Source organism: Gordionus sp. m RMFG-2023, chromosome 2 (genome assembly GCF_954871325.1).
Source record: "Gordionus sp. m RMFG-2023 chromosome 2, tfGorSpeb1-WG-v2, whole genome shotgun sequence".
In the NCBI taxonomy this organism is placed as follows: Eukaryota; Metazoa; Nematomorpha; class Gordioida; order Chordodea; family Parachordodidae; genus Gordionus; species Gordionus sp. m RMFG-2023.
The window spans coordinates 54,890,019-54,962,107 of NC_088776.1; the positions used below are offsets into that span (position 1 = coordinate 54,890,019).

The 72,089-nt window shown below is 28.6% G+C and overlaps 4 protein-coding genes across 5 annotated transcripts; 3 read left to right on the top strand and 1 right to left on the bottom strand.

Moving 5' to 3' along the window:
- Positions 1-6,192: 6,192 nt before the first annotated feature.
- LOC135925447 (guanine nucleotide-binding protein G(s) subunit alpha-like) lies at positions 6,193-31,722 on the top strand. Its single transcript, XM_065460771.1, has 11 exons — positions 6,193-6,512; positions 15,543-15,615; positions 19,009-19,063; positions 21,084-21,203; positions 24,136-24,233; positions 24,888-24,942; positions 27,313-27,386; positions 27,871-28,050; positions 28,741-28,871; positions 29,504-29,571; positions 30,425-31,722. Exons 1-11 carry the CDS (start codon positions 6,374-6,376, stop codon positions 30,569-30,571), a joined length of 1,140 nt encoding a protein of 379 aa, XP_065316843.1. The 5' UTR covers positions 6,193-6,373; the 3' UTR covers positions 30,572-31,722.
- A 5,841-nt stretch (positions 31,723-37,563) lies between these two features.
- Positions 37,564-39,358, top strand: LOC135924510 (adenine phosphoribosyltransferase-like). The gene is made up of 5 exons (XM_065459566.1): positions 37,564-37,765; positions 37,832-37,986; positions 38,385-38,467; positions 38,518-38,596; positions 38,673-39,358. Exons 1-5 carry the CDS (start codon positions 37,677-37,679, stop codon positions 38,810-38,812), a joined length of 546 nt encoding a protein of 181 aa, XP_065315638.1. The 5' UTR covers positions 37,564-37,676; the 3' UTR covers positions 38,813-39,358.
- A 3,754-nt stretch (positions 39,359-43,112) lies between these two features.
- LOC135924618 (nibrin-like) lies at positions 43,113-71,670 on the top strand. Its single transcript, XM_065459708.1, has 11 exons — positions 43,113-43,215; positions 43,716-43,876; positions 43,944-44,139; positions 47,881-48,017; positions 49,609-49,726; positions 49,797-49,975; positions 50,329-50,408; positions 50,793-50,934; positions 69,366-69,544; positions 70,932-71,452; positions 71,552-71,670. Exons 3-11 carry the CDS (start codon positions 44,041-44,043, stop codon positions 71,627-71,629), a joined length of 1,533 nt encoding a protein of 510 aa, XP_065315780.1. The 5' UTR covers positions 43,113-43,215; positions 43,716-43,876; positions 43,944-44,040; the 3' UTR covers positions 71,630-71,670.
- LOC135923566 (probable serine/threonine-protein kinase clkA) lies at positions 54,779-66,052 on the bottom strand. 2 transcript variants are annotated; one of them, XM_065458383.1, is made up of 5 exons: positions 65,839-66,052; positions 58,448-58,564; positions 57,146-58,401; positions 55,661-56,748; positions 54,779-55,414 (listed from the first exon to the last, which is right to left on the bottom strand). In XM_065458383.1, exons 3-5 carry the CDS (start codon positions 58,345-58,347, stop codon positions 55,179-55,181), a joined length of 2,526 nt encoding a protein of 841 aa, XP_065314455.1. In that variant the 5' UTR covers positions 58,348-58,401; positions 58,448-58,564; positions 65,839-66,052; the 3' UTR covers positions 54,779-55,178. The 2 variants fall into 2 exon arrangements, with proteins under 2 accessions (XP_065314455.1, XP_065314454.1); XM_065458382.1 differs by having other exon boundaries at positions 57,146-58,564.
- Positions 71,671-72,089: the final 419 nt, after the last annotated feature.

Here is a 72,089-nt window from a genome sequence, read left to right on the forward strand (position 1 = left end):
AGTCTTGGTATCTCCCTCTAAAATAGAATCATGAACGACATTGTCAACTCAACCATAAAACGGTCGTAAGTATTGTTTTAAAGGCCATGACAAAACTACCACATATTTTCCCATTAATAATGTTAATGAAATTGGCCGCACTACACATTCACGTTTGAACATCTCTCTAAATATTCATGAAAGTTTTTCAGGGATTCGGATAAAGTATTATCTATATTAACTCCTAGTGAGGTGAATGATAGTGGAATTAAATGCTTATATTTGTTAAAAATTAGGCAGAGGTGGCATAGGGATTGTGGTAGTGGTGATAGAAATATCATTTGGAGGCAACTGGGTGAATATAAAATAAACATATAGATATAAAACATTAGATAAAAAACATATATAAACCTCCAGAGGAGTTCACAGTTCCTTATTGGCCACCAGTAATTCTAGAACGGGTAAGGCGTTTGTTGAATCGCTATTTTTTTCTTTGCTCATATTTAATAATAGATTCATCATGTTTTGTAACAATGTGAGGGACTAAGATTGGGTTATCCCAGACAAATAAAGAAATCAGCCACAAATATAAATAAACTATTGTTGATATTAAACAAACATTAATATACGGTAAACCTGTAGAGGAGTCAATATTAGAAGTATATTTCTAGTAGTTGGGGATAATAAAAAAAAATTGGGGGGGGGGGAAGCCTATCATGTTCTTCTTAAGGTTTATTTTGCATTTGTTCATAATTACTGACTGATATATCGATTAACTAAAGTAAAAACAAAACAATTCTCAAGTTAATTTTATAAGGTAGGATTAAAATAAAATACCATTCGGAGAGTCCAATTGGCAAATTAAAAAAAAATAGGAACCTTGTGAATAGATATAGAATAATTTAAATAATATAAATACCGTAGTATGAATTTTGTTTTGGAATAAATGATCCTAAAGATAGAAAACCCCGTTTTGCCTTTTTTTATTGAGTTATACAAAAAAATTAGTAAGAATAAAAAGTAGTATTGTTAAAAAGGTAGGATCCTTAGGAATAAATATATAATTTTAATTGAATAAACAAAATATTGTAATAGATATATCGATTTTTTGGATAGATAAAAAATTATTTATAATAAAAATAATGTACTTATTTTTTGGTGAGTTTTACAAAATAATCAGCATAGAGAATAGAGCAATTGTGGATCTGACAAAAGGCAAGCTTTTAAAAAAGTAGGATCCTTAAAAATTGATACATTAATTTAGTTAAATACTAAAAATAATGTACTTTGGATATTTTTCTGTTAGTTAGACAAAATATTCATCAGAGATAAAAGGGCATATTGTGCGGCCCGGCTAAATGGATAGCTTTAAAAATACGTGGGATGCTTAAAATAGATATATAAATTTATTTAAATTATAAAAAATATCTAAGTATTGTAAATGGAAAGAAAATAGGGAAATTAAAAGGGAAAGGAAGCTAAAGAGAAAGAAATAGGAAATTAAAAAGTTTGAGAAAGGTGAAGATAATAGAAGAAATTAAAAGGGAAGGAAAGGAAAATAGAATAGTTTATTAAAATTTTTTATGAGGCTGATTTTTCACATATTATTTGAGACTATTGTTAAAATAATTAATGTTAGTGACATTTTCAATAATGATATATATGTTGTCGGCGTATAGCCAGTCTACATTTTGTAGGTTACTGGTATTTGTGATGTCACTAATTAGTAGATTGAAAATGAGGGGTGGCACATCCTTGTTTTATACCACATTTTTGTTTTAAAAAAGGTAGGGTTAATCTTTTGTGTTTTGAAACTATTTTCATAAATATTTATAATAATTTTGAATGTGTGTAGCTGGAATAGAAAGTTTAAATTATTGATGTTATACTTTTTGTAAACTAAGGGTGTATGATGATTGTTTGATTTGTAAAAACTCATTTTTATAAATTAATAATATTATTTACCCTTAATTTGCTTTTCTTCTCAAAATAAATATGGGCTGAATTAATATTTGAATGATATTTATTTTTTAATATCAACCCTTGTAAAAACTCATTTTAATAAATAAAAAAAAATAATTTACCAGGATAATAGTTGCTTAATCAGCATCTGTACAATCATTAAGAGAGGTGAAGACAGGGCTTGTTATCTAAAATAAAAGCATAAGAATAATTATAAAAATATTAATTATTAAACCTGAAGAGGAATCAATATTAGGTTCAACTCTCTAGAAAGAGTGGGCATATCATCAAAAGCTAAAATTGATGTATTCTAAATGTAAAAAAAAATATAACCATTTATAATTTAATTTACTTGAAAGAATTGAATGATATTTATTTATTGATATTAGCCCTTGTAAAAACTCATTTTTTGGAAAATAAGGGTATGTGATTGTTTGATTTGTAAAAACTCATTTTTATAAATAAAAAATATTATTTACCCTTTCTTCTCAAAATGAATATGGGTTGAATTAATAATTGAATGATATTTAATTTTTGATATCATAAATTAAAAATATTATTTACCAGATTATAGTTGCTTTTTATTTGAGTCTTGCTTTCTTGGATTTTCTTCTCAAAATATTTCACCTATAAAAAAAGTAAATAAATAAATTTTTTTATAAATTATAAATATTATTTACGAGGATATGCTTTTTATTTGAGTCTTGCTTTTATTAAAAATAAATAAATTAATAAAAATAAATAAATACGTAACGATGACATGACGTAGCGATGACATGACGCCACAATGACGTAGTGAGGACATCGGAAAATTATATTATAGATATATCAAAGTATAAAAATGAAAATCATTTAACGAACGCGCGCTAAAACTTTTCAAATTTATTATATAACAATTTTGAAAAATACAAATTTCATAAATTAACCATAATTGTTGGATAAACTTTATAAGATATGTTATGTCATTAGGAAAGAAGGCATTGGAGCTCAAGCCTCCTGAAAGGCTTTTAGAAAATATTTTATTTTTTTAGATATTATTTAATTATGTAAATTTCATAATTTCTATTGTGTGGCAAAATTACCTATTATTGCTATTTTAGATAGAATTACTTTTTTGCAAACATTTAATAAAGACCTATTATATTGAAAAATCTAGCCAGCATGTGTGTCAGAGGTATAACTAGCCTTTTCAATCTCAGGGGTATTGTTGTTTGATTCGATTACAAAAAACGGCATCATTAAGATTATAACCAAAAGAATATTATGTAAGTCTAAAGATTTTGCACAGCTAGCAGAAATGCTTGGACATCTATTTGCCAAATCTTGATGCTTACATGATATTATTTTAGCTAATCGTAATTGGACTGTTTTGAAAAATCGACCCAAATTGGGCTTTTTAGCAATACTACACATGGGGTTCAAAAAAATAATTTACAAAATGTTGATTAGTCTTATTTGAATATTATTTATTTTTAAAATATATTAACGTTGATTGTTTAATATGTTCAAATTAACTTTTTTTTATATATATACTATGTTTTTAGATATAAAGAAATAATATATATAATAATAAATTTGATTTAAAAAAGAATTAATTTAAATAGTTTATATTAGTTTCTTTTATGGTGCCCCGGTTACGGTGGTACGTTTTTCGTTTTTCTTTCTTTTTTAAAAAATAAAATAAAGTTAAATAATAAAAGTTTAAAATATCCTTACCTTGAATTCTTTTGTAAAAATAAAAGGTAATGGAATTACTTATAAAATTCGTTGAGATGATAAAAGGACAAATAAAATTTTTTGACTTTTCTTTTCGATAGTCAAAATTTTATCCAAATTTACAAAATTATAAAAGGTAAAAAAATTTTTTATTTAGAATAAATATAACTTGTTAACTTCTTGTTTCTTTTATGGCGCCCTGTTACGTTTTTGTAAAAAAAAAAAGAATAAAATATAGAAAATTTGCCTAAAATTAAAATAAAAAAGTATAAATTAAATTAAATTTGAAATTGATGACTAGCTTATTTATTGATTTGACTACCTATTGTGACGATTGCTTTATCCATTGAGATGACTATATTTATATGACTACCTATTGTGACGATTGCTTAATCCATTGAGATGACTCTATTTATATGACTACCTATTGTGATGACTATCTAACCTATGGAGACTGCTTAACCTATGGAGATGACTACCTATTATGACTACCTTATCTATTGTGACTACCTAATCTACTGAGATGACTATCTAACCTATGGAGACTGCGTAACCTATGGAGACTGCTTAACCTATGGAGATGACTACCTATTATGACTACCTTATCTATTGTGACTACCTAATCTATTGAGATGACTATCTAACCTATGGAGACTGCTTAACCTATGGAGATGACTACCTATTATGACTACCTTATTTATTGTGACTGCCTAATCTATTGATATGACCAATGCCTAATCTATGGAGATGTTAGCACGTTCTTTCATGCAAAAAGCTTCTTTCTTCATGGTGTCCCGGCTCTGGATGTTGGACTGGAATATGATAACCAGCACCTAACCTAATGTGACAACCTAGGAAGAACTGATATGGAAGTTGAACGATAGGTTATGAATTCTATTTTGTGAGACCAATGATATTAAAGTGTAATTAAAACATATGAATTAAAAGGGATTGATTTAAATAACCCTTATAAGTAATACTTAATATGATAAAAATGTTTTTGAAATAAAGCTTTTGAAGACAAAAGGTTATGTAAAAATTAAACATCATTATTTTAGAAAAATATTGTGTGAAATTTAAATTTTTTTTAAGAGAGGGAAATGTGCATAATATTTGCATATTTTAACCTCGGAGATTGAAAATAAATAAAAATAAATTAAGTATTAAAACGCTACTAATTAAATATGGAAACGCTAAAAAATGTAAAACGCAAAAAATATAAAACGCTAAAAATATAAAACGCATAAAATGCTAAAAGTATAAAACGCTATGATTAACTTAACACCTAAAAAATAATATAATAATTTATCATTCCTTATTCTGGATTAAAATTTTATTCCTTATTCCATAAATTATCATTCCTTATTACATATTGTTCCGAAATTCAAAATTTTATTTGTGCATATTATTCATATATTTTATTTGATCAACTATTCCAAATTACATATTCCGATTTATTACAAATTCCAATATTCAACTGGATTAATGATAATAACAATTTTGAGAAATGTGAACAACATACGATAAGGATATCAAGCCTACAAAAAACGTACAAACTCACGCAACTCTAATAAACGATTTTATCAAACCTACGTAATAGAATCAAGCCTACGAGAACATTTGAGACTTATGCGCTAACCACGAAGAAACCGAGTACAATCGAAACAGAAAAAACTTCTAGGACAACAAGCTCTCGATGACTGCTGAGAAAAAGCTTTGTTCTTTGTAGAAGAGGGGGAATGTTGATTAGTCTTATTTGAATATTATTAATTTTAAAAATATATTAACGTTGATTGTTTAATATGTTCAAATTAACTTTTTTTTATATATATACTATGTTTTTAGATATAAAGAAATAATATATATATAATAATAAATTTGATTTAAAAAAGAATTAATTTAAATAGTTTATATTAGTTTCTTTTACAAAATTATCTTTTTTTAGCCAACATTATCTAAATTACCTTTCTTTATTTGATATAAAAGAAATTTCAAAATTTTGATGTAACTTTTCGAATATTTTAAGGGGGCTCGAGACCCCCTTTACCCCCCCCCCCCCCGATATACTAATAACATATTTTTTATTTCTCTTCTCATTGCATAGTCTATAATAACAACAAAGTAAAAAACTTGAAATTTACAAAGCTGTTTTTTCATACATTATTCACCACTAAACCTCATTTTTAAAAGATATCCATGAATCTTTTTATAAAAATACAATTTAATTAGTATTGATTTTGTAAAATCTCTCAAAACGAACCCTTTAAATTTTATTTATAAGTTTGCTCTCTCTCCCTCACTCCCTCTTTCAAGGAAATTAAATCTAACCAAGGGCTCTATTACCATAATATTTTTTTACTATTTTTATAGTGGTGTCATAGCAATTTTAAAATTTACTATAAGGTCTTCGATTAAGTATTGGACTGTAAAATGACTTTATATAGTCTTTATCTTCAGTGACATAAAATCTGTTTTATTAATTCATTAAATAAGTGACTTAATATATTTTTACAAATTTTTGATATGAAAATCTTTCATAATAATTTTAATATTTCTTTAAATTGGATATTAACAATCATTTAAAATATATATAAACATTATTCAGCCGTCACTTATGAATTATAGATAAATGAATGCTATATTTGGTATTAAATTCTGTTTGTTCTCAACGAGAGGTCATTATAAATTATGCAAATATCATTAAAATAATTATTCTATGAAAATGGGATGTTTTGGAGCCTTTAAAGAGGATGACAAAGATGAAAAAGAGCAGAAAGAAACAAATAAAAAAATAGAGAAGCAACTACAAAAGGATAAACAGATTTACAGGGCTACACATAGATTGTTGTTATTAGGTAATTATTATTGATCATTTGACTAATACATTATTATTTATTTAACAATTTTTATTTATTTGTAAAATATGTATATGTTAAGCCTAATAAAAGAATATTTACATTTCTGTAACTGCATGATTGTTAGGTTTAAATCATTAATTAAATAATTTCTCTTTTTAAAAAATCATCATTTGATCTCAATATTATAATATATAATTTGGCTCTCATCAAATATTACAATCCCATAACTAATTACTATTTATTTATATGCTAAATATTTAATAATTTGGCATATTATATTTTATGCTTAATCTAATAAAAATAATAAATATTTTTACACTGAGGGGGGAGGGGTAATTACATTATTTATTGATCATTTAAAACACATGAAATTAGTTGGATTAAATATTAATTATGTAAGTTCAAGCATAGAATTATTAATAATTAATAGATGACTATTAAATTCTATATCTAGATATGTCAAGGACATGTGGTGAGGATTGATCAAAATAAAGATAGTCAAGGCAGCATTTTTAAAATCTACTTTTTGTTTTTACAAATTACCATTATAATCAGAGATTGATACTCCAACTCAATACCTTAAGGTATTGGTCTTAACCACTATTTAGAGGTTGGCCTCAACTGGCCCATTAGAATATTTTATCTGGTTCTTGTGGCCAACTTGGTCCATGGCAGATAAAGTATAGTTTATACAAGTTGTATGCCTCGGTCTGTATTAGTTTTCACTTAGAAAACATTATTTTATTAATTGCTTTTGAAAAATTTTCAAAACTTTAGCCCAGCCTATTATTAGTGTACAAAAATTTAAAGTAAATTTGCAAAAATATTTAGCAAATAAAAATTTATAGACAAATGAAATAAAGATTAGCATGATCTAAAGTGCCAAAAGTAGTGTTGTTAAATGGCTCATTTTGAGGAGATTTTTAAAAATGGCTAACTCAATATTTCACCTAGAATAGTATTACGCAAGCCTGAAGATTTTGTTTTTAGAAAGAACAAGGTTTGGAAATCTATTAGCGAAATCTCTAGGCCTAGGCAATATTTTTCTGGCTAAAATATTTAGTTAGTTGTTTTTAAAAATCGGCTCAAAATGAGCCGTTTAACAACACTACCCAAAAGCAGAGTTTGATGATTCCATCTTAAAAGATTTTTTATGCATGAAAATAACAAAAGATTTACTTATCATTTTAAGTAATTTGATCCAAAAAAATTTTTTTTTTAAAGAATCTCCAAAAACCTTGCTTATAGGCTAAGCCATGCATAAAGATTTTATATGGGGGAAAAAAAATTATAGCTAAGTCTGGGCCAAAATCTTGTAAGACCTTTTTTCTTCATAAAATTATTCTGGACTTGACAACTATTACAACATTATTTTATGGTGAGGTAAGTTAAAAATATTATGTGCTAACCTGAAAACATTTTATTGGTGGTGCTGGCCATATCAATCTTTAGCGTAATCTGTCTTGTTTTTTTTATTCGTGGATTTAGTCAGATGGATGATCAACACAAAAAATCATTGATGATAATAATCGTGAGAAAATAAAAGAATCAATAACAATTCTGAAGATATTTAATTTTATTTGATATTGGTCAATAAAGTAAATCATTTTATTATTTCAAAATAAAAATAGAACTCATTTTGCTTGACAGTTTAATGTTGGTTCTTTTATTATTTTTAGAAACAAAAAAAGGAAATGTTCATAGCAATGATTGTTTCTCTGCAGGGTTGCCAGGCCTACCAAATTGACTAGTAGACTACCACAATTTTTTTTAAAAGCCAAAATATACCATACACTACTACCACATTTTATAATTTCCAAAATATACCACAAAAACTCTCACAAAATTTCCCACATTGGAAATTAAATTATTTTCAAAAATCATGTTTTTGAAAATTTTTATATAAAATATTTTATATTTGAAAAAAGAAATTTCAATTACCTCTTTATATTGAATCCCCTCATCTTAAATTTGTTATATTTTATCTGATAATCAATAAAAGGACAGGAGTTTTTATAATTAACAACAGCTCTACCATATTAGCGAATTTATATAAATTTTAAACTTTTTTAACCCCCCCCCCCCCGCCCTTATATTTTTATAAATATTTGGAAAATAAATAAAAAGCTAGTGTGATTTAGGCCAGAAATTAGACTTTTTAACCTGGCCAGAGGTCAGAAAAACTAATATGGGGATGAAGCCTCCTAAAAATTTCCCGAAAACGTACTACAGTTGAATAATTTTACCTGGCAACCCATCTGACCCCTTCTAGAAATGCTGTGTTATTAAAACGGCCCGATTTTTAAATAAACTAACCTAATATTTTAGCCAAAATATATTACGGCATCATGGAAATTTTGCTCATAGATGGCAGAAAGGTTTGTGCCTTTAAGAGCAAAATTTCGAGGCTTGTGTTATATTTATTTGGTTAGAATATTGGATTAGCCGTTTTCAAAAATCGAATTAGGATTTACTGAAGTCATATATTGTAAGAAGAAAAGTTAAATAGTTATTCTACCCCCCCCCCCCCCCCCTATCCCCCCCCCCCCCCCACATCCCCCACACACACTTTAACGACATTAGATGAAATTCGAATTATATATTTCGCAATTTTCTACGAAAAACAAGTCTCTTCCAAAACTAAAAAAAAACATTATTTTTGCCGATATTTTAGTTTATGAAAAAAAAATTTGTTACTATTTTTAGCTACACCATAAATTTCCAAAAAAAAACAATATTTTTTTTGTTTATTTTATTTTATTTTTTTGTCTTTCTCTTTTAAATCCCTATGCAATGAAACCTGCGTAAGATGACCACATCACTCAAGGGCGTTTATTATTTTTTTAAAAATTAAAGAGGGGGGCAGGAGGGGGCATGGTTAATACGTATAACATGCCATTTTGAAAGGGGAGGAAGGGCCTAACCTTGAAAAGGTTTATATAATTTTATTTTTTTATTTTTTTTGAATAAGATGAAAGCAATTTTAATATATATTAATTAGCGAGCTTGAGAAAGAAAAGTATTTGATCCCTTTTGTGCTATTGAATTGATATAGTTTGTTTAAAAAAAATAAAATAAAGACAATGAAGTTTCATATTACGCACAAATTGAGAGTTTTAAACGCTGCATTGCAAACGCAAATAATGCATGCACATTGGTAAAATTGCCTTTTGGCAGAGTTGTTAAGGATACATTTTTTTCAAAAACACCAAAATTGAGAAGTGGGAGCGGGAGCTAGCTCCCTTTAGGGCTGGAGTGGAGGAGCGCCGCTCCACCGCTCCTTTAAATTTAATGTATAAATTAAATTATAAAATTTAATAAAAATGAAATTTTATTTTATTTAAATTTATCCATTATTAAATGTTTAGCCGAGTTTTATATTGGTTTTTCATCAAATCATTTTAAATATTAAACATCAAGTTTTTCCTTTTTATATTGAAATTTTTTTGGAAAATCTTGTACATTTTATAGATATATAACAAAAAATAGTTTTCGATATTATGGATTTAGAGATCATAGATGAAGAAATCATCGAATTTACATTTCCAATATACAAAAAATATTTTAAACTTCTATAAGATGTTAATCCAAATGATCAAACAAATTTAAGGGCAAAATGCCTTTTGTGTTTAAATCAAACTATTTGATTTTAAAAGTGAGCAGCTTCAATCTAAAAAAGAATCTAAAAGTAAAAAAATCTTTCTTTTAAATACAAAATGATTTAGAACATTTTTTAGGATTCCATGAAATTGATCATCAGGAAGAATATATATTGGACAAATATTTTTTAAATAATGATACCAAAATTACTATTCTTGAGAAATTTCCTTAATTAAAAAATATCTTTATAAAATACAATACCTCGCTTCCCTCTATGCTCCAAAGGAGCGCCCATTTAGTATTGCAAAAGAGGTCTTAGGGGAGAGGCGTGGATGTTTGTTAGATTCTAATTTAGAAAATTTATTACTTTTAAAAGCTAATAAAAGGTTATAAATATTTTGATAGATCATTTAATATAAATAAAGTTTTGATAAAAAAATATGATTTTGTTTCATATACCTTCTAAAAAATGAAAATCAAAGGAGCGGTTATGGAGTGGCACTCCATTACTTGGAACGGGAGCTAGCTCCTTTTAAAAATGTAGGAGCGGGAGCTAGCTCCTCTTGAGAAGGTAGGAGCGGGAGCAGGAGCTAGCTACTTTTAAAAAGGAGCGTTAACAACTCTGCCTTTTGGCGTTAGCAACCATTTTAAAAAAAACGCAAACACGTTTGCTTTTTTTGATACCATTTTTTTATTCCTTATTTTTAATATCTAATACCTAAAAATATAACTTAATTAACTTTTAAAATATAATATTTATAAATTCATGAAATAAAAAAGGTAGACGATATTAGAATGATTAAAATATCGAATCGACTATATTAATCAAAATGGCAACCTCAGTCTTTGTGCGTTACTGGCCAAACGCAAAAATGCAATTTGTGCCAAATAAAACAAAATGTTAAGTAAGGCCCATAAAAATATGAATCGAATAATAGTATCATTCGTATTCGATTCGGATTTTTGGACCGAATAATTGGCTTCGAAATCGGAAGGAATGGAAAAAACCCGCCACGAGAAATATTGCAAATAGTTTGAATAATATTTTATATTATTTGTATCTATAACTGAGTTAATTACTCCATTTTTAACCAATTCGCTCTTATCTTATCGGGGGCTTTTTTTCTTCATAGGAAACATAAATTATATAGCGCAGCTTAGTTAGCGGATTTTCTTCTGCGGGCACCTTAAGATTAAGATTTTTAGTCATTTCTCAACTATGCTGACTATCTAGTATGACTAAGAGGGTACCCACTCCCCAATGGATTTTAATAACCCGATTCGTGCCCACTCTATTAGAGGGCCCTTATCCAATGTTCTCAATACATTATTATTTACGGAAAGCAAATCGGATTTGGATTAGATATCTGCAAATGGCAAAATTTTAAAGGTTCGGCCCGGTTTAATAAATCTTGTTCCTGTCCGTGTTTTTTTAATTTAAGGCCTAACCCGATATTTATGCAGTTGAACACCATATTAAATAACTATTTATTGGGTAGTGGTTAAATTAAAAACGATAATTTTTGGATTTTATATCACTTCTATCAAATATCAGAATTCATCAATAGGCTTAATTACATTACATAACTATGATTTGACCATGTTTTAAGAGCAAAAGATTTAAATTAGGGTTATATTTTTGATCACGCCCTCCCATTATATAGTCTTTCGCGGTCTCACTCCAAGTTAACTTTTTCTGTGCCTCCATCCTGGTTTTTCGACCGTATTAAGAAATTACAAATATTTTATTTGAAGGATTATTTAAAAACACTATTTTTTTTTATTTAAAAGGATAGATAAATATATATTCAAAATTCAAATATTCTAATGATTATTTTGCCGAGCCCGGCCCGTTACTTTTTTTTGCCTGGCCCGTTCCAAATAATTTTCTTTCCTGCGTTACCCGACACGAGTGCGGGGCAAGACCTTGCCGACATCAAATTTTAATATAGGATTGAATTGGCGAAGTGGGACTTTTATTTTTGACTAAATTAAAATTATTTGTTCGGTAGGCCTATTTTACGATCGGGTGTGGCGAAGCATTCGCCGGTAACGAAAGATAAGAAATCCATATATTTGAAGAGATAAACATGCATCTATTTTTTTTTACAATAGTCCATAATTAGCAAGGATTAGGATTCAGTCATTAAAAAAAGAATCTTTTAAAAACTAATTAAGCAGTTTTTTTTTATTTAAAATTATATTGAACAGCTAAACAGGATTCATTATTATATAATATAAGCTTCCTTAATGGGATTTTTTAGGAATCTTAGTTTTACTGGGATTCTTATTTTAGTCACTTCGGTATGACTAAAATATGCTACCCCGAAAACTACGCATTCCCTATTATATAAACGCAAATTTAAAAATATTAATATTAGAATTGTGTTTAACGGATCGAGTTAATTTAGAAAATGGAAAGGATTTCAGTAGGCTACCGCTAAAATAAACATTTCCGACAAAGCTCAACGTATTCTCTATAATTTTGTGTATTTTTGTTTAAAAAAATGAACGCAAAATCATGTTTAGCTTTTCGGGGGGATTCGGAAAATGGTATTTCTCGGTTTCAGCTACGGGTTGGTTTTCATAGTTTGTTTCATGGTTTGATTCGGTTTTTGCAATCGGTCTTCAATCTAGACCGAAACGGAAAAAAGACATATTCTTTTTATAATTATTAAATAAAACATAAACAATTCAATGAACTTCGGTTCCCTTGTAAACTATGGTTTTTTATCCAGTTTGGTGACTTAGTAGCCAGACATGGCCTTGTTAAAGGGTTCACATTTTAAAAAACGGCTCGACCAATATTTTGGCCAAAAAAATATTTCGCAAGCTTGGAAATTTTGCTCGCAGATGGCAGAAATATTTGGGGATTTCGCTCATAGATGGCAGAAAGATTTGGACATCTACTAACGAAATCTCGAGTCATGCGTATTAATATTTTGGCTAAAATTTTAATTTAAAATTGGCAAAATTGAGCCGTTTAACAAAATTAGCTAGACGGATACAATGTATCACGTGTATTTGGAAAAATGGAATATTTTTAAATATATAAACTTAATGTTAAAGGTTGCTATATTCTTATTATTCGATTACAACCTTATTACCATAGGCGTCACTCTTTCTTTTTTTCCATGTGGGAGGAAGGGGCTTAAAAGCTTATTTTTTGAGCATCGATTTACCAAATATTTTTTTGATGTTTAATTTAATCTCTTTTACGTTCCTTGTTCGTCTTTTTTTTTTCTTTTTAGAATTCTGTTCTAAATAGCTTTCTAAATTGTATTTTATTTTTTTTAAGTTATACCTTTAAGCGTATTTTATGGATATCGATTCTTATATCAAAAACTATATATAGAATGTCCTATCTGTTTTTCTTATTAGAACGCTTTATTCAGGATTAATATTAATTCAAAAAAATTAAGACGAGATATGACGCAAAAGCAAAAGAATGTTTTTGGGTTATTGGCTCTTAAAAACTTCTTATTTCTCTTATCGATTTGATAGGTTTATTATTAAATCAATATTTTTTTGAAAAATAAATTTGATTTATTTTTCTTTCGATTTTTGAATTCACACCTTTTTCTTTCTTTCATTTTTATTTATAGATTTATTTATAATAATAAAAATCAATGCCATTTCAATTCAATAATTATTATATTTTCAAAAAAGTTTTGAATTTATTACCTTTAATTTTAAGCAAAACAATAATAAATAAGAAATGTTATAATGGCGGGGGAGGGGGGTAGACATTTTTTAAAAATGATCTGCTAATGGCTGTTTATAAAAAAACCCATATAACCTTTTAAGGATAAATAAAATAAAATACGGCTTTAAATGGGTTCGAGTCCGCTTATTAAGAATCGACCCGGCCGGCAAAAAGATTTTCGGACCGGGCAGGATAATCTTTACAAATTTATTTTACGGGTCGGGCCGAATAACCCTTTTCAAAAATTTAAGCGGACTGAATCTAGCTGACCCACACCCAGCTCTAATATATAATAATTATTTGCCATGAATTTAGAAAAATATGATATTTAGTTTAACCTATCACAGCTTTACCTATATACCATAAATATCATTTATAATCAAAATAAATTTTCTCGTAATGTCGTTACGACAAAATATCTAAAAAAAATTTTTGAAGTAGTCCTACGATACCTTTTACATAATGAAAGATGGAGCTTTTTGGGGGGTTTATTTGGCGATATTCCTAGTCACGAGTGTTTCAAATTTTAGTAGCTAAGCTTCTGGCACATTCTATTAGGTTGGGAGTTAAAGCAAATAGGACACGATCTTATTTAGCAACCAGTTTTTTGATATATTTCATATCAATTTTTTTTGAGTAGCCAGTGTAAGACATTGATTAAAAATGATTAGCTTACGGGTTATCAAGCGACAACGAGCATAACAATAGAGAACTAAATTATTAGAGCTAATATTTGATTTCTCCAAAAACATACACACTACTGATATACCATTCGAGATCCACGAAAGAAAAAAATAAATAACATTTCATAGTACAAAATAATAACAACTTTTTTTTACTTATCATTATTATTTATTAATAAAATCAATATCGTGAACGTGATTTATTCATTCATGTATAAAAAAATGTTTTTTTTAGTGGAAGGAAATGTTTCCCATTTTTTGGTCAAATTTGGTTCTCAATATTATATTATATTATATAAGGCTGCACAATTTTTCTGCCAATATTAAAATGGCCTGGTTATAAATGTGTATATTTCGAAATTGGCACAAAGATTGACAGATTGTACCAAAAAAACAATTCTTTTTAAGTTCTCGTATAATATTATCTTGTGATACAAAAGATCACATGTCCTGATGCACTGTTTTAGTAACTGGTGATCGAAAGGATCGAACCCGGATTTTGCTATGCCTCAGTCCAAATAACAAATTTTTTCGAGTTAGAATAACTATTCAAAAAAAATCGATGCTGTTTTATAAGGATAAATTTAGCCATGTATTACGTGAAATAGATCCTAGCTTTAAGCGCAGATTTTTTTTTACTAAACATCGCCTGACTAAATATGGCGATTCGATTCTTTCTGGAAAATTCACAAATTCGCGTTGCAACATTCCAGCTTTTATTTTTCCTACAAAAGATATTTAATTTCACATTAAAATCTGATGGCATCGGTTTATGCCATTTCTCTCTTATAGCGCAACCTAATTGTGGCGTTTGCGTTTGGTAATGCAAAACGCAAACAATTGCATTTCGTATCGTGCACAACCTTTAAACAAACTTTGTGCAAGTTGCTTCCCCCGCCCCATAACCTTTTTAACCCGGGTCAGGCCATATGGTTATGTCACATGGGCCATCTCTATCCCTTACTTAATTTGACGTAGAAAAAAAAGTCTCACTGTTAGATTGTCGTTTACATCTTGAATTTTTATATTTTTTTACAGGAGCGGGAGAATCCGGAAAAAGTACGATCGTAAAACAGATGCGAATTTTGCACGTAGACGGTTTCGACGCAGAGTAACGAATATGATTTTTTTCTTCTATATAATTATTGTTAAATTAAGAGTGTCATCGTTAATTATTCACCCCCTAAATTATCGTTTGAATCGAATATTGGGGTGACTTATTTCCGTTGTTTATATATTTACATTTCTAGGTTTTATTAAAAATAGGAATATATACGTTTCTGTCTTTACCTGTCAGTGATTAGACTCCATACTGAAATATTATAAAAAAGGATTTCACGATTTTAACCAAGGCCTGATGTCGGTTAGTGGAGATGTCATTTATTAGATGTGAGAAAAGGTCATTTGTACCGTTGTTAAACGGCTCGATTTGAACCGATTTTTAAAGATGGCTACTGTTTTACCCAGAAAATTACTATGCAAATCTGAGGATTTTGCTCTTAGATGGTACAAAGATTTGGGCATCTAATAGCTAAATCTCGAGGTTTCGGAAATATTTTTCTGGCTAAAATATTGAGCTAGCCTCTTAAAAATCGACTCAAATCAAGACATCTAATTAGTCTGTGTTGCTTAGGGTTTCGATCTAAAAGTAAATTTAAAGACTTCACAATTTTTTAAAGATTAGAAGAAGCCCTAGACATCATTATTCCTAAATGCGAAATTCTTTACTATGACTTAGTTTTTAAAAAAAATAAAATAAATATCCTTATATACAAATTTTTTTTTTTACTTTGGAGTGGTTTAAGGACCCGATCTTGCGGGTTCGAATCCTGCTCAAACCAGTTTTTTTTAAGATTCAGAAGTTAACCTTCGTGAATAGATAAGGGTTAGAGTTAAAGAGGTAACATTGATATCGGGTTCCATTATTTTTACAAAAATGAGCCTTGTTTGGTAAATTGCTATATAATCGCTGACGTATTTTATTACCCACAAAATTCAGTATGCGTATTTATCGATGTGATATACGTTAATATTAATATGCAGAGTTGTTAAAAGATACTTTTTAAATAGATCTAGATACAGATACAACGTCTAAAATAATATCTAGATACAGATTATTTAATCAAAAATCTATCTAGATACAGATACCACATTTTAATATCTAGATACAGGATCTAGATACTTGTATCTAGATCCTTTAACAACTCTGTTAATATGCATATTTTAATTTTTTAACTAACAAATGTATACTTAGATAAGGTGGGAGGGGGTTCTTATAATAAATAGATTGTTTATATATCAGGGCTTCGAACCGAAACCGGAATGGATCTTTTTGAACCGAATCGTTATAAAAAATATTGAAAGAGCGAACTGAACTGTTATAACTGGTTCATTACGGTTTTTAAAAATAATTAATTTTTAAATTATTAACCTAAATTTGAAATTTTAATTTTCCTTGGGGGGCAATTTTTAATTGGTGATTTCTTTTTTAAGTTAAAATTATTTTACAATTACATCGCCATCATCTTTATATCAATGAATACCAAGTTTATTGTTTTTACTTAATAAAACTCAATTTAATATGGATAAGGCAAATTACTAGTTGATAAGATAAGAAATAATCTTCATGTTAAATTAATTAGTAAAAATATAAATTAAGAGGATTTTTCTCTAAGATAAATATATATATGGTTTATGATTAATTTTTTTTAAAAATTAAATTTATAAAAACCGGAACGAACCGAAATTAACCATTATAAATTATAAACTGAATCGATTAAAATTTCTTCAAAAAAAAATCCATAACAACACCTTTATAAAATTTTAAACTAACGAAATGAACCGAACCGCTATACTTAACGGTTCTAAGCCCTCTGTATAAATATGCCATTCTTTCTTTCATTTCTTTTGGGGTCTTGGTACACCGCGCAAGACTTGTTTTCTGTTTTATTCCGATTGTCATTCTTATAGACGTTGTTAAGATTCATAAACCGTAATCGTCCCGGTATTGTGACCCTTATCCAATCCGCTTACCCACACCATCTTATAGGGGGAGAGGGTAAATCCCTTTAAAAAAAACAGTATTCGAAATTCTTTATCTGCTCATTTTCTAACCAATACGTCAAAAATTTAACAATTACTTTTGTAAGATTATGATCCCTGATCTAAAATTCCTAACATCATAGCCTCGTTTGAGGATCTAAATTTATATAAATTATAATTATTTTGTTTAAAAAAACAAAATTTTTAGAGGTCTTAATTAATGAAGAATTTTAAAAATAAGTTGTTGAAATTTTTTATTTATTTATAGTTAAGCGGATCTTACGTTATTACTAAAAATAACTGAAAATAACAGCTGATTTCATTATTTTCGATACGGTGTTTATATTTTAAAGCAATATCAAAATGTTTAAAAGACGAATTTAGGATTTTATCTATATTTAATAAATTTTTTGGTGTATCACCGGCTGAGTACTATAGTGTTCCATATCCACCTATCGTTTTTTTATAAGAATTTTTGAACGCTATATAACAATTATTTATTTTTTTAAAAAAAATATTGCTATTTCAGTTTCAAGTTCCTCGAAAAAAATAAAACCTAATCAACATTTTTTTTGGCAGTTTTGTACACTTGACCTGTCAAATAGTAAATTTTATAAAGGCTAGTTTTTATTATTAGATCACTCCAATATTATAACGATTTACATTTGCGGTAAAATGGACTGTTTTTTTTTTAAATTTAAGCGTTAAATCAATTGGAGTGAACATACTTAGTACCACCGTTTTTTGATTGGTGCTAATAAACTTAAAAACTTCGGTCCACATTTTATTAAAGTCATACTGTAAATATGTGACTTGATAAACGACGACCAATGTTTTGATGAAACACAAAAAATTGTCTTGGGTTTTGTTAAAAAAAGTGGGTGTATTGTATATTATAGGAATAGTTGAGTATAGTTTATAAATATATCAGATTTTTAAGCCAAAATTAGCTATTTATCGACCATTAAAATTTAATTCCTGCCATTTTAAAAAGGATCGAAAGAAACTGTAATTTTATTAAAATAATTTCTGAACCTGATATTAAAAGGTTAAATTGGGTGGTAACTAGTGTTTGATAAATATTTCGGTTTTAAAAAAAACGATTAATCCGATATTTTAGCCGCAAGAATATTACGCCAGCCTGAAGATTTTGCTCATAGTTGATAGAAAGGTTTGGACATTTGTTAACTAAATCTCGAGGTTTGCGTTAATATTATTTTTGGCTAAAATATTAAATCAAAATGTGCTAAATCGAGCCGTTTAACGACACTAGTGGCATCGCTCTGAGCTGAAGTGGATTGCGTTTTCCCTTTTCAAAATTCATTTATATATCGACCTCTAATTAAACACTTTGATCTATCCCTTCGCATGCCAACAATCGCTTAAATTTGAGGGAGGGATTAATTTTTGGCGGGTTTTTATTAAGACATCTTTCTGTATAAAAAAAATATTAAATTTATAGAGAAAAGAAGGAAAAGGTCGAAGACATCCGACGAAATATCAAAGACGCCATAGTGGTAAAATATATATTTTTTTTTATTGAAAAACAAAAGGATTTATTTTTACTTTTTTTCTCCAATTTAACAGTAGCATTTTTTTGACTAACCGAAAGGATTATTATAGTTATTCTCGCAAAATTTATATTTATAATCCTCCTTCTCGCTTTCCATATTATAACCCCCCCCCCCTCCCTTACGCTGCATTTATAGTAAACGCGATTCGCTCAGGAAAATCACAGCAATGAGCGGTTTTCGCGGCATCATTTTGCATGATATTTAAAAATTATTACTTATCATTGGCTTGCTTTTGTAAATTACATAGCGAAAAATTTGGCATCATATGAGCGAATCTCGCTTACTATAAATTCAGCCCTTTACCTCTTATTTAAAATAGGGATGTACCGATATTATTTTTATCGGATGGGGCCGATTTTTTATCGGTTTTTAAATATCGGTCATCGGCCGATATTATAATACCGATTAGATCCGATAAAAATAGGGTCTTATTTTAGTTTTTTTTTTTGTAAAAATTATTAATATTTAAGAAAACATGTTTATGTATTAAGTTAAAAACATTCTTATATAATTGAGGTGGAAATTTTTTTTTTTTTAAATAAAATAATCGAAATTGTTAAAAATTTAATAAAATATTTAATTCACATTTTTGAAAGGACGGCCTACAATTTTAAAACTTAATAAATAATTTTTAATCTAACAATTTATATTGATTCATGAACAGAACTAGGTGGGAACCAATGACATATAATAATACCTAGACTGACTATGCATTCATAATAATGCATTTGAAAGCTTCGCAGAATGCAAATCAGCTAGACTCGCCAATTTAGTAACCCATATAGTAATCATTCTCATGTTAAAAACTATTAAATTGATAACTTGCTTCCTTATTATCTCGATGATCAGGCAATTCTTTAATAAAGTTTGCGTCAGACATAGGAACAAATTGGCCTTTCGTTTAAAATTTTTAATAATGTACGGGTAATCAAAATGGTGTCCCCAGCTGTTTTCATTGGCGTACACTTTTAATGAATGCATCGTCAAACCCTGCCCGTGTAAACGGGCTAGGCCGTATTTCATTTTTTTAAATATACCCGGGCCGGGCCTTATATTTTAAAACCAAATCGCCATTATTAACTTAAAAAAATTAAAAATAAATATATTTAAAAAAAAATCCGGAATGTACAAATGACATCTCTGCAGGTCTCTGTAAAATATAAATGATTTATCAATATTTACATACTTTTACATTGACAAATATAACATAAATAAATAAGCCTCAAATGGTAAATTTAAATGACTGACTGATATGTTATGTTATATATTTTTTTAAAAAAATTAAAATGTATGTTAAATACGTGTAACAAACAAAATCATTGATATCGGATCAGTAATCGGCCGATATCAATTTAATATCGGTGATATCATATCGGATCGGCCTCCGAAAAATAGTATCTTCACACCCCTAATTCAAAAATTGGAGATGCTTTATGTATTCTTCCACTATGCGATAATGTGTTAAGATTCAACTGTCTAAGTTGCATCTTTACTCTCCCCTCATTCACAGTTACCGCTAATTCGTGGCGAAATATAAATATGCTTTATTTTTTGTATTCTTTGCCGCTAATTCTCGATAACTGTGAATGAAGGGTAATATAATTTACTATCGCTATACAAAGATCTTTTTTGCTCAAACAACAGCTTTGGGCCGAGTGAATTTTCAACTGCTCACTGACGATGGCGTTACTTTTTTTAAGGGGAAAAGGTGACGCCCATTCGTTACTATTTTTCTGAATAGTAACGTAACTCCCATTCGTTATTAATTTTCTTTGGTAGGGAGGGGGTGGGGGTAACGAGAGTTAATAACGTTTCTTTTTTCTTCTTTTGAAAATAAATGAAAGGATAAATAAAGTTTTAATTTTTTAAAGTAAAGCACTAATTAATTTATATTATGGATCACGTGATGTCAATTAATATGGGAATTGGTTCACCATTTTTTATTTTAAATAATTCCATTTAGACTATTACCTCCGCGATGAACGTTATCACGCCTCCCGTGGCCATAGCCAATCCGGAAAACGTGCCTAAGCTAAAATTTGTGCAGGATGCGGCAAGTCAAGCCGAATTCAATTATTCCAACGTTTAATTTTTTATTTATTTTTTTCTCATCCCACTAAAATTATGTCCTTTTTAACATACAGTAAAACTTGTCAAATTTGTGCTCTTGATCATTTGGGCAAATCCCTAATTTGAAAACAAAAAAATTTTTGGGAGCCAATCAAATTCTCATTAACGACTAACTGTGCTAAAATTAGAGGGAAATATAATTTCCAACAAAATTGTTACGGCGTATAAAATAACAATATCAATTTATACAAATTTATCATTAAGCATATTATTAACAATAGCCAATGAAATAAAGTTTATCAATACCTCAACATATCCCACTTATTAAGACGGCGTTATCCCCAATTTTTTGCGTCTCTACCTTACTATTTCCCTGAGTGCCTTGGCGCTGTTCACGTAAATTTAAATCCTTTATTTAGTGAATGCCGTTTCTGTGTCACACTGCTTATATTGATGACCGGCTTGTTTGGTCGTATTTGGTTCCAACGCTCCCTTATCTTTTTCATCTTTGCTGAAGGGTTTCAATTTTCTCATTATCATATTCGTCTTTCTGATTGCTTCGGTGTCCCTTATTCGTTTTCTCCTTGTCCTTTTAGAGAGTTAAAATCGTTTACTTTGTTTTAGTTATGTTGCTCTCATTTTATTCAGCTACACTTTTGTACTTGCCCGCTATCCCTTTCAGCTTAGTCGCTATGAGTTGCAAACGAGGGGAGGGCTTATGGCGAATCTGGTCCTCATCACCTCGAGAAGAGGCGGCTCCTTCCAAGCCTTGCGAAATGGGTACTGTGTGGAGTTGCTTGATTTTGTCAGTGTGATGCTCGATTTCTTCCTCTAAACGATTGGGGATAATGCAAAGTCTTAAAAGGTGGGACATGTTGAGGTATTGATAAACCTCAACATGCCGTAATTATCGTAAATATTAGTAAACCTGGTGGATAATATAATTTTTATTTATTTAATTGTTTATAATACGTTTAATGATTAATTTGTATAAATTGATGTTATCATTTTATATACCTTAAGTAACAATTTTGTTCAATAAAACTTGGTTTAAAATTTATTAGTATGAAAAGATAACTTTTTCGGCGGCCAAGACGAGTCTTAAACTCGCGACCTTCGCGTTATCAGCACGATTATTCCTTCCGGCACAATGTACTAATGTGTTTGAGGCTGTTGGATTAAGATTTAGACCTAAGATCAAGCAAGGTGGTATTTGCCCTTGCAAATCTCTTAATATTCATATACTCATCTCCACACGGATGTTCAAACCTGCCCATACTAACCTATCTTCTCTCCTAACAACGAGCCACATACCTTTTGTCACTTTTATGCAGGTAAAGTATTTTCGACTAATCAGACACAACGGTTTTGTCTATCATTCATGGATTCATAAATCTAAACATCATTCCATACACGTAACATATCTTCTAAAGTCATTCATTCTTTTTGGTACTCAATTCAAAGATACACATGAATTTATAGCAAACGCCTGCAAGCTTAGGTCTCTCCAGTAGAAATAGTAGATTAATCACATTTGGCTATGCGCTTTTGCAAAACACGCGCTTCCATTTAGATTCGGCATGTTACCCTTCTGCATCCGGGATATGAATGATAGACAAGTGGGTTGTGTCTGATTGGTCGAAAATATCTTACCTGCATAAGAGTGAAGAAAAGGTATGTGGCTTGTTCTTAGGAGAGAAGATCAGATCCGTTAGGGCAAGTGACTTTAGTAACAAAATAAGGAGGAGATAGGGTTTGTATAGAGTTGGACGAATACATGAATAGATTTGAGAGGGCAAAGGCCATCTCCTTGTATGAGGGCTTTTTTTGAGGTCTAAATCTTGATCCCGAGTCTCAAACCAACCAGGAAGGGATTTAATAACTACATTTTTTCTTAACTTGCGTCGTAATGAAACATTGAAAAAATATTTTTGCCTAGTACCTTGTACTGATATTTTTAAAAAGGGTAAATTAATACGATATTTTAACGAATTGTGGCGATCGTGATGATAATAAGATATTCTAAATAAATTTCAAGGACCACCATTTTCATGGCTATATGATAAATCAATATATGTAAAAAAGATATTTTAAATTGGTCTAATTTTGACCAATGACGATTTCGAAAACTTCAAAAGAAAAGAACACTTTTTTTATTTAAGAAACTTCACTTCAAATTAGCAATTAATATTTTTTTATGTAAAGGTGAAAGGTAATTCTTTTTGATTTTTCCAGGGTTTTGAACCTAAGAGTTCAAGAAATTTAAAGGTATATTTAGTAGGAATTTTGATGACAGAACCTAATCAAAACTGATTTTCTGAAAGGGGTCTGAATTTGCCCTTGGTCCATATTACCCCAGGTTTGGTGGGTGCCTATATATTGGCTTCTGCTTGGTCTGTAGTCTCATAATAACCAAACAATTATAAATTTCTGAACCATAATTTGGGGGCACAATCTTGAATTTTTCAGGCTAAGTATGGGGATTCGGAGACTTCCATTTTCAGTTTATTTAATGCGGACAGTGATTTTCTTTTTAAATTTGAGTATAAAAATATATAATTTTACCTGAATGCATTCCATGGATAAAAAAAATTCGTGGCGGTATCGACTGGTATTTATGGGGTAGGTAAATATAAATCAGCTCGGCCCAAATTGTTCGTAGAGATTTTTGAGATTGGCCCAGCCCGTAATATGATTTAGTCCAAGTTACCCCGGCCGGTCCTAAGATCTTGTTACCAAGACCTTTGGACTGGGCCTTGCAGACTTACTCGGTCAGATTCCATTTTGAAATCTAAAAATCCATCTATACGTATTCCCCATACGTTACGACGTGTTATATTATAGAATCTTTATTCACCCTATCAAATGAACTTTAGCTCAATATTTCCAAGGTTATGCCATAATTTATTATGATACGTGAATAAAAAAAATATATACAAACTTAGGAATTTTACGACGCAACAAAGTCGCTATGGGCGGACGCCGGAGTTCAAGCATGTTTCGAACGCTCCAACGAATACCAACTCATCGACTCCGCGAAATAGTTTTTTTTATATAAAATTCTTCCCCCCCCCCTCTCCTTTATTCTAATACTACGAACAATAACGCAAATGCATAATTTAATAATAATATGAATTGAGTATTTCTGGAGCCCTTTGTCGAAGAGGTAATTATTAATCCTCCACCCCAGAGTTAGATCGCTCGAGATTTAGATGTCAAACAATAACCTCCTCCCCCCCCCCTTCCAATAATTATATGCAGGGCTCGACCCCACCCTACCTCCCTGAGGTCTTAATTTACCTTGGTCTTAGGTGAGCCTAATTTTTGAAAATAATTTTTTGTTCGGGGCTATGACAAATTTTTTTTATGGTATTTAGGCTCGATTTAGATCTCAAACCCCTAACGCCTTTAAATTTTTAGTAATCCATTCTAACTCATAAATCTTGATGTCCCACCAATATCTCCTCTTGTTTTTTTAAAAAAATGGAGTCGTAAAGATTTCTTAATTTCAAGTTAAAACATTCCCTTTTTTTAAACTTTATAATTGAAGAATATAAGATTTTAAAAGAAAAACCTAGCTAGTTTAAAGTTTATTAAGAAAGGGGATTGATTAAAAATTATTATGCGAATTATGATTATGTTAGGTAAGGCTAGGTGATTCATTCATATTAAATTATTTATATTAAATATTCTTTAGCTTTTTAGATCGCATCGATATGGTTCGTAAAAGTGACTATACACCGTCTGAACAAGTAATTAATTATTGTTTCATTTTTTTTAAAATTAGGGATATATAAAGTAAAACTGTTATTTTTTTAATGGGAATTGATTCGTAGAAGTAATTTTTAAAAAATAGGGGATAAAAATCAACTTATTTTCTATAAAAACTCTATTTTTCCTTCATCCTTACTACTAGCCAGTATCCTACACTCTAGCAGGAGGGATCGACCACCCTGAAAAATTGAAAAATTCCCTAAAGTATCAAAATATCTTCTAAATAATTAAAAAAAGGTCATTTGAACCCCTTGTGATTGTGAGGGCTAATAATACAACTGACATTGGGAAACGTATCTTTCTAGGACTGCACCGATTTTTTGCCGATATTATAATGTCGGACTGTTTATAAATATGTCTAAATTTCGAAATTGGCACAAGATTAATAGATATTTTTTTAATACGTAACCATCATCTTGGAATGTTAATAACACTTTAAAAACCTTATGTTATCAAATAAAAATATGAAAATATTTCAAGGATGGATTGTTAGCGGCAAATAAGATCGGCCTATTGTTTCTGACCTGCAAAACCGATCTAATTTTGGACAAATTTTAAATCGTTCGATTAAAACCTCTTCCTTAAATTTTTTTTTGTTTTTATAACAAGTTGTGATGTTAATAATATCTATATTCCAAGATGTATTTTGCATAAATTAGCTGCCAATATTCTTGCCAATTCTTTGACACCCACATTTATATAATTAGGTCATTTCAATATAGTTAAAAAATGTCGGTGCAACCCTATATCTTTCCTTAAAAAAATTAAACATATGATAACTTAATCTCATCTGTTTTTTGTAGATCCAGCTAGTTACGGAATCAGGCTAAAAAAATTTAAGGAGCTCCATTCTACTTATTTTTATTAATTTATGAAACCGGATAGACCTATGCGCTGACCGAATACCGGCCGCCTATATTTTTGATCACGCCGAGACAACGCCGTTTATGAAAATCACGCCGGCGCATAATTTTTTTTTTGATAATTTTTATATTTTTTACATTTTCATTTTAATGATTGGTCAATATCACCTATTGTAATTGTATAATGTCATCAGAGAAAGTGCATAAATACAAAAGATCTAACATCTGGTACACTAAAACATATTTAAAAGAAGCGAGAATAACGTATAATAAAAACCCACTAGAATGGTGGAAACTACACGGAGATCGTTTTCCCGTTTCAAAAAGGCGATTCCCGTGATCATAATGACATACGTGCCAACTCAAATGATAGTTATAAAATTAAATGTTCAAACCAGATGGCATAGTTTTTTAATTATGCTCGAAAGCATATCTGGAGCTAATAGAATAATTATTAAATTGGATAACATTATTTCAAACTATTAATCGGACTTGTAAAGGGACTATTAATCTTTCAAAAAACAGTTGACACGTTCTAGCTTCACAAAAAGGAAGCCTACATTGAACTTGACATTACTTTTCATAAGTGAAATGGGAAGCGCATTTAATAGTAAATGATAATGATAGCTAGGAAATCATTTCACTTATGGAAAGTATGTTTTAAAAAAAATTTGCGTTACTATTTTCCTGTTCGCGATCTGCAAGTTAATTATGCAAGCATTTTAATTTTTTATTTTAATTATCTAGATGTTTACTTCTTTTCTAGATCTAAGATATCAAAAATTAGATTAGTAATTATAGAGATTGAAAAGCGAGAGGAAACAAATATAAATTATTTGACAAAGTTAGCAAATAAACATTCTACGACAAGCACAAATTACCATTCAAATTTAAACAAAAGGCATCATTCTTAGGACATGGATTGTATAAAATAGAGGATCAAACTTTCGAATCTTCTCACCCTACCCAAAAAATTCTTTGATTTACGTTAAATTCAAGGAGAATATCCTTGTGGACAAATTTAAATAAAATTATTTTCATACAATAACTATAAAATTATAAAAATTGAGTTTAAATTTATAATTCTTTTTCTTTTCAATAAAGATCTAAAAAATGTACCGATATTTCTGTAGTGTATATATTAATTTAGTTCAGCATTTCTTAAAAATAATGCAATTACCTATTTAAAAATTTATATCGGAGGAGCGCCGATTTACTCCTGCTATGTTTAAGGTAGCTAAAATCCGGCGCACTATCAGCCGCCGATTAGGTTTTTAAAACTCGCTTAGGTTTGTCGATGGTATCCTCGGGGCGCAGGTCTAGAACCGGATAACAATTGCCATTTTTGTAGGATCATCAATTTTGCAGAAAATCGAGATGAACATTTATCAAATTTAAATGAGTCTATCTGAAATAAGCTTTAAAAAAATTGGCGTCTTTATTATTTTTAATATTTAAAATCAAAATTGAAATAAATCAAATTAGGACATTCTTAGATGCCGTGTCATAACATCCGGGATATACGAAACTAAATTTCAAGTTGATCGGGTCAATTTCCAGTACGAATCTTGGATCATTTTATATATATTTTTTTTCATACTCAAAGAGAAAGATGGGTAATACATCAAATTAGAAGGAATAGGAGGGAGTAGTGTTTTTAAATGTACTCGATTTTTGAGGAAAAAAAACGGCTAACCCAATATTTTATGCGAAACTTATTACGCGAGCCTAGAGATTTTGCTCGTAGATATCAGAAAGGTAAGGACATCTTATTAACAAAATCTCGAGGCTCGCGTATATTCAATAGGCTAACATTTTTGTTTAAAATTGGCTAAATAGAGCTATTTAAAGAACACTAGAAAGAAGAAACAATCTTAATTGATGATTCGTGAGAGGTTTATCTCATTTATGAACCAATATCTCTAATCCTACAAATGTTGAACTTGAAACAAAAAATAATGACGAATCAACTTAGGAACAGAAATTTAAAATAAATTTTTTTTTTATATACCGGAAATAATTGCGTATTTGTTTTTATTAAAGCATGTTCGACGTGGGCGGTCAGCGTGATGAACGTCGAAAATGGATTCAATGCTTCAACGACGTTACGGCCATCATATACGTGACGGAATGTTCGAGTTACAACATGGTCCTTAGGGAAGACCCCAATCAAAATAGGTTGAGGGAAAGTCTCGACCTTTTCAAGACCATTTGGAATAATCGGTTTTTTTAGAAATATTTATTTACCCCCCCCCCCCCCTTTCCAATATTTCGCCAATTAGTGTTCTTTATTCATTTTTTTTCGTATTTAGATGGGAGGAGATCACGCCATAATAATGAAAATAAAGGATTATTCAAAATTATATTTTTAGTATTTTTATTGATAAGGAATAATACAGTACTGAGGCCGTGTTCTGGGTCGACTTAATACTAAATTGCTAAAAAATCAAAAGAAAGCCACCAAATACTTAAAACAAACCAAAATAGGGTGTCCTAGTTCCAAAAACCTTTTTAAACCTCTAATAAAAAAGCTATTAAGTATGGCAAATTAAGTCGACCCATGACAGTGCCTGAAGGATTGATTTATGGAGAAAATAAAATACATTTTGCAACAAAAAAAATAAGTAGATTTAGAAAACTATTATAACTTTCGACGATTTGTAAATCGCATCCAATTATTACTCAATATAAATCATTAAAAAAAATATATATACTAAATTGAAATTGTTTTTTATACTAAAAATTAAATGTTCTATCTACCCTGCATTTACAGTTGGCGCGGATTTCGTATAATTCGCGCTAAACTATGAATGAGAGGTTATAGGGAAAATTTTTCTTAATTTTTTTTAAAGAATTAAATATCAAATTATTCATTCATTCACCAGGATTTATATTTATTTTTTTACGAATAAGTTGGTTGAGAACCATTAGCGTTATTCTATTCCTCAATAAACAAGACCTTTTGGCCGAAAAAATTTTAGCTGGGAAATCCAAGTTGGAAGAATACTTTCCCGATTTCGCTACTTATCAAACACCGCCCGATGGTTTATTTTGACATTTTTATATAATTGTTTATACCAGGAAGATTTTAGAACATTTATTTAAGAAAGTATTAAGAAAATAAATTGGATTATTTTTTTTAAAATTGCATATTTTTTTAAAATTATTCTTAATTTGTTAATACATGTTTTTTTTTTAAAAAACTACCTATTTTAGAGGAGACTGTAAGAGTACCTATCCCGGGTTTGTAATCCCCCCCCCCCCAATTTTTTTTATCTGATTATAATTTTAAATAGCTGTTTCTAGATAGTTGATTCTTTAGATTTTATTTAAAAAAATATTAGGAATAAATATTCCCTCAAACGCATTTTTTAAATATTAAAAATCTATAATTTTCGATAACAAAGCAGGCTTCTTTTCTAAAAAGAATTCAGAAATTGAGAACAAAATTTAAGTCAAGCTAATACGCAGTTAATTTATGTATAATTGATATGAGTATCGCATAGAATATATTATAACTATTATTTAAATATTCAAATTGGCTCATTTGAGATGATCAATTTAATTTCTACGCATTTCAAATTTGTTTAAGAAAATAAATTTAAAATTATAAAATGGAAAATGATGCTATAAAAGATTAATTTATTTATTTTCGAAATAAATGATTTATTTGTAGCAATCGCGGAACCCCGCGAAAATCAACTCGTGACTCGAGCCAAATATTTTATTCGGGACGAATTCTTAGTGAGTATTATTTTCATTTAAAATTATTTGGACGAAATACAAGGCATCTTGTAAAAATGGCCAGTACCGCTTATTTATTTATATTTTTATAAATATCACATAAAATTATTTGAATTTGCTTGTTATTTTTTGTAAATTGTCTAGATAGAAATACCTAATAAATATTGGATTTAAGATACCGATGCGAAATACAATTTATTTAAAAAAAAAATTGACATAATGTCACACCCTAAATTTTATGGAGGCTATATTATTTATTTTTTTTAAATGACTAAAAAAACACTTTTTATTCATTTAATTTTAATAATTTAATTATATAGATAAAATAGACAATTTATTTCTCAACTTTCAATTTTTATCTTACTTTTTATTTTATAGCATTCATTTTACGTGAATCTTTTAATATTCATAAAAAAAATAAATCAAGACAACCTCTATAAATTAAATAATACGATTTTACTATAATTCTAAATATATTAAAGGCGAATGAAATTTAATAATATATGTTTAGATTTTTACCGAGAATCTATGAGCTTTTTGGCAAGCTATCTTTTAACATTATGAGTATGGTCTTAGCAATAATCTAAATTTTAAATGATTATAAAGGAGGTGATGGGAATGAAAAAAATGATATTTTTACCTTGATTTGGGCCCATTATCAAGATTACATTATAGAACAGGAAACAGAATTATTAAAAATTTTATTTATAATACTCTAAAGCTATAAAGGGCAATTTATTATATTTAAAAAAAATGTGCTATTCGCTAAGTAATCTAAGAACCATCGATTGATTCACGTTAAAATAAGCGGCAAAATAGAATTTAATTAATTTTTATTATATGTATAATAAAGAAAATAAGCACGTCTAGCGGGGACGGAAAACATTATTGCTACCCTCATTTCACGTGCGCCGTCGACACCGAAAACATACGAAGGGTCTTCAACGACTGTCGTGACATCATCCAACGAATGCATTTAAGACAATACGAACTCTTGTGAAATTATTTTCAAAATGGCTTCCTCACAATACCACACCCCTTAAATTAAGGGCGTACAAGTTATTCATCTCAATCACCCAATACCTCCTCTTCAAAACTACATGCCTAAAAAATTCCTTTTGATTTAAGACATAAATTTGGACAATGTCAAATTATTTTTTAAAAAATAGGCCTGCCAATCACAAATATTTCTAACTAATAGGAAAATATATTTCTAAAAAGATACATTAAGGATACGTTATAACCATAACTTTTCTCGTAACTTAAATGTAAAGCAGTGATGAGATTCTCGTTAGCATTTTAGCTTAAAAAGATTTGTTATTTTTCCAAATTATTGCGCTTTATTTTTGTACCAAGTTGCCCCCGTTTGCACATAACTTTCTTTAAATTTTGACAAACTTTCTTGTCCATAAAATTGAAATATAGATTCATGAATCTTCCTTACCATAAATGTATATTTTCTTGCCTATAGTTTTTGAATGTATATTATATAAAAAAATTTATTTTTAAAAGTATTAGCATTTTATGGAGCTGTTTATATTACCGCTTTTATTTTTCTTTTTTGAAAATAAAAATTTTGAAAAAAACAACATTTTAATGTAATCGCGACAACCTATCCCTTAAAACTATTCAAAAAAAAAATTTTTTTTTTGTGAAATACATTTGATAAATAATATTATAATATGCAACCCTTAGACCTATTCCGACAGTAATTAGACTTCTTTTATTTTGTTAATTATTTATATCTAAAATGTGATGGATGGATGATATTCAGTCAATCCCATTCTTTATTAATTTGCCCATTCTACAAATCATGTCAATTATTTTCATTAATATACTCTCCCCCCCCCCTTTGTTAAGCCTTTTTTTAAAAAAATATTCTTATAATATAATATTTATTATTGTTTTTTTCCTCATATAAATGGCGCTTACCATTAAAAAGATGTTATTTTTCCTCCTCCCAACAAATATGATCGATATTATACACATCCTTTTTTAAAAAAAAAATTATAATTTATTTAAAACGAAAATTAATTTTCAGTATTTTGACTTAATCAATGCCCTTTTTAAAAAATTACGATTTTTTTTAAAGGTAATTTGAGTTAACGTTTTGCGAACCTTATTATCAATTTTTGGCAAATTTTACGAGGGGTGGGGGGAGGGTAGGGCGTTATTGATTAAGTTAAAATGCGATATATATTATTATATGAATATCATTCTGTAAATATTAATAAAAATCATCGACAGAAAAAAAGAATAATAATTAATTCATTCATATAATAAAATAAATAGTATTTCTAAACGCACAATTTTGAGATTTAAAATCTCTTATAAAGGGGCATATTATGTAATGATGGATGGCGTGGTGTTTAAATATTAAAATTGTTGAGATTGTGTAAGTGATATAAATAAAAATTTATATATATTAGTAGTCAACAACGTTTATCGTAGGAGGTTTTGCGAAAAGCGAATAAGGGCCCAAAAAAAACAAAGTACAAACAATATAAAGGGAAAAACTAAAATAAAAGAATTAAACAAAATAAAAAGGAAACAAAAGTAAAAACTATAATTTATATTGATTTGAACTGAAAAAAAATAAATATAAATCTTCTTTAAAATAGTGGTGGCCAAGACAGTTTTCTAATTCAATAAAAGTTAACCTTTCTGTTGTATTAAATAATCCATGTACATTTCAATTAATAAGTTCGTTAATAGTTGTATTAAAAATGAGTTAAGTCATATTTCAATTAGAAAAGTTATTAAGAGTTATATTTTAAGAATAAGTAATGAAACTGTGGGTACCGTACCGTATTAAATTAGTAAATTCCACGAAAAGCAGTTGTATATATGTATTGTCGGATTGTCACCTATATTAAAATCTTTTAACCCTACAGATAGTTAAGATCTTCATTTTGTAAGTGATAAATTTTTTATAAGCAAAAATATAGATATTAAAATTTGCAAAATACTGGGAAATACAATATAATATTTTTTGGGCTTTAGTAATATGGATATGCAGTTTAATTTGGGGTACAAGAATGAGAAAGGATCAGAGCGTAGAAATAAAGGCGCAGACTTAGACTACTGAGAATAGGGACGAAGATGTGTAAGGGTTTTCGATTCAGTAGTTCATTAAGGGGTGGACGGATAGTGGTGTAAGTAAATACGTATATAATTCTGCTACACAAAATTTTAATATTCAAACATTGAGAACGTATAGATGAGCCAAGTTAGAACTCTATTGCCTTTCGTTGTATATTAAGGATTCGAATTGTAACATTACTATCATTGGCTCTTTAGCATCTTGCGTATAAAATTATCGAAATCAACATTTTTAAGTGAGCCGATTGTACATCAAATTTTTTTCGCTATTGTATTCTCAAAATTTTTGTTTTACATAACAGTAATTGTTTATTATTGAAATAAAAGATATAATAAAATATTTTTTTATTTTATATAAAATTTATATAAAAATAAAGATGTTTAACTCATACCGCTTGGTTCACTACTTTTAAAAGAGTAGAAATAAAAACTATTAGCCTGAATTAATGATGATAGTTCAGTTCATTTAATTTTCACTCGGAGTCGCTAGGCGATTTAGTAGATAAACTTAGTTCTGAGTTCGAGTCGTAAACGTGATGTTTTGTTTTTACTGAGAAACTAGGTTTATACAAATAAACGAAGTTTTTGAATAAAAATTTAATATGGCTTGTCTTTCTACATTGTTAATTTTATTTATTTCTATATAACCGAAAATAAAAATTAATATTATTTTTTGAATAAAGGTGATAATGAACTACTCATCTTTGAGGTCAAGGGAAGTCACTAGCCTTTACAATCTCTAGGGGCAGAACATAATTTAAGTTTAAGAACTGAATTCTCAATTCGAATCAATTTTCACTCGATTTTTTCAACCCAAAACTCGGCTCCAGATGTCGTTTAAGTAGAATATATTTAGTAGATTAACAATACTTGTCTAAGCTATTTAAAATAAACAATAGCTAATTGGTCTTAGTCAAGCTACACTTATACTTTATAGTTTATAATATAATATATTAGCGTGAGTTCTAATCTAGGCCTTTATGAAAATAAAATATTTTTGAATAAAATTTTCATTGGTTGTGATTTATTTAATATGAATATTCAAAATGCATAACGATTATAATAATTGAGGAATTTTATTTCCAATTTCACATTTCCTGTCTTTCCACATTTGGCGAATAAAGTTGTCCTATGTTTAAAAATTAATTATATTAAAAAATTATTGATATATTTATCAGGTTCTGGTGAGTGTATAATATGCCAGATTCTGGTTTTACTATAAATAAAATATGAGATTCTGTAGATTATTAAACAATAAAAGTAGTATACCTGTCATTGAGTAGACCATATTTTTAACTTAGTGCTGTTTTTACATGCTTTCATTGGTAGCTTTACTAGTGGAGGGGGGGGGGGGCTCAAGTTCCAATTGAAAGAGCTCCCCTCAAAATTTACATTTTTTTATACCCTTATAAAAAAGGCAAGTTAGTTTTAAAAAAAGGTAATTTTAGATAATGTTAGATAAAAAAAGTGGTAACGTGAAAATAATTTTTGGAGCCCCGCAATAGCCAATGACACCTCTAACTTTCGTATATTTTGATTGACAACATAATTTGGTATTACTTGTCGGCAGAGTTGTTAAAGAATCTAGATACAAGTATCTAGATCCTGTATTTAGATATAAAAATGTGGTATCTATATCTAGATAAATTTTTGATTAAAATATCTGTATCTAGATATTATTTAGACGATGTATCTGTATCTAGATCCATTTAAAAAGTATCTTTTAACAACTCTGCTTGTCGGTCAATGTATTCTTAAATAAAAAATATGTTAATGAAAAATGATTTCCCCTACATATTTTTTTAGACGGTTAAAATGAAAAATAATTATGTATTTCTTAAGGTTATTTGCAGCGTCTATATGACAGGATTTTCACTGGATGCAAACCCCCTTCGAAAACCTTTACCTACTCCCCTAAAAAATCCCGCCACCTTCGGAGGCGATATTTCCCCATTATTATTTTCACCTTTTTAATTATAATGATACTCTTTTCAGAGAATTTATAAAGGATAACTTAAACTAATCTATCTCTACTTAATGATTATATCTTAAAGTAATATATATATATTAATTTAAAAAAATATATAATAATTAATATTTGTATATATATTTATATACATATATAAAAAAAAACATTTTAAAGAAATAAATAAATATAGTATTGGAGAATATGTTTGTGTCGGTGTTAAAAAAAAAATTTTAAAAAAAATATATTGAGGTTAGGTAGGATAATCTTGTGGGGAGAGACTGCCTATGAAGCTAATATAATTAGCCTTGTGTATTGCGATGGAGAGCCTTTGCCTTAAGAAGAAGCCCTCGCGGGGTTCACCAGTTAGTTGACGAATGTGGGAGCCGAGTTCCTTGAAAAAGGATAAGACATATTTCCCAAAAGTAGTAAGGGTAGTGGAAATAATGGGGATGAAAATATATTCTTGAGAGATTTCGGAATATTTCGCTATTTTGAGTGTCTCCTTTTTCTCGAGTATATTGACTATTTGATTTGATGGAGCGAGTGGATCAATACAAGAATAGTCCCAGATCAGGAATTGACCGCGCTTCCAAGGAATTTGCAAAATACCGTCAGGCCGTTTCCCATCAGATCTGAAAAGACCGGATAGTTCAAGAGTGGAGGGGATTTGAGCAGATCTAAGAGCTCTAAGAATGATCGAATTGCATTGATTATGTCTTACAATTCGACCTTTACATGAGCGACAATGAAGACTATGTCTTCCATTGCCCAAAACTGCGGAGCCGCAACCTGAACAAATGTGGGGTTGGGTAATAAGGCAATTTAAACGGATACCGATAGCATGTGTGAGCTCGTTTTTATTTAGTTGTAATTGCAGATTAATAGACGAATGGCCTCGAGAAACTCATGGCCTGAACCATTAAGCAAAGAAGAGAATAAGGGACGGTCTGATAATTGCATTCTGGAAAGGAGTGATTCAACGCAGAGTGCAATAATAGGCCTATCCCAGTCCTTTTGCTTATTAGATTCAGGAAGAGGGTGATCCGCAGAAATTCGTGTCCTCCATTCGATGATTGCATCATTAAAAGAAGAGTCGGGTTTTAAAGAATTGGGATTTATTATGTTTTAGTTAGTAGGCAACTGGATATAAAGGCCGTTAAGGCGAGATCAGATGGAGATCTGAGGCCCAGACCTCCCATCTTTGTGGGTAAAGAAGCTTGTGTACAAGCAATTTCATGGAATTTAAGATTTAGAATGTTTTCGATAAGGATTTAGATCCCATTATCATAAACTCCAAGTGGAATGGGGAATTTAAATATGGCAGTTGAGCGAAGTGCGTAAAGAATACGGGGAATATTGAAAAAATTTTTCACCAGGAAAAAGGCTTTATGAGAAGGAAGAAGGGAAAATAAATCTGCCATCTCTAACAAAGTATCCAAAGTGGACTGAAGAAAGAAAGAAATAGCAGAGTTACCACCAACAGGGGCTCCCAGATGATAGAGACCGTCAAGAGTCGTTAGTTTGAATTTGTTAGTATTAGGTTCGATTGTATTGATAGGAATAAATTCTGATTTCTCTGGATTAATGGAGAGTCCTATAGCTGATCCTGCCTCCTTGATGATGTTCACAGCTTTATTGACTTCAACATTGGATCCTCCAAGAATACCATCATCAATGTACCAGGAATGCAAGGATAATGAGCAGACCGAATTGATGGATTTAATGATGTCATTAATACCTAAACAAAAGAATAGGGAACCTAGGGGGTCTCCCTGCTGAATGCCCTCGACGGAAGGGATTTTAAAGGTATCAAACAGAAGAGTGGAGGGCTGTTGATAACACGAATAAAAAAACTTAGTGTAACTGGGAAAAAGATTACTTGAAGAACTCAAAAAGGAGTTCCGGGCGAGTGTGTTGTAAGCATTAGAGAAGTCAATTTTTATCAAGGATTCATTAGAAGGTAAATTTTCAAGATATAATCTGGACAAATGTACAACAGCTTCACAGCCACCAGGGATTCCTACACCAAGTTGGAAGGGACTTAGGAGACGTGAAGCATCATGCTTAATTCGAGATGATATCATCTTGGCTACTAATCGGCGAAAGGTAGAACCAATGGCAATGGGTCTGATATCATTATTAGGTTTTTGAAGTGCAATTAGCCTGGCACCAAAGAGGATAGGTGAAACGAAATTTGGAACCTCACTGTTTAAAATTTTGTTGCATAAGTTTGTTAATTTGGGGAGAACGGATGTTTGTGAGCATGTAGAGGGGGAAGTGATGTCCTGGAGAAAAATGGGGCGTATGCCATCGAGCCCATATATTTTGTGAATATAAAGGATTTATTTTTTAGATAATAAATTCAATTAAATCTTCCATTATTTACAATGAATTCATGTTTATAACTTTATGAGCTTGCTGAAATATCTATACCTTTTAAATGTAATTTAAAAGGATAGCAGAAAGTTTTATTTAGGAAACAATGTGTGTGATTGTTTGCAATATGTTTTATAATAGTTCTATAATAAAATTATTAATTTTTACAGCAATAAATTTTGTTCTATTTTATCTCAAAATTCAATAGATAACCCCCCCCCCCCCCCAATTTATCCTACCCCCATTAAATCCGCCTAACCCCTCCAAAAAATAGGATGCAAACTAATCCTACCCCCGCTCATGTAGACGATGGTTATTTGTATTATGCGTCATGCCTAATCATTATTTTTTTTCCTTTTTCTCAAAGATTCTAAAGCATATAAAATTACCTTAATAATCAAAAACTACCTTTTCTTATAGAATAAAAATATTAATAAAATCTATATTTGTTATACATCATTGACCATATGATTGTTTCAATGAGTGATAAATAAATTATAAGTGTCATGTCACTTTAAAATATAATAGCATAATATATTCTTTTTTGCTTTTTTTTAAAAAAAGTCTCTGAAATGTTATTGAAAATATAAGTGAAATATTAAAAAAAAATTTAAATAAAAATTCTAATCCAATACTCATTTTATCTTATTTACATCAAATGAATAAATCTGAAAGTGACAAACTTGATGAAATTAGAAAATTGATAAAACCCTATTCTGATTTTCCTAAAAAAGGGGTTCTCTTTAGGTAAAATGATTTATTATTTATGTATTTGCTATTATATTTTAAAATAAACATAATTTTTTAATATAGAGATATATTTCCTGTATTTCAAAATCCTAATGCTTTACATGATATGATTGAAATAATAGAAAATAAAATTTCAAAAAATTCTGAAAATATCGATATTATAGTTGGATTAGATGCTAGAGGATTTCTTATAGCTCCACTTTTAGCTTATCATTTAAGTTATTATTTTATCTTAAAACATTAAATTAAGCTTTGCATCAAAATTATTATTCATTTTTTCATAAATAAAGCAGAGACATGTAGGTCTGGCTTGGGTTCATTAGCCTGGCCTTATTTTACCAGAGCTGGGCCTAAGGCTTGGCTTAAAAAATTTAAAAAAAAATAAATGGGTAGACCACACTATATACTTTAAATAACCATTATTAGCTATAAAAATTAAAAATAAATATAACATATTTTTAAAAAATCCAGGCCAGGCCTGAAAATATTAAACCCAGATGATTATTTTAAAAAAATCTGGAGCAAGCTGTGCAAATAATACCTCCACAGGTCTCCAAAATAAAGTTTATGCTCTATGTAATTGTTAAACTTAACTTATTATTTTTATAATTTTAAGAACTCCCATTTGTACCTGTTAGAAAAAAAGGAAAACTACCTGGTGAAATAATAAGTTTTAGTTACAACTTGGAATATGGATCAGTAATAATATTATATTAATTTATTCTTTATTATCTTTCAAACCTTATAAGAATGTCTTTGAAATACAAAAAGGATCTATTTCTAAAGGAAAAAATGTTGCTGTTATTGATGATTTATTAGCCACGGGAGGTTTATTTTTTAATATTTTTAATTTAAAAAAAGATATATTTTATTAAAATGATATTTAAAAAACGATTTACAATAGGTAGCATGGATGCATCTTGCAATTTGGTTGAATCAGTTGGAGGAAATGTGGTATTATGCTTAGTCATCATGGAATTGATGGATTTAAAAGGTAGAGACAAATTAGGAAAAAGGAACTTCTATTCAATGTTACAATTTTGAAATTATTATTTTGTGTATTTATGAAAAGCAATAACCTTATTGTGAAGAAATCCTAATATGCACTGGGTTCTCTATAATTTTGTGATATTATTTAACAATTTGGTCATTATGATGCTGTTTTAATATTAATACATTTTTAAATGCAGCCAATATATAAAATATTTATAAATTGATTTGTAAGTTTTTTTTAAATATGACTTAAATAATCATGTTAAGCTTTTATATCGATAAATTTGATGCTATCATTTTAAATCTCATTCAAACAATGCTTATTTGTAAATAGTTTAACTAGAGATGTGTTCATATTTTTCTGCCAGAGGGGGGGGGTGACTTTTCTAGCTCCCTCATCTTTATATCAAATAACATACTTTTATAAATGATGATATTGGTTTAAGTAACTACTGATTCCTTTATTTTTGGATTATTTTTTTTGCCTGTTTTTATAAAGATAGTATTTATAATTTAATCAATTGAGTTTTAAAATTAGTCAATATAATATTTGCTGCATCTAAGCAATGGAAATTTTTATCTTTTCAAAATTTTTATTTCTACTTTTATAATAATTGTTTTAATTTAATTTTATTGTATTAATTTTTTTTAAAGTTAAATTTTTAATTTGGTTACGATTTCATATGAATATAATTTTTTTTCAAAACAAAATTTAAAGTAAATTATTTAATTAATATTATTGGAAAAGAATAAACTATGAATCTAAATTAACTATGGTCTATTTTTTTCTTAACGGGTCTAAAAAATTATTTTTTTGAAGTTAATAGTATGATGGAGAAAAAGACTAATATTTTAAACATAATTTTTAATTATATTATATCTGGAATTATAATTAAATTTATTTAAAAAGCCTTATCAATGTATTTTTTTTCCATAAATACATTTATGAGGAAAAGGCTAACATCTTTAACCTAATTTCAAATTTTATTATATCATTGAGCTCAGAATTTAACTGCAAATCGAAAAATACTTAGTAGATGCATTATTTTTTGTTTTTGGTTAGAATTTTTTTTTTTATTGTAAATATGAAAAGGCTAACGTTTTAAACATAATTTAAAATTTTATTTTATTATTTAACTCAAAATTAATAGAATCTTAAAATGTTTCTACGTATTTTAGATAGTTTTATACATTCCTCTAATTTGTTCTTTAAAGGCCAGAAATAACTCATAATTAGATAATTTTACCTTATTTCTATTTATAAATTGTCTTCTTTTATCTGTAACTTAAGGCATATGAATCAGGATGTGATGGTTATTTTACGCCGCTTTGGTAAGCCTTCATTATTCATTTCTTTCACCTGCAACCCTAAATGGGATGAAATTATGCGCGAATTATTTCTTCTTCAGACTCGAAACGACAGCTCATAATTAGTTTGTTGCTTTTTCGTCAAAAAATAAAGTGCCTTAAAAGGGATTTGCTAAAAATTTTAACAGATACACAAAAAAATAATTAATCATCATTTTTTTAAAAAAATAACATATATTTCAGAGTTGTTAAAGTAATTCTACAAGTAGCGCGCTATCTTTTTTGGTAGCTGTGGCTAATAAAGCGTCACTTTTTTTCTAATTATTTATTTTTTTAGAGCGCTCTTTTTTTGGCGCTACTTGGCTGTTTTTTTTAAATTTAATGAATGTATATATAAACATGAAAATTTAAATAAAATATCATAATTAGTAATGTCAAGGAAGGGCGATTTAAACATGAGTCGGTTGGTGAGTGAAAAATAATGAATATATTAGGAATGACTAATGATAATTAACAAAATCGATAATATGGTGTATGATATTAACAAGTAAATAAATAAAAGAAAAAGAAGATTGGCGTTAGCGATAATAAATAATAATAATAAAGTTTGCAAATAAATTATTGTTCAAGGAGGATATGAAAAACCTTGAAATTAATGTAAAAGAAGACTTTTTGTTTTATTTATATGATTTTTATTACAATATTATTGATTAATAAACGGTAAAATAAACATTTGTATACATAAGAATAATATAAGAAATAAGAGCTTGAAAGAAAAAATAAAAGTAAGTTACAGATTGTAATTTTTATAAATTCTGAAATTTATATTTTCAATAAGGATATCCAAATAGATGTAAGGAGTCAGACAATTATCATATTAATGAAATAACCATAATACAAATTTTCCATTTACAACAAAATTGGAAAATATTTTCAAATTAATGGAAAAACAAAAGGTGGCTACAAATTTATTTGTTCAAACTGTAAAAAAATATATATCCTCAATTATAGCTATAACCTCAATAAACACTTAGTGGTGATTGTCATTTTTAAATTCAAATAGTATTTTTATAATGTTCATGTCAACACTTTTAAAGAGATAGAAAGACATCTTAATAATTTTGTTATAGGGGAGACTACATTCAAAAAGACCAATTCAATCCAAGCTAAATTGTTTTTAATATTGCACATGCCAATATTTTTCAGAAACTGGCTAAGTTATTGTCAATTTTATAATTGATACAGCTCAGCCAATGTCTTTGGTCCATCATTTATCATGATGAATAAAACTTTATCCCCTGGTACAACATTTTTGTGGCCAGACCAGACACTAATCAGACAAAGATGCCTTGGTTAGAACAATAAAAACGACTTCCATTTATTATTTTTTTGAAATAAATGATACTAATATAATAGAAAATCCCGAAGACTTGTTTTTTAAATCTAAAACTGAGTATTTTTGTTAATTTTTCTTATACTAAAAATATGTATATAAAATTAAATACTGTCTTGGGCTCAAGTGCTAGTGTTGAGAGATTGTTTAATAAGGCGAAACTTATATTTTCTGATCGCAGCTCTAGACTTGGGGATGTTATTATAGAAAAGATTTTATTATAAAAATGCAACAAAATGAATATTATCATAAATAGTTATTTTTATTACATAAATTATAGTTCTTTTACATTCATTTTTTTATAATCAAAACTAACTATATTTAAATATTTATAAAAATTTTGTTTGATGGGTAGTGATCGGTAAAGCGCTACTTTTGTTTGATGGGTAGTAAAACAGGTAGCGCGCTACTTTTTTTGGCAAAAGCGATATCGATATCTCGCTACTTTTAAGAGTTGGATCAATAAATTTATATGGATTGACAAGAATAATATATTTCTTAAAAAATATATAAATAAATTGCAAATAAGTTTCATTAATATTGAATGGCATTTTTGTAATTTAAATAGCATTTTTTATTTCTTAACAAAAAGATACGGCCCTTATCAAATTCTTTGATAAATAATTTCGGAAAGGCAAGATATACACTAAATTTCTCTAAAAACAACAATAGGCCAATAGAATAAATAACAATATATTTTCTAGATATAATTTTAATTGATCATAGTACAAAAAAGTATAAGAATTTTCTTTTTATATATAAAAACGTGAATAATATAAATATATTGAATACATATTAAAAAGGACTAGAAATTAACATCAATTTTTTTACAGGATAAATATTATTTTAATTTCAAGGATAACAAATAATGAAGCAAACATTAATCATTCAGCATTATAAAAAATCAATTTTGTCATTAGAATTGAACTTAATTTTGTGGGTTATCTCCAATAAAACGAGTTAGGATTTGTTATTTCTTATAAAAATATTTGGACAAACCTGATTTTGTTATTATTTGTTATTAAAAGGTGCGTCAAGGGTTTCCCGGTTTCACTTATTACGTATTCACGCGTTTTTTATACATACTAGAAGCTAACCCGTAAAAGATTTAACTTTCATTTAATAATATTATATAAGAAATATAACAATAACCGGTCCTGGGAAAAATTTTTCAAAATTATTATGAGTTGGGATATTAGATCAAAATTAATATGGTCTTGGACCTGTCTTGTGGAAATTTTTTACAAATTATTATGAGCTGGGCTTGGGAAATGTTGAGAAAAATATTTCAAAACTATTATGGGTTGGGCTGGGTTTGGGAAATATTTTTCATAATTATTTATGTCTTGGACGCTTGGAAATTTTTAATATATAATATGGGCCAGATATTGACCTACAAAAATTTTTCAGGCCTGGGTCAGATCTGATCAAAAAGTTATTAAAAAGTATTATCCAACCCAACATGTTCTTCGCCGAATTGGTTAACATTTCCTACCCATTCATTTGCATTGAAACATATGAGTTGATTTATCTATCCAATTTTCAAATTTTTTTATAAAATGTGGATTTTCATAAACTCACTAAATAAAAGTAGGGTATAATTTATAACCATATATTTATTCTTAATTAATTCATAGATAAATATCCTCTTTTAATTTCTCAAGAATACTCAATTGGAAGAAAAAATTGTAATATTATTATTTTAGATGATGCATCCATCTCTCGAAAACACGCAATATTATATATTAAAAAAGTATTGATTAAAAATATATTTATTATTATTTAATGCTAACTATTATATATTTTAGTTAAAATGAAATGAAATGTGGAATTTATGTTTAAACGGGCAGAATTCTAATAGAATAATTCTTTAATTTTTTTTTCAATTTAATATAAATTCAAAACTTTTGTATAAAAATAAAATTCTTTTATTTAATTAAAATTAAATCCAAAAACTTTCATATAAAAATATAATTCTTTTATCTACTTTACAATCAAAAATCAAAAACTTTTTAATTAAAATCATCATCCCTTGTTTTTCTTTTTCCTTCAAACATAATAATAAAAAAAAACATTATTCATTTTAAAAAATATACAACACTCTCCAACATAAATCATCTCTATCATATACTCATAATTACAACACTAATTACTTTATTTGTATATATAGAGCATTTATTATATATAGAGCATTTATTATATATAGAGCATTTATTATATATATACAATTTAACATGAAACTTCTCTCTTAAGGATATAACTGATGGCTCTGCAATATTTACCTTGCAAGACTTTTCTAAATATGGGACATTTATAAATGGAAAGCCTATAAATAAAAACAACATAGATGGAAATCAAATTAGGATTTATTTGGAGGATATCATAACATTTGGGATTCAAAACTGCAAATTTCAGTATAGTTTTCTAAAAAAAATTATTTTATAAAATATGAGCTAATATGAAATATCTATCATTTTATAGTTTTCATTCTGAAAATGATTGTTTTACAACATCACTGATAAATGATGTCCAAGAAAAATCAGAGATTGTGGATTTGGCTTCAAAACTAAATTACAATATGTATGATAATTGGTGGCAATATGAAAAAAATCTGGATCATACTCACATCCAAAATTGTGATTTTCTACTTATGAACACTTTGAATATGACACCCAAAGTATCTAATTAATTTTTGTTAAATAATTTTACTATTTTATTCTTACATCATAATCATTTATAATGGTTGTAACATCTGACACCATTATGTATAGAACATCAATTGTCAGTCCAATTATATATCCCATTTTTAGGATGAGACACCTCTAACAGGTATAGGCCCAGAGATGTATAGTCTAGAGTTTGCTAGAACATGAGGAGGGGGCTTTAAATTTGTTTAAAGTATAAGATATTTATCAGAGACCTGTAGAGGTAAGGTTGCTTTTGGCCTGGCTAGGATTTTTTTTAAATAAATTTTTTGGCCTTGGCCCTATTTTTAATTTTTATAGCTAATAGTGGTGATTTAAAATATTTGGTTTTAAAATATATGGCTCAGCCTGGGTATTTTATTTTTTAAAAAAAATTAGGCCCAACATGGTTATATTTAAAAAAATGAAAATACAGCCCAGCCTGTGTACCTAGGCCAAGCCTGCAGGTCTCTGATATTTATTATATATTTTGTAAAAATAAAATTTTTGGGATGCTTGGACACCCCAGTAGACATTCCTATATATTAGACCCATTCCAAATGGATCTAACAAACATCTACTTCTGTCACTATCCTAATATTTTTGTAATTTAGTATATTTCATTTATATCTATTTGAATTATCAAACTAAAAACTTCAATTGAGAATTTATATTTTACCACCTAGCGACATTTTATCAAGACTACACTTTGTCACTCCTTCATATGATAACGCGACACTTTATAACGCGATTTATTTACTTGTTTATTTTTCAAAAATAAAATTTTTTTTTTTTTCTAAATTTTTTATTTAAATTTAAAAATAAAATATATATATAATATTTATCATTTAAAATATCATTTATATGATGACAAATAAAAAAATTTGATTAAAAGTTTAATAAAATGTAAATATGAAAAATCAGCGAATAGATATGCAATTGGATCTACATATTTAGACATTCTTTGGGTTCGCCAAAGATATAAGAGAGTTTTCACTAAAGTTTTTAGGAAAAATAGCTTAAATGCTATCTTTACCTGAGTTTAAGTGGCAAAAGGTAAAATTCTAAGTTACGACGACCGTGATTGATAAGAAATGTTGATTTTATTTAGCGAATGAGTCAAGGATGATAAACGTAAACATTTTATATATTTTATTAGATATAATTCAAAATTTAGGAGCTAAAACAATTATCACCAGCCGAATTTTCGAGGAAGTTATTGGTGGATTTTTGAACTGGCACCGATTGATGCTATTTCCATCTAAAATATACCACGAATATTATATATTTGGGACTAAAAGAAGTCTATGAGCTTAATGAAGACTTGCGATTGTATAGCAGATCATATGTCCTAGTAATAATGCAGTTGAAATATTGACAGAAATATTTGAAGAAATGAATGGCTCCTCTGAGCTTATTTCCGATTGAGAAGAACTATCCCAACACAAGTCCTAATAAAATTATATTTAGCAGGTTATATGTCCTAAGGTGGATGCAGTTGAAACTTATTTACATTTTATAGATTTTAATCATATTTTTTATTTTATTTTTCTCATATAGCCTTTGATATATTGCTATTTTAGATAATTATATTTTATATATATTTTTTTAATATTTTTAATTTTTGAACAGAATAAAAATAAATAACATAAAAAATTTTACAATTAGTATTTAGAAGAAAAAATTTTTTAAATATCGAAATCAAAACCAAAAAGTCAAAAAATTAGATATCATAAAAACTTAACTTTTCAAATAAATAAAATTCAGCCATCAAATAAATCATAATAAAGTGTCGCGTAATCAAATAATGAGTGAGAAAGTATCGTTGTTATAAAATGACGTCGAATGTATCGTGGTAAAGTGTCGCTTCATACCAAACCTATTACATATTAAGATTAGGCAAATTTTTAATTGAATTAATTTTGTTATCATTTATATCTGTTAGCAGTGACTGTCTCTAGATTTTTGTTCTAGTGGATCAAACATCATTTAACCGAATCACCGAAAATTAGTCCCCGAATAAAAAATTTAATTAGTGAGGGTTTTTTTCCGGGGAATTATCTCCTTCCATTTAGGCACCCACTATGTTTCCAGAGGGCATTGCACCCCTCCTTCTATATTCTACTCTTGTGACTTTACCCGGCTGTCGGCCATGTCTATATTCATATATTTATATCTACTTATATTAATTACATTATGTAATTGCATTTGGTCCAAAATATTGGATTGTTTACATTTTTCCTAAAACAATATGGCATTGCTTATTAATGTTTAAATTTAGAATATGGTTTCTGAACTGAAATAATGGAAATTTAGTTTAATTTACTTACAATATACTAATTTTCGTGATTAACTAATTTATCAAGTTTTTATTACCTCTAATTAATATCTTTTTTAATACACCGTCCCCTGGTTATAATTGGGTAAAGGTTAATCGGATAATTTGAACCAATCTACACACACATGCAAATCAACTAAGCGTTAAGGCGCGGATTAATTTAATTCTTTTTCCAAGTTGTTAAAAAAAAAATCCCGATATTGAGATGATTGTTTTTAAACTTAAAAAAAAATACATTTAACCGTTTTCCTTAGTCAGCAAAAAATTGGCTCAAATAACGCGATGACCCAGCTATAATCACGTGCTATATAAAATATTTGTACCATTAGTTAACGTTCTTCTTAATTTAATTGTTTAAACTTATTATATATAAAAGAATGATCATCAGGGCCCCAAATCACTGGCAACTTATCCAACTCTACATGAAATAAACAATATAAAATTCAACACAATATTATTTTCACTATATAAGAATTATTACAGCACAATTTAATGAATACATTCACGTAAGAAGTTATAAATATTCATCTTATTTTATTTTTCTGATTTAATAACTCATGCAAAAATGCAAAAATTTTCTATCGCTGAATCTATCCCGAGTTATGGTAGAAAAAGAAATGTTTTTAAAAAATTGAACAATCTATTCAAAAAAAAATATATATCGCGACGAAAAAATTTTCGACCTTAAGACCCCGCTATCCCAGATTTATCTTCTCTTGGACGCCCATTTACCAAAAATAAGATGTTATAAGATAAAATATGAACAAATATAAAATGTTTATGGCACATTTTAATTTTAGAAACTTTGAAACTTTCACTTGTAATATTTTTTTTGAATGACTGGACCCATTTTTAGAGTTGTCTATTATAGGTGGGAGAGGTACCAAGGACGGATGGGCCTGAAAGAATTGCATCTATCCCTGACTAGTGTTGTTAATTAAAAACGGCTAAGTCAATATGTTAGCCAGAAAAATATTGTCTAAGCCTCGAGATTTCATTAGTAGATGTTCAAACCTTTGTGCCACTTAAGAGCAAAATCTTAAGGTTTGCATAATATTTTTCCAAATAAAGTATTGAGTTAGCCTTTTAACAACATTATCCCCGACAGACATTTGATCATCTTAATTGCAATTGCAACCAAAAAAAGGAACAATGCATTTATGTCTTTATTATAATCTTAGATGGATCTATAAGAGGCTTTAATTGTTAAAAGGAATTTATAGAAGTATAATACATCTACTTCTCTAATTGAGAAGGGTAAGGGGGGGGGGGTGATTCATGCAAAAGATAAAAACAGTAGCGCTGTATATGATATACATTGGAATAAGTAAACGATAATTGCATTTTTATTTGCATTGCATAAAATTTATTTTAAAATTACTGTTACTCAACAAAGGTTCTGTCTGCCCTGATGTGTGGCAAGCCTATAGTAAACTCTAATTATTTGAAAAGGATCCTGAAGATATGCCAAGATTTTATATCGACCACAGACGAAAACGAAAAATTCGATTTCAAAAAACCGAACACTAAAGAGTTTTTTTTAATACATGATCACTAATTTAATTAAACACTGCGCTTTATTATTTTGTCGCTTGCATGTTATATTGTTCCCTCTCCACTTTCTTTCTTTCAAAAATGAGTTAGAATTTTTTTTTAAAGATTTAATTTCCTATCCAAAAGTGGAGTTAAGATGACCGTGTGACCTCCGTAAAATAGGCCATTTGGAACGGGACATCGAGAAAGTGATCGATTTTATATATTAAATTTACGAGCCTCATAAAAGAAATATTTATTAAAAAATATTGTTTAAATCGTGACCTTTGCATTAAATTATCATATAGGTAACCTGTTCGAGTAATAGCAGTGTTCCAATTTTACGCGGGTAGGGTGTTTGAGACAGACATAGGTCTCAATTTAAGCATTTCTGATACCACTGTGTTCCCCAATCTTTTTTTGGCGGAGGTCTTATGAATAGGATAGTACCCTGCTGCATGGGCCGTTTCAAGCCCTACCCTACCCTCTAAATATGAAAAATATCTTCAATTATCATTTTGTTTCATCGATATGTCAATCAGAAATAATGCCATTTTTTATCAAACATATTTTATTTATCATTTGTAATTTTCATTTCTCAAATTAACAATTTTCTGTAATTGTGACTAGTTAAAACTCTGTTACTTGCATAAATCATATTATATCAGGTTAAAAAAAAATTATATTATACAGCCAACATTAAATCTAGAATATTAATCTTTTATAATAGTTATAAAATATATTCTTAAAATTTTTGTTTTATCTAAGATCTCTTCAATTAAGTAGTCTCAGATTTTTATATTTATAAAATTGTTCAAAAAATGGATCTAAATTTAAAAATAATTTTTGAAAGAGATTAGAACTCAAGAATTTTAGACCAAAGAAAATACAAAAGATAATATTTAATGACATGGTAAAAAATTTTAAAATATTCTTAATCTGGTTAGGGTCAGGCTGTAACCAAAAATTTGGGCTTGTGCTTGGGTCGGTCTTGGACACAAATTTTTTTAAAATTCGAGCTCGGGCTGCGATTAAATCACTTTGCAGGGATCTGTGAAAAGGCCCAGGGTTTACTATGAGCTGTACCCCATACATATTTTTTTATGATCATATGCCTTTCCTGTCATCAACCTCTCTTCTCAGACGACATTCAGAGTGGGGTCATTTCTTCACCACGTTCAGGCAAGATTTTTGAGGAAAAAATATTATAGAGATAACACACATAAAAGGAATATCAAAATTTAGGTTATTCCCTATTTCAAATTTTTATCATTTGCTTTGAAAAATAACCCTACAGCCCCCCCCTCCCCCAACATAACATTAGCTTTTTATCCAGAAATTTGCACGGCCCTAAACTGGTGATGCAAACCCAGGCAAAATTTTAAATTTTGTAATCTTATAATTATTTTAAATTGCATTATTTATTTTTTTCCCCTAAATTTTTGTATACAAATGTTTTAAAGAACCGGACCTGATAATAATACTAAAAAGTCTTAACACATCGGAAAGGACCAGACTGTTGCAGATCTCTAACTAATTTTTAATTAATTAACCAATTTATTTATTCTATAATATATTATTTTGCCCAAAGCTATATGCCGGAAATAACGGATTCCTCACTGCTAAAACCTGAATATAATTTCGGTCCTGACCCATCGAGAGTTAGCTTATTCAGCAACAAGATATTCATCTTTTGTGATAAATTACAAGTTTATCCAATCTTTTATTTATAATTATTTTTTAAAATTGCTTAAACTTTTTTAAAATAATAATAAAAAGTTTTGCAAATACGACCCGATTATACGAAGTGGCAGTGGTGAATGTCAATATGTTGATTCCTTATCTCAATATCAACGGAATATCACATTAAAGGCTACCCATCAACAATTATTGCTCATAATGATGACTTCAGATAACATTCAAGAATGGGTCAACGAGATTTACCAAGACTGGCAAATGTATTCTATATCTCCCTTTGCAAATTTGTCACCTTTTGTAAATATCCTTTTAAATCCAACACCCCCCCCCCCCCTTCTATCTCTAATGAATACAATATATCATTCTATAAACCATGTTTGTTTTTTGTTTTTTTTTAAAGTATGTTAATATTTTTTTTATAATAATAATAACCACAATAGATATTTTTGAGAAGAAAAGGTTAATTTTTCTAAAAACAAAGATATTATTTTTTTTAAATGTAATCCGACATATTTGGGTTTGAGTTAACAACTAAGCCTAAATTTATATGTTATTAATAAATATTTACAGAAACTGATGTAATTACTTTTATTTATTTATATATTAAAACAAGTCAAGGCAAACGACTCATTCCAGAATCTGAAATATGTTGCGCTATTCTAGAAAATTCATTAATTAACTATTGTAATTCAGGTTTAAACTACGATTTGCTTGTTAAAATAAAAAAAAGAAAACGAATTACATCATATTAGACATCTGCAAAATTAGGCTCGGCCCGAACCCGGCCCGGCACTTTTTTGAAAAAAATCGGGTTCGGGCTGGGTCGGGCCTAATATTTTTTTTAAAAAATCGGGCCGAGTCTGGTCTGTCCTCGAAATTTTAACTAGATGCCACAGGGCATATATATTTTATTTAAGGTACAATAAGTTAAAAAAAAATTAGTTTTTATATTTAAATAAATTCGGGCCGGGTCGGCAAAACTTTTTTAAAAAAACTACAGGCCGGTCCTGGTTTGAAAAATTAGGCCCAGTGCTGATCACTAATTCATACAAATAAGTTTAACATTTAAATTTTTAGATGCAAATACGAATGCCAACCTGACTGGATACCCAATTGAACCCTCGTTAGCTAGTAGTATCAAAAATATTGAAAGTGACAACGATAACAATAGGAATACGCGTGCAAGTGAAAAAACAAAATTAGACCCTACTATCAAGAGGTTATTTTTATTTTGCAATTTTATAAATTGGCATACTTTTTATTTTAATTAGAACCTTTTTTTCAAATTAATGAATATCTATAAAACTGCGTGTACCAATAATTTTCTAAAATATTCTTACTACGCCCAAAGTTCTTGAACATCCTCATCTATTACTCAAAGCACAATATCGTTGTTTTTAATTATTTTTTTTATGGGAAAAAAATAATGGTGTAGCCAATTTCTTACTACAACTAAGAGTTCTTACAACTCATTTTTAATAACAAAAAACTTTTTAACTCAGCTTAAAAGAGATTAGTTGATTTTTTTTATTTTTCACGAGGAGTAAAAAATTGTGTCGAGATGGGTTCAAATTGTAACAGAAATTACTTGACCTTGCAGTCATGAGTGTTATAAATGAGCCCTTTTATTTTCTATTTTAAATATGTGTCTTTTTGATTATCCAATTATAACGTTTCATTTTCTTTTCTTTTTATCTTAAATTTGAATTGTTTATTATTTTTTTATCCTTTCAAATAAAAGCCATTTTAAATTTACTTTTAAATTAATATAATAAACATTTATTGTACTATGTAACATATAACCATCCCTGAGTGCTCTTCTATCTCGAAGATGACCTTATTTTTTTCAAAACTCTTGGACCCATATCCCCTCCACACCAGCCCATATCCTTCTTTTTCAATTCTAACGCATCATTTATTTAAATAGTTATTTTTAGGCCATTACGATACAATACTTTATCATTTGAAAAGATTTAATGAAATAGATATCACAATTAACTTAATGGTAGAATCACTTTCACAGGGAGGAATTTGCCTTAGATAATGGGCGTAACACTACAGCCAAATATGTCAATTCGCTAATAGAAATATCGCAAATCGGTTAATTTAGCCCACTTCAAAACGGCTACCTAATTAATAAAAGATACGCCATCGGCCAAGGAGTTCGGCTAATTGTTCATTTGCATTACTATAGCGTTACATAATAAATAAATAAAATATAATTATAAATACTTTTAATGAATATAAATAAATAATAATGTTTATTGTTGCATAACGCTAACGGACGAATAGCCGAACTCCCGATGCTTAATTTTTAACAAATTAGTTTTAACCATATTTAGGCTAAGCCTAATAAGACTTTGGCGAAGTTTTTAGCCGATTACTCATAACTAATCGCATGCATTGAAAAAAACTAAATTGACCTCATCTCTATTTGCATTTCGGGAGTTAAATGGCTATATCTAACTCGCCACATTTTGAGACAGTTCATCAGCCAATGCCATATTATAAATATAAACCCGCGAACTATATCTTCGATTTTACCTGATTCATCTAACGCTTATTGCAATTATGATACTAATTATATTTTTTAACAATATTAACAAACTGACAGTAATAGACCAGTCTCACAACGAGAAATGATTACACAAAACCTATCGGACAAAATTCAAATTATCGTCCAGCCATGAATGATAATATCAATATCATAAAAATTTAACGGATTTATAATATCAGTTCTCGGACTCTTTTCCATTACCATAAATTTGTATAGATTAATATGGATTCACGAGCAGATCTATTTAAAAAAAACTTATATTCTAATATCGTTATTCAATCTTAGGTCTCAAAATCAAGCCAATTGGGAGTTTTAACATTTCTGCGCCCTATAATTATGAATCAAATTAGATTCTTTTAATTCTTAAATATAACAATATTTTACCAATTCAGGGAATGGGTTTATATCCAGCTTTTTTCGAACATCTTACATAAAAAAAATCCTACTCTATTCACTGATTCCTGATGAATTTCCTAGAAGAATAAAATATAGCAACATCCGATGCTCATTTAATTTTTCAAAAGAAAATGGCATTTTATTGTGAAAACGCCCCTTACTCTCAACCCTTCCCTTTAATAATATATCTTATAAATCCAAAAGTACTTTTATTCATAATGATAAAATAACAACTAATATAAAAATATATAAACAAATACCAATAACTATCACATTACAAAATCGGTCCCTGTAATCCAATATATCTTCTTTGTTCTTTCCCAGCTGGCATCTCCTGATCTCACCTTCTCTTTTCTTCCCCCAAGGAAAATTAATTGTTCATGTCATAAAAATGATTGACATTTAGTATACTATATTAAATTTATTTCTTCTTTTTTTAACTGCTACAACAAAATGCAATAATATTAATTCACGACCTGTCCCATTTTCTCTTAAAAAAAATTACTTAAAAAAATAGATATACAGAGAATGTCATAATATTCAATGGTATCAGTTACGTTACCAGTGAGAATCCTGAAATAGTCCTAAGTATCTTTTAGATTTTACCAAATGTTATGGGCTTGTTGTCTAATAAAATAAGCATTTCCATTATCTAATATAAACACTAAACCTATTCTTGTTGTATAGCTCCAAACTAGCCTCTAACGCTGTCCAATATCAGTCTTTAATCTGAACCACATAGTTTGATAAAAACTAAGAGAAACTTATTGCTACCTCGCGTTGTATCTTTTAGATTTTACCAAATTTAGTAGGTTTGGTGTCTAATAAAACTAGTTTTTCTCATCCAAAACACTTCCCTTGTCTCGCTGCATAGCTCCATGCTAACCCCTAATGTGGTCCTCGAACTTAATATCAGTCCTTAACCTGAAGCACATCTTTTGGTATCTAATAAAATAGTCTTACTTACAATCTAATATTTAGCTAATATTAACCCTCTTATTATTAATGTTATTTATTGCTCCTCATAAATTATACACACAATATTAATAAATTTTATATTAATGATTCATTGCAAATTTAAGATTCGGGTATTTTTTAATCTTCGTTGTGACTATACATTTCAATACAATAAATTTTGCTTTCACTACTCTTAAATTCTGTATGTATAGATTTTTCATAAGTTCGTGACAAAATCACGTGTACATTATAAACTTATATTCATTGAAGTAAATTAAAAAAAAAATTTTTAAATTCAAAAATCATCGAGAGATTCCGATATTTTTAAAAAAACGACCCAATTGGTTGTTAAACTACCCATCTTAAGTTAACCATAATACAGCGTAGCTATTATTTTTAACCAAAAATATTCTAATCAATCTTCAAGTTGAGGCTCAATTTAGAAGCTTAATTCAATTTTTTTTAGTCTAAAAGCTTGACTACGACACAATAGAGATGGTCAAAGTTAAGTAATTTAACAACACTACCCGATTCAAAAATAATATTATGAAAGTCTAAAGATTTTGCTCGTAAATGCCAGAAAGATTTGGACATCGATTTGCTGAATCTCGAGGGGCCATTTTTAAAAATCTAGCCAAATCGGACTATTTAACGACACTGGTGGCAACAGAGGGTTTATCATCCTCCCTCACCCTGACCCAATATTATTATTTTTTTACTCTACCAGAATTCGAAAAAAAAATATTCAAAGATTTTTTTTGAAGTAAAGAAAGAAAGAAAGAATTTGCCCAAATGTTTGGCCAAAAAATCTTAGAAAAATCATAAAATTGAAAATCTATTTAAAAGAAAGACTAATATGCCTAAAAAAATCACAAAATAGTTACTTATATAAAAGATTTTTTTTTACCAAAAAAAAATGATTTGGAAATTTAAGCAAATTTTGATCAAATATACTCAGCTCTTTACCCCTATTATTAGGGGTATTTTCTACCTCTTGAGTCACGTAATTGCCCATACCGACTTTATTACTGCAGTAATAACCTTACTACTACGAATACTTTTTCCGTAATTGTTTTCTTTATTTAAATTATTTTATTTACAAGATAGAAAATACATCATTATAAATGTATAAATAAACTTTTACACATGGCCTTAAGAGGTATCAACATAATTATATTCGAAATTTAATTTTTTTTTTTTAAAAAAATATAAAATAAATATAACATTTTAAAAATTATGCTAAATATTGTTAAATTATAACTTATATAGAATATAAATGAGCAAATAACCAGAATTTATATAAATTATATATAATCTAAAAAGCGATATATTATGGTGATATCGGATGGGGAAGGGATTGGATTTAAAACCTTTAAGAAATGATATATCGGGTTTACGTTTGGTGCTTAATACGACTGTTTTGAGGGATGACTTGTGAAATTCGAAGGGATCATATTTAATATTCCATTTCTTTATCTTATCTGGTTCCCTCTTTTGTTCAATGTTTATTTTAAATGGTACCATATGTTCCTTTATTATTAATATTTTTTTGATTAGGGTTTTCCTAATTCTTGTATTTCTCTCACCACTCTTCTCCATTCCTCATCGATGTCCCCCGAATTCGATATTGAGGATTCGTTAAAACGCGCATCAACGAATCCATCGTTGGTACCGATATTTATATCGGCAGAAGCTTTGGGTTGATTGACTTGTGAGGATAATTGAGTGATAAGATTAGGTAGAGTTCGTCTTTGTTTTCTTCGAGAAGAATAACTCCTTTCAAAAGGGCCTTAGAAATAAATTTTATGACATAATATATAATAAGTTATATTTAAATGAAAGACAGAGGTATCTTTGCACAGCCCGGCACGGATTTTTTAACCCGGCCCAGTCCGGGTTTAAATTTTCGGCCTGCGTACCATAGCAGGCCTTCAGGTCTCTGATCTAAATTCTATTCGGCTTATATAATTATTAATTACAGGTTTATATTTTTAACCAATGGCAAGGCATATATTCTTATTTTAAATTTAATTACTTCCATTGGCCATCGTATCTTGGATAACATTATTACGAGGTATCCTGTGCAGCTCGGGGATGGATGGCAGTAAGTATTTTGCCCCGTTTTGAGAATTTTGTTGGGCATTGCGATGGTCTGCTGAGCTTCGTCTGCGGGGCCAAGAATATTGTTCTTTATTATTATAGTTATTATTGTCGACATTTAAATAATCATTGAAATTGAAAACATTTGTTGGCGCATATTTTACGTGGCCATCGTCTACTTTTAGATTTATGTTTGGAGAAAAATTATGAAAATTGTTTGACAAGTATTCTGATTTACAATCCCAATTCGCTGCGTACATATTCCGATTATTATCGATTACGTTTTCTATACATGATGGCAGTTGTTGAGCGCCTATTTGTTTTCGCTTTTCGAGTGAGATTTCATCGAACTCATACCCTTCTTGATATTGGCAATCAATATTGCTCGCTACTTTTCGGTTATGCCCTTCCTTTTTCCTGTTGGTTTCCCCGTTGATGCTTCTCCCAGAAGATCTAGTCGAATAACATCCAGACGATAATCTTAATCTGCTATGCCCGAAATTTTCTGCTTCCATCATTTGGTTCGGGATAATCGGCTGATTTCGATACTTTTTGTCTCCTACGAAACTACTTTGCCACAAGCAAATATTACCTCGCGTCTTCGAAATCGTGTGACCTTGGTTTGCTTCTTCGTTTTCATCCCCATAATCGGGTGTGGTAGGTGGCTGTCTCAGTAACTTATTTGGAAGTGCAAAACCTGACATGGCCGAATTGTCACCTTTGGCAAGGTCCTCGAGTGCCTCCATAAGCGATTTCCTATTCTTGACTCTCTTCTTCCTCTTCTTCTTTTTTCCGCAATTCCTATCCCCACCGCCATTTTCATCGAGTTCGCTTCCGGTTCCATTAAAATTCCCGGTATGTTCCCCATTTAGAATTTTAGAATTTCTCCTTCTGGACGAATAAAAATCGTCTAAAATCACACTGGAATTTATCGAAGATGACATATTATTATAATCAACTCCCCACACTCCGCTACTCGTACTGGCAGTATAGCGGTAAGAATTATTATAACTGTCGTTTATGCTAAGGTTTATTTATTTTAATCATCAAAAATAAATATTAAAGAAATGTATAATTTATTAGTCAATGCGCTATTTAAAATAATATTTGGGAAAATTTAGCCTAACCCTGCACTCATATTTAGCGCAAATTCGTGGCGAAGTTGACAAAAACAGTATATGCTTCTAAATTGGCTCTAAGTGTGAATGCATTGTAACCTGCATCAATTTAAAATTTCAGCTAATCTAAAACCCAAAATTTTTTATGCATTTCATTTATTTAATATATATAATTCTTTAAGATTCATTTTAATAATTTCATAATACAAAAATTAATTCTTAATAATTATAAATAGCTTAGATTTCCATTTCATAATTTTTTAAATCATTCATAAAACATAAAAAAAATTTTTTAAAATAACCTCATGCTGTTTTCACTTTTTGTGTTCGATTCGATTGCTATTTGACTCGAGGAGTTATTTTTTGCCTCAACGTTATTTGATAATCGTCTGCTGTTAGTTATACGGGTAGTATCATCACCGGGTAGTTCGTAACAGTTAGCTTCTTCTCCATACTTATTATTCTTGTAAAATTTAATAATTGCTCGATCTTCATTAAGAAGTCTTTTATCTTTATTATCGGAACCTAAATCGTAATTCGACAAATTGGATTTACCTGAGATTTGAAGGATCAGCTTTGTAGAGCTAACGTATCTTTTCGGAATTTCAACAAATTCGCCTAATCCATTAACATCTAAAATGACCTCTTCATTTCTAACCTTCCGCTTATCGTCAATATCCTTGCTATAGGCTTGATGAACTATCGCAGATTCTGTTTCGTTCATTTCAAATACGGCGTTATCATTTCCTGTCCTGAAAACGTGATCTTTCTTATCAGACATCTTTCTGCCAATATTAGAGTTACCGGTGGGTAAATCGTTATTATTATTATTATTATACGAAGATTTATTTTTGCAACTCAACAACTCGATTCCACCACCATTTTTGGTCTTCCAGCCTCTTTTTTTGCCTAATACGCTTTCTTCTTTCGATTTTATCATTTCTTCCGCCAATTTTAATCGCTTATCACCTCCTTCATTACCACGATTGATTCTTCTTACATCCTCGGGGTAATTATGTTTCTTGTTGATCGCATCTCCATTTTGCATAATAATCACCTTGGTCACGGTATCGTTGCTATTACTCCGCTTATTCGATCTATCTCGTTTACATTTGCGTACGCACCAAACTGAGGTTAATATCATGAGCCCGAATATAACTAAACAGGTTCCTAATATAATTACCCAAAACAAATTCACCACGTATTTTTCTTTCTCAAAATTTATTTCGTCCATTTTTGATAGGGATGATTTGCTTAAAATATTATCATTCACGCGTCTCTCAGCATTTCCTATATTATTTAGTTGGCTTAAAGATGCCAAAGTTGCTGTCAAATACTCTCCTACTTTGGCGACACTCATATAAGTCGAATTACTTATCTTCAAATTCTCCTTCATTTTATTGATCCTATTTTTAGCTATAATTGAGGCCACTAATTGACTAAAACTCATTTTTGTTTTTTGTGGATCTTGGGATTGTGAAGCATTAGTAGACTGAAGCACCATTTTTCCTATCCTTGATTGATTACCTCCTATTTTTCCCTCTCTACTTTTTTTAATCTAAACGGTAATGGATATTCCTATAGAATATTAGATTATATTTTACCTATATTGATTTCATGATTTTTCATTATTTGTCCTAGGATAAGAAAATGTAACGAAGTTCGAATCAGATATAGAATTTAAATAATCCATTTTCACAACATTTATTCTTCCTGGAAATCTATATTTAATTTGTTTTTTTTATAAAAGATTTATAAACTACGAAACTTAAATTCGAAAACAAGGTATTTTAGTAATAAAATATATTAAATATTTGAACTAAATATACTAATAAATGATTGCCCATTTATCATCTTAGTGTCAATAAACAATATAATAAATTTAAAAAATAATAATAATAAAAAAAGGCTAATCTTATGAAATGATAACCTTCACTAAAAGAATTCCAAAAATTTTTGCCGATTTCAGCAAACACAAAAAAAAGTGTACTATTATAACATAAATATTTATATTTCTCCCCTCCCAACTAAAAATAAAATAAAATTAATTTACTGAAGAAGTTTTATAATAATCACCGAATTCCCCTACCCCCCTCATTTTATTTCTTGTAAAACATCCAGTTCCCCTTGAGAAGTTTGGCCTCCCTTTAAAAACTTCAATTTTGCGAATAGCGAAAAGAAAAACCCAAATTTTGGCGTTTTCTCCCCCCGTTTTCACGGGTCTGTCCTTAAAAATTATTTTAAAGATTATTTTTATAATAAAAAAAACAAACACTAAATTATTATACGTTTTTATTATTATTTATTCCTAACCTAATTTAATAGGTGTTTATTATTATTATTATTTAGGTGAGAAAAATGTAAAATTATTTTATATTTGTAATTAATCCTAAACTCATTACATTACAACATTCTAAAATATGTTTTATTTTTTTAAAATATGTAAAAGCGCAGATTAAGCAAGATATTATTCTGGTCACGGTTTAGACGCATAAAACTATGCCCTAGTAATGGATGGGTAGAAAATCTATTTTTACGGCACTAGAATCTGCGATTCCAAATATAAGACATTAATTAATTGGTTAATTTTTTCTAATCCAGTAATTTTTTTTAACCAATGGGGTATGCGGGCTCAGTTACATTCGTTAAATGATCTATCACGTGATCCCTTTTATACCGCGATCTTATGTCGAATAAAGAAACCTGCTAATCTACGATATTTCGCAAATAATAATATAACATGCGACCATATTTTTTTTTAATTAATCGAAATGTCAAATGATGAAACGAGAATAAAAACAATGTTTAATGGTAAATATTTGTATTTAATTTTTTTCTTCTTCTTCATATCTCATTTTTTTAAAAAAAAAAGATTTTATTTTAACGTTTTATTTTAATTTTTTTATTGATTTATATAAAGTATTCAGAGGTTAAGTTTCTACTTTTTTTTTGAATTTTTAAATGCTTTTTTTAAAAAAAAGAAAAATTTTAGTTGTTAACTAAAAAGTGTATCTAACTAACACTATTGAATGAGGAAAAGGAGGAAAAAGTTTTTACAGATTTTTAAATTTTATTTTATACTGTATAACTGGGGCCGCATTAAAAATTTGAATTGAACAATTAATACTTTATTAAGACGACCTCAATATTTAATATCCTCCATGTGACTCATTTTCAAGTGCCCCCAGGAAAATATATAATTCTATAAAAACAAATTTTTCTTTTTTAAAAAAAAATTTATTTGGCTGTTATTATTATATTTTTATAACATAACAGATAGGTTAACCAATGTTTAAAATCCTGTATTTTCTATTATAAAAATTTAACTTTAAAAACAATAGCAGCGTTTTTTTTATTTAATCATTTATACTGCTCTCTACCCCCCACCCTCACCTTCCGCCAGTGACGCCCAATAGGAAGTACTCGTGCTGGTTGGTAATCCACCTGAAGCTCTTCTATATCAAATCATATTTAAAAGAATATTTTAATTCCATCGATTTTCATGCCTCATTTTTGCCCCTCTCACGGTTACTCAAATCGCACTCTTTTTTCTCATCTATTTGGGTAGTGTTGTTAAACGGCTCGTTTTGAGCCGATTTTTTAAAACGGCGAACTCAATATTTTAGACAGAAAATTATGCCTAAGCCTCGAGAATTCGCGAATATATGTCCAAACCTTTGTTCCTTCTACAAACAAAATCTTCAATCTTGCGTAATACTATTCTGGATGTAATATTGATTTAGCTGTTTTTAAAAATCGGCTCAAAACGAGCCTGTTAACAACACTATATTTGGGGATTGGCGACGCTACGGCCTCGTAGGCATTTTTTATAGCAGCCTCGTCCCCATACTTCTATTTTCGGGCCTTAGGTCCGCTTTTGCTCGGTCTTCAACCGGGTTCCCTTAAATGGCTTCTTTGATTAACATGATTTTTATTACTTCTTATTTTTTGAAAATAAGTTCAAACTATTTACATTTTTAGTAAAAAAAAAGAATAGTATTATACGATATTCATATATTTTATTTTTAAAAAATGCACATCCTAAATTCATATTCTTTAATCTTTACCTATATAAAATAATATTCATTGCACATATATATTTTATATTAGATTTACCACGATATTGCACTATAAAATCAAATCATACATCACATGTTAAATATAAAAAAGATACATACTCAATATATTAAATCAATTAATTATAAATATAAAATTATTGCAGTTATAGAGAATAAAATTGCTGCACTTTTATAAAATCAGGCACCTATCATATTGTAAATAATATTAATAAGAATCTAATAAAAGAATTAAGAAAATAAATAATTTTTACGTTAATAAACCTCTCTTAAACCTTTGCGCAAATATACAGGGATATCTTCTAGTTCAATCTGCGCTAATAGTTCTCGTAAAACTGACATCATTAAAAACGTTTCTAATTTTTCTTGGTAAATATTAGCTCTCAGCTTATTTTTATAATTTACTAAATGCTTTCTCTTGATATCATCTTCCGTTTCATTCATAATTCGTTATAAAATTTAACACTCAATATATATGCCAATTGTGCCAGTTTTTCCAAGACCTTTTCAGAAATACCTTTACTATTTATTTCATCAAAATGTCTTGGATGCAAATATTGCACATTCAAGATAAGCTCTCAATTCGCAGAGAGCCGTTCTGACAAGCTGTTTCAAGCGACGTTACTGAGATATTATGCATTAAAATATAGTAAACGACACGAAAATTCTCAAGGAATGTGATATTTTATCAATAGAGATATCATTAAAAATAAATAAATGATAAGAGAAAATAATATGAACATAATAATATTTTTTTTCTAATCGGCCTCTATTTTGATATTTTCCTCTGATCGGCCTCAAAAATCCACATTTTCTCGAGGCCTCTTGGGCAAAATGCCCACCTGGTCCTATGGCCAGGCCGCCCCTGGGGATAAGAATTAATTATTTATAAATTCTCCGATATTTTTTAAGATAATAATAAATTACCCTGTCAATCACATTTTCATTGATATTTATTTATTTTAATAGCATTGTGTATTCTAAAAAAAATTGAAATTGGTGGTACGCAGGCCGTTAAATAATGCTTAACGCGATGGATTATGACGCGAGTTTGAATAAAAATAAAATTTAAATTGCTAGGCGTGACGGGCCTTTCAAAAATTTTTGCCGGGTGTGATTGATTGGGCGTGAGCATAAATTTATAATTATAATATATATTTTCTAATTTGATTTAGTTCTTTAAAAGAATAATTTTAAAATTATTTTTTCTTACTAAAATTCTTATCATTATTCAAATGCTAGGATAATCTGAGTGCAGATTCTCGTTCCGCAATAAATGAAGTTTATATGGAAACAAAAATTAGCAAAATTTTGTCAACTGAAGGATACAATAATAATTAAAACCTAAAAAAAAACAGGACAACATTTCTTTTAAAGGGAATATTTATTCTACTGCCACTACATAAGGTAGGTAGGCTTAACTTTAGATTCGAATTTCAAAAGTCGTAACTTTCTAATAGAAGAAGAAAAGGAGGATATATATAGAACAATTTTAAAAATGCGAAATGATATAAAATTAGGATATGCATAAGTCAATGCCAACTATCATTTATAACTTTTCTAATTCATCCTGCACACATAAAAAATCGCGTATTCTAAATGAAACATTTAAAAAATTTCTAGATGAATCCGATGAGGCATCAACATATACCGATAAAAGTTGTGAGGATAAACTTAAAGGATTTATCGCTCATAAAACAAATAACAATGACAATATTTTGAAGTTTTGGAAGCAGGAAACATTTCCTTTTTTTGAGAAAATTTGTAGTAAAATTTTTTCAGCCCCGTCAAGTTTGGTTTTTAGTGAAAGGTTTATTTCCTATAGCCAATCGCTTATTAGAGAAAAGGTGAACACAATTGAAATAAAAAAACAAAATTTTGATTTATTAATTGTAATTATTTTGTGTTATTAATATGGATTATGGAATTAGAGAAATAAATAGAATAAATTCAAAAAAGTGTAAAATTAATACCAATATTTTTGAAAAAATTTAAAAACACCGTGAATTTTTTGGCGTGACGGGTTCTTTCTTTCTTTCTTTCTTTCTTTCTTTCTTTCTTTCTTTCTTTCTTTCTTTCTTTCTTTATTGTCTTTCATGAACGGGCGGGTCGGGCCAAAATTTTTTTAGTAGTAAGCGTGAAAGGGCGTGAATTTTTTTTTATTACCACCATAAGTGCGCGGACCGCGAATAAAAGAATAGGCCCGCGCCCATCTCTAATTGAAATGACATTTTTTTAAAAAAAAACATGTGAAAAACAAGCAATTTTGCGTTCAAACAAAAAATATTTACTCTTTTGCAATTTGCCATTTGAAATAAAACGCGAAATGAAAACTCAATTTACTATTTGTAAATTATTTAATCGCTGAAAATTATTAGTATAAAAAAAATGCTTTATATGCCTTCTCAAAATTCTTTGAAAGATTTACTGACTATAGAATTATATAAATTCTTGGGAATAATCTCTAAATTCGGAAAAAGGTATTCAACAAGTTGATCCTTAGCTCCCATCCCGCTCTCATGAGAATGTTTCTAATGTTAGGTCTAAATCTAATTTAGATCTCAATCTTTACCCAGACGACATAACTTTATCTGGTTCAGGAATGTGTAGTAAAGGTATCGATTTCTCTAAAAATAATCAAAAACTTTAAGTATTGTAATAAACAGGGACCTGGAGTGAACCGTAACGAACCGTTAAACCATTATAAACCGTTATAAATATCTGAACCATAACCGTAACCGATCCGATATAATTATTTTTTGAAGGAGTAAAAAGAACCTTTATAAAAAAAAGGTTAAACCGGTTCAAACCGGTTCAGTTTTTATATTTTAAAAATGGAAATAATTTGAATATACAGAATTATATAAACTTGCTCTTAAAGTACTGGCGGTTCCCGCAACACAAGTTTCTATAAAAAGGGCCTTTTGGGGGCTAAAATTTGTGTTAGCATCACAACGAACAAAAAGGAATCCATTTATATTAGAAAATATATTATTTATACGTTCAAATAATATATTTAAAGATGTGTTATTTTGAAAAAATTTCTAACCGTAATGAACCTTTATAATTAGCTGAACCGAACCTTTATAAATTTTTTCTTAAGAACCGTAACCAAAACGTAACCATTATAATTTTTTACATACTGAACCGTTATAAATAACGGTTCGGGTCCCTGGTAATAAATATGAATAAAACAGAAATTATTTTTTTATAAATGGATCCTCTACGGAGAATTTTAATAGTTTTATTGTTATTGATTGTGAGTCAATCTCCTTATTAGGGCTCCCCTTTAAATAGTGCTATTCCTATGATAGCTAGCTTAGTGAAAGCAACATTTTGCATAACAATATTGGGATCCATACTGCGAAATATTCCAGACCATCATTCCTTGTATATGATAATAAAATCAATAGGGTTTACCGCAATTTTATCTCTCTCTAAGGACTCATTTTGGTTTTTAAACTTTTCCTTCCTATCATCTATAGATGTTAAATCAAAAATTTCCTAGAAGTAATCCTTAACATTTATTTCCCTGATTGGTCGGTCGATAGCCAACTTCCGACCAAACAAGGCGGCATGGGCTTTCTTTTTCTCAATTAGGTATCCTTCCTTGTATGGCCTTTCTTTCATCCCATCTTCAATGCCAGAAGATTTATGAAGAAAGCAATCTATTTACCTTCCATCCCACACTCCACGGCAGAAAGAGATTTACTTACTCTCTTCTGACCAACTTTTAAAAATTGATGGGTACCCTTCCATTGGAGGGACTTCCATTCTTAAATATTAGGAACAAAACCTCGGGGCATGAATAGTTAGAAGCTGTTCCAACTGCCTATTTTGGTCTGCTATATATAGATTAGGCTGAGACATATGTCTACCTAATAAATGTAAAGAGTGTGGGGAAAAAATCCTACCATCACGATAGGCATAATTTGGCTGCTTGTTTTCTAAATGGCGGTTCAAAAAAAAGGAAGACTAGAATACCTTATTAATATCTCTGGATTAAAGAAAATAATCATTTTATTTGGGATTTGACTTGAGTCTCCTAACCCCAAACATTGGAAAAGTATCACAACCTTCCAGATTTTCATTTCACCTCAATAATTATTTTTTTTACAATTGGGTCCTTAGGTCTACTAGGCTACAATTTGTTTTAAGATTTTAGGTAAAAAAAAATTTCATTTCTCGATTCAATAGGGATCTTCGGTCCCCTAGAATTCTTCAACCAAAACAGTTGTGTTCTGAGGCAACTATCTAAGTATTCTCGGAACTCAACAACGGACTCCTTTTTTTAAAATATATATTTTTATATGTTAGTTATTTTAATCAGTTTACTTTGAATATAAGAACGAATGATAATTTTTTTTTAAAAAAACGCGCTTTCCTAAGATTTGGGGGAAGATAAAAAAAAATTTGATAAATTTTTAAGGGGGTAATGTAACCCCCCCCCCCCCCCCCCCCATCATCCATCGCCGAATCCTTTAAACAATTGTAAAATTTGAGATATTACTTTAAGATTATTGTGTCATAACCACAACCCCCCTACCGTGATTGGACCAATGGGTATCTAGTTTATTAGATAGGCTTATATAACAGTCAATAAATGCTCTAAAAATACATTCTAAACTTTTTACGGTTATTGTGAAAATTACACAAACAGCGTTAAGTAGGGCTTTATTATTTTTTTTTGACAATATTCAAAATTATGATCCAATTTTCTAATTTTCAACTTAAATAAATAATTCGGTATTATTAGTTATAAGAAATTATAGAACCATTACTTTCCCTCGATATTGAGATTACTGAGGAATGCAATATTTTATACTTATAATCCGGAATAATAAAGCTTCCTCTTTTAAATATAACTTATAATTATTATCTATTTATAAACATAAATTTTTTAGTTTAATTTTTTTTACTTATTTTCTTGACGAATTAAGAATTATCTTCCAAAAAGTATTTTTAATTTTCTTAGAAAAATTGATATTCGCGACCACCTGTAGCTTTCTTAAATGTTATATTTCTTTGGCAAGGTTAAAAAAAATGGCGCTGTTACATAATTTAAAAAAAAATATTCTTTCTATAAGAAATTTTTTTTTACCTGTACAAAAATAAATTAATATTTAAAAGTAATAAAAATACTTTTTTTTAAAAAATAAAAAATAATACGAACAAAATAAAGGTAAAAGAAAATTTATTATAATAAATTTAATAAATTTTTTTTTATACCCTCTCTCCTTTTCCACCTTTTACCATGTGTTTTTATTTACCTTTTTTTTTAAAAAAAAATTTAGATAAATTATTTATTTAACAAATATATATATATATCTATCATTATTTATTATTCATGGACATTATATATAAATTTTTTTTAACAAATCAATTTATAATTATTATTTTTAAAAAAATCAAAAAAAATATCTAGTATAGTATAGTATAAAATTGGAGTAGGAAGAGTAATTCTAAGAAAGCTCCTTGGTAAGTATACTATCAATTGAATCTAATGTTGAGTTTGCTTTGAGAATAGTTCTGGCGACCCTCGGTTTTAAGAAGAAGCCTTCTCGTGCTCGCCAGAGAACTCTCAGATATTAGATCCCAAATATTTAAAGAAGGGATAGTAAGTTAGTTGGATATAATTGCTACGAAAACGTGATCTTCACCATTTTCATTTTTTCTAATTATAAAATGTAAATAATGAAATTTAATATCGTTAATGAGTGAGACTAGAAAATGTAATTTATGTTTTTTTATATTCATTCATTTATATAGCTTGGGAATAGAGATTTTTCATTCATTCTACGTTAACTCTTGATTAAATTGATTTTCACAGATTGGAATTATAGGAATATTGGGGAAAGTGGGTACACCCTTACCCCCATCTAAAAAAAATATTTATTCAATATTTTTATTTTTTTTTAAAGAGCTATCAAATTTGTATTACATTTTTATAAAAAAATAAATAAGATATATTTTATTTCTTATTACCCCTCGCGGCTACTATAAAATATTGTCTAAAAAAAAATTAATCAAAAGATGTAATTTTCACTTTTTTTAAAATTTTCAAATTTTATTATTGGGGGAGAAGGAGGGGTGTTAACATATAATAAATAAATTATCAACAATTAGTTATAAAAAAAAACAAAAACTAGCTTGTAAAAAAACAAATATCAAAGACATACCGAGGGCGAAATTTTGAACCTTTGGGCCCGGTCCGAGTCTTTTTTTTGAATTGAATATACAAGCCACAAATGAATATTAAATTATTAATTACACGATTTCCCTACTGATTAGTTTTTTTAAAAAAAATTGTCACGGCCTACCCTAATTTTTTCATTTTAAGCCCGACCTCGCTTTTGTAATTTTCTTAAATTTGTACGACTTGCAAACTAAAAAAAAATTAATAAATTCTTAATAAAACAAGGAATTTATATAATAACTTGCAAAATATTGTTTAAAATTAATCAAAATAAAAAAGTTTAAAAATTTGCTTTATTTTAAAATTTTAAATGATAGTTTTAAAGATTTTCAGAGAAAATAATAGACAACTCATTTGAATATTTTAAGATCATTTAATTATTTTTTTTCTTTTTTTTTGTTAAATTTGAGTCCCAAATGTAAAAAGACTATAATATTATTCGAATTAAAATAATATTTAATTTTTTATCAAATCAACCAAGGTTTCAACCCGACCCCCTTCAATTTTTCTTAAATTTTGTATACAGGTAGAATATACTATAACTAAGGAAAAAATGAAATTTTACCTTCCAACACTGTTTACCCGCTAAGAAATGGCCGTTTAAAGCGCGGAAAAATGGTACATTTTTGACAAAATGCACCTCATTTATTTTCAATAATCTCGAGAAATAATTATGTTAGAAAAATAATTTAAATTTTATTTTGTAGCTTAATAAAAGTTCTTAAAAATGACATAATAATAAATATGATAGACATTTGATTAATATCGAAAACCGGATGTGTAAAACCGGAAATGGCCATATTTTTTTTCTATACATAGATATCACACTGCTTTATATTTGTACAAAATCCTAGACTGGGATGAACAGGAGTTATCACTCTTTATATGGCTAAAGTTGAACAAATTTAACATTAATATCATCAGATTATAATTTAATGAATAGTTATGAAATAATGTTAATTTAAAAATTATGTCTAAATGACAGGCCCTTGCTTTTTTTTATCTTTATCAAAATTTTTGAGAAGTGGCTGGAATAATGAGCTTTGTTTAACACTTTAGTTAAATTTTGTCATATTTATACCTTTATTTGCCTCAAATTGCATTACATATAATACAATCAAAAATTTATAATTAAAATATATCATATATTATAATCATCCAAGGAGTTTTAATAAATTATGACCTTTGTTTTCGTCTAGGGGAATAAAAGCTTGGAATTTTGTGTTCCAGAAATTCTCTTTGCTCTCAAAAATCTGCTTTCAAGATGACTTTCTATGTTCATATATTCATTATTGCTCACAAATATATAATTTACCCCATAGATATTATTTCTTGCATAGTTAAATAAATATATTGTTGTCAATATGTGATGTTCATATAAACGTTGCAAGCTTGCTCGAGCTGCTAACCGTTTAGTAACGGCCCCCAAAATGTCGCATGGACTTTTACCATGTGCGTGTTTCAAAAAATGTCACTCAGCCTTTATCCCAAAATCATTTTCATGATTGTAGAGATTAATGAAATCTTTTATTTTTATATTGGTTACTGCTCCATCAGAAAAATAATAAATTTTAGCCATTCTATTAAATCTTTCCTTCAAGAATACGATCAATTTTTAAAAAAATAGAATGCACATGCGTTGTGCTTTAAACAATCTGATATAACCACTAAATTTATATGTTTTATTATGTTGTTCTCACGGTAATAAATTATAAAAGAGTTAATAGTGGCTTGATTATTGGTCTGATTAAATCCTTTTGCATGTTACTACAAATGCATAATTTTCTGAAAAGCCTGCAATAACTAAGAATTCGCAAACATTTAAATTGAATTTTAAAAAGTTTCGAATTAATGATTATCGTGAAGCTATAAACAAATGAGGAATTAAATTTTTAATTATTCAATTAAATAATCTACAAATTCGTCAGCGTAATTTGTCAGTGTTTCGAGGGTAGTTCGAACAACTGCTATCCATTGTTTGAATGTTTTATAATCTATAGAATTCTCGTCAAATAATATATTAAGTCTTTCTTTTAATTTTGAATATATGGGGGAAAATTTATTGTTGAATTTCAATTTTGGTAGATTATTTTATGCTAAATAAAATATTTAAAATTATTTTGTCAAGTAATTTTAATTTCGAGATAAAATTTAACTAAAGTTCTAAACAGCTCATTATCCCAGCCACCTCTCAATTTTTTTTTGTTGATCTGCTATGGAATTCACCATATATATTTTTTATTTAAAAAGAATAAGAAGTCAACTTACATCATCTACAAACGACTGTAACAATGAAAAGCTTAAAACAAATATCCAAGCAGATTCTGTAGAAATGGATGAGTTTGATTGGTTCAACGTTCGAAAAATGTCATCCAATATTCAAAGCGCTATTGGCGATGATGATAAAGTCGCAGCACAAATTTCTACAGGTATAATGATAGTAAAACTAGATTTAATGAATAATTTAGTAATATATTATCATCATGTAATAAATATAGGGGAAATGTGCCATGAATGGCCATGTTTTTGCTTTTTTGAAAAAAAGGTATAAAAATTTATGTTTAACCAAACAAATTTTATATCAATGCTAAATATTAATCTTTAAAATAAAATTTGAATCAAAGCTCTATGTATAATACTTTATGAGCTAAATGAGATTATGTGAAAGTTGTATTTCTGATACTATGTGTTAACTGGTCATAATATATTATTTAAGAATATTATTTAAGAATATTATTATAAATATGAAATAATACAATATGAAATACTTGTAAAAGACCTATGTTAATGTTTATACATTTTTTAGTTATATAAAAAATTAATTATATATACACTAATTTAATTAGTATTAAAATCTCAATTTATTACCACATCTATTTAATGATAATATTATAAATTAATATTTTAATTATCATTTTACTAAACATTCTTAAGCTTGTTCATCATTTTACTTCACCAAATGTTGTTTTGCAAGAGCTTTTCATTTTAATATTAATATGTGAATGTGCGAATTGTGGCCAATCAATACTCACCTCTCTATTATTATTAAACGCCTATATATGTCTATTAAATAATGCTTTTAAAGTCTAATTTTTTGTGTGAATAATGCTAAATACCTAACGATAATATTTATATAAAATATCAGTAATCTAAGATAGTTATTTTTTCACAAAACAAAAAAATGTGTGACGTGATTTTTCCAGAAAGAGGTACTAAAAAGAGTTTATTTGAAATATTTTTTTATTGAATTGCTCTATTCAATAAATTAACTTAGGTAAGGTATATATCATAAATATACACATTTTGACTAATTTTGAGAGAAATCGATCCAATAGATAAAAAGTTAAAGGGTGGTGGCCAGTCTTCACACATGGCCATTTATGGCACATTTCCCCTACTATTATTATTATTATGGATATTATAGAGTAAATTGTTTAGAATATTTTACAGAAATATCAACAATCTTTCTATGATAAATCAAATGAAAACTGTGTTTTCATTCTGCATCATCCCCGAAATTAATGTTTCTTGCCAGATATTTATAATAATAAGTCAAACAGGAAAGATGAACAACCCAAAAGTTATCCATTTATTGAAGGGGGGGGGAGGTCACCTTAAAAGATCTATATTTTTCATATCACTCTCTTAGCAAATTTACTTTTAAATATATATAATCGTAAGAGTAAAAGCGTGCTAGCTCAACATACCCCCATCCCCATCTTCTTTTATATATATAAGGGATGATTTTTAAACCATCCTAATTAACTTTGAAAATTGTGTTTATCCTCATGTTCTTTGTAATATTTGAAATATCAGGTCTAATCACTAACGAATCTTCGGAGGCTAACACCATAACAAATGATGCCAAAAGATTCGCAGTGGATGATGATGGTTGGCTATATACCGACCCATCTCTCAAATCAAACAAAACATTAAATATAGGAAGTAGCAAAAATGTTGAAATTGTCACTCGCAAAAATGACAGGGACAATCTCGAAGCGGATACCCATTTGAAAAAAGTTGTAGTGACAAGGTATAAGAAATCATTCGATCCCGATCCCCTATTTTGTATTCTCGGGCGAGAGGTGATCTGCGATACAAAAGTTGTACAAACTCATAGACATGATTATAATAATAAGGATAGTGGCAATGAAATTACTGGCGTGATAATTGAAAAAGAATCTAATGTTGCGTCGAATTTAAAAGATGTCACAAAAAATATTAATGGTAATGGTGTATTAACTACTAAAAAAAGGCTTAATGATGTCGAAGACGAAGACATAAAAGTAACGCGTATTCAACAAAAATCTCAATCACACGTTAAAATTCCGAAAAGGGTTATATTTAATTTTATATTTATTTATAACAAAAAAATATATAGTTATATGATAATGTAATTTTATTTCATAATTTTTTTTTCTCGTATCTATGAATAGGAGGATCCTATGAAATTTTTTGATTTTTCTATCAAACGTCGAATCAATCAAGACAGCAAAAAATTAAAACCGTCATAAATTCTATATTTGCTTAACTTCGCATATCCCATATTTATAAACTCTAATAATGTAATACTAAAATAAAAATCAATGATAATTATTATAAATATGTAAATTTAATGATAAATATAGTTATCGTGGAAGTAAATATGATGGGATCAGTTTATTATGTTCAGTAAAAAATAGAGTTTGCTAAATTTATGGAGTAAAAAAAGGAAAAACAGGGGTGCGGGTTCACGGCTTTGCAACAAATTTTAAATGGCCAAAATAAACCGGTCCTGGTCTTTGAGTGCAAAAGTAACATGTAGGGCTCCATATATCGAACTCTGTTTTTGACATTTTATAAGATAGTGGGGTCAGAAATTTATCGAAATAAATTAAAAGATGGATAAAGCGGATTTATTTTGAAATTTTATGCCCAGGAGGGCCGATAGACCAAAAATTCGTGGAAACATATATTAATTATTATTATCCGTTT

Excerpts from the sequence above, each read along its gene's own strand:
- LOC135923566 (XM_065458383.1), bottom strand. The coding sequence starts at position 58,347 with ATGGTGCTTCAGTCTACTAATGCTTCACAATCCCAAGATCCACAAAAA. Across the intron at positions 56,749-57,145 it reads AAAAGTGAAAACAGCATGAG|CATAAACGACAGTTATAATA; the intron begins GTTATTTTAAAA and ends AATAAACCTTAG. Across the intron at positions 55,415-55,660 it reads AGATACGATGGCCAATGGAA|GCCCTTTTGAAAGGAGTTAT; the intron begins GTAATTAAATTT and ends TTTATTTCTAAG.
- LOC135924510 (XM_065459566.1), top strand. The coding sequence starts at position 37,677 with ATGAATAAATCTGAAAGTGACAAACTTGATGAAATTAGAAAATTGATA. Across the intron at positions 37,766-37,831 it reads AAAAAAGGGGTTCTCTTTAG|AGATATATTTCCTGTATTTC; the intron begins GTAAAATGATTT and ends TTTTTAATATAG. Across the intron at positions 38,468-38,517 it reads ACAACTTGGAATATGGATCA|AATGTCTTTGAAATACAAAA; the intron begins GTAATAATATTA and ends AAACCTTATAAG.
- LOC135924618 (XM_065459708.1), top strand. The coding sequence starts at position 44,041 with ATGTATGATAATTGGTGGCAATATGAAAAAAATCTGGATCATACTCAC. Across the intron at positions 48,018-49,608 it reads AAAAAACCGAACACTAAAGA|CTATATGCCGGAAATAACGG; the intron begins GTTTTTTTTAAT and ends TTTTGCCCAAAG. Across the intron at positions 69,545-70,931 it reads CGCAGCACAAATTTCTACAG|GTCTAATCACTAACGAATCT; the intron begins GTATAATGATAG and ends TTGAAATATCAG.
- LOC135925447 (XM_065460771.1), top strand. The coding sequence starts at position 6,374 with ATGAAAATGGGATGTTTTGGAGCCTTTAAAGAGGATGACAAAGATGAA. Across the intron at positions 15,616-19,008 it reads GTAGACGGTTTCGACGCAGA|AGAAAAGAAGGAAAAGGTCG; the intron begins GTAACGAATATG and ends TTAAATTTATAG. Across the intron at positions 24,943-27,312 it reads ACTATACACCGTCTGAACAA|GACATTCTTAGATGCCGTGT; the intron begins GTAATTAATTAT and ends AAATCAAATTAG.